General features: G+C 41.4%; 4 protein-coding genes and 1 long non-coding RNA gene across 5 annotated transcripts; 3 read left to right on the top strand and 2 right to left on the bottom strand.

Moving 5' to 3' along the window:
* Window positions 1–1,267: 1,267 nt before the first annotated feature.
* Window positions 1,268–7,751, bottom strand: LOC126645796 (NF-kappa-B inhibitor delta-like). Its single transcript, XM_050326592.1, has 9 exons — window positions 7,642–7,751; window positions 7,004–7,188; window positions 6,296–6,401; window positions 5,641–5,787; window positions 4,864–4,915; window positions 4,237–4,400; window positions 3,885–3,998; window positions 3,354–3,518; window positions 1,268–1,664 (listed from the first exon to the last, which is right to left on the bottom strand). Exons 2-9 carry the CDS (start codon window positions 7,147–7,149, stop codon window positions 1,605–1,607), a joined length of 954 nt encoding a protein of 317 aa, XP_050182549.1. The 5' UTR covers window positions 7,150–7,188; window positions 7,642–7,751; the 3' UTR covers window positions 1,268–1,604.
* A 118-nt stretch (window positions 7,752–7,869) lies between these two features.
* LOC126645797 (uncharacterized) lies at window positions 7,870–8,522 on the bottom strand. Its single transcript, XR_007630160.1, has 3 exons — window positions 8,475–8,522; window positions 8,125–8,213; window positions 7,870–8,044 (listed from the first exon to the last, which is right to left on the bottom strand). It is a non-coding gene; the product is annotated as an uncharacterized LOC126645797 (long non-coding RNA).
* Window positions 8,523–12,237: 3,715 nt separating this feature from the next.
* Window positions 12,238–13,800, top strand: GJA9 (gap junction protein alpha 9). Its single transcript, XM_050326437.1, has one exon. It carries the CDS (start codon window positions 12,238–12,240, stop codon window positions 13,798–13,800), a length of 1,563 nt encoding a protein of 520 aa, XP_050182394.1.
* Window positions 13,801–16,819: 3,019 nt separating this feature from the next.
* On the top strand, window positions 16,820–21,901 carry MYCBP (MYC binding protein). Its single transcript, XM_050326438.1, has 5 exons — window positions 16,820–16,922; window positions 17,110–17,182; window positions 18,776–18,824; window positions 19,423–19,552; window positions 21,808–21,901. The coding sequence occupies exons 1-5, from the start codon at window positions 16,908–16,910 to the stop codon at window positions 21,850–21,852; spliced, it is 312 nt and encodes a 103-aa protein (XP_050182395.1). The 5' UTR covers window positions 16,820–16,907; the 3' UTR covers window positions 21,853–21,901.
* Window positions 21,902–23,989: 2,088 nt separating this feature from the next.
* RRAGC (Ras related GTP binding C) lies at window positions 23,990–34,917 on the top strand. The gene is made up of 7 exons (XM_050326378.1): window positions 23,990–24,284; window positions 27,756–27,959; window positions 28,635–28,834; window positions 29,706–29,820; window positions 31,262–31,404; window positions 32,607–32,755; window positions 33,283–34,917. Exons 1-7 carry the CDS (start codon window positions 24,015–24,017, stop codon window positions 33,432–33,434), a joined length of 1,233 nt encoding a protein of 410 aa, XP_050182335.1. The 5' UTR covers window positions 23,990–24,014; the 3' UTR covers window positions 33,435–34,917.
* The last annotated feature ends 27,098 nt before the right edge of the window (window positions 34,918–62,015 follow it).

Here is a 62,015-nt window from a genome sequence, read left to right as displayed (position 1 = left end):
TTTCTCCTTTTTTCAATGGGTAGACCTGGTCTTTTTTTTTTTTGACGGTAGACCTGTTCTCCTTTTGCTATGGGTAGACCTGTTCTCCTTTTTTTGACGGGTAGACCTGGTCTCCTTTTTTTGACGGGTTGACTTGGTCTTTTTTTTTGATGGGTAGACCTGTTTTTCTTGACAGGTAGACCTGGTCTCTTTTTTTTTTTTTTTTTCGGGTAGACCTATTCTCTTTTTTTAGGTGGGTAGACCTGTTCTCCTCTTTTAGGCAGGCAGACCTATTCTCTTTTGGGCTGGTAGACCTGGTGTCTTTTTCGAAAAGGTACACCTCTTCTCTTTTAGGTGGGTAGACGTGGTCTCTTTTAGGTGGGTAGGCCTGCTGTCTTTTTCGAAAGGGTAGGCCTGGTCTTTTTTAGGCAGGTAGACCTGGTGTTTTTTAGGGGGTAGACCTGTGTTCTGTGCCAGAAAGGTTAACCTGTTTTCTTTTAGGGGGTAGACCTGGTGTGTGTGCCCAAAGGGTAGAGCTGGTGTCAGATACAAGCAGGTGGACCTGCTCTTTTCTCTCCTCTTCCCCCGCAGGTACACTTCGGGTCATTTTTCCAAAGGTAGACCTGACCTCTGTTTCCACCCGCTACACCTGCTGACTGTGGCCAAAGGGTACACCTGCTACCCGACTCACACGGCTAGACCTGCCCTCTATGTTTAGCCCCAACACCTGATCTCTGTCTTCAAAGTCTACTCCTGCTCAAAAGCCCTAACCGTAACCCTTAACCCCAACCCCTAACATGTCCATGCGGGGGCGGGGCTGGGGGTGGTTCGGGAAGTTATCTGGCAGTGGTGGGGATTGTTTGATTGTGATTTAGGTGCTTTTTTACATAGTTTCTTTTCCTTTGTAAAAAAATAATTTTTTGCTGCAAATCTTTGACTCTCCACAAGGAAGCAACATTTCAATTAATTTTTCCATCGCAACTGTTGTTTTCATCCGCTGGGTGGCCCATGAACGGGAGGGTCTCAGGGAGGCTCATGGTTACCACCCTTTTCTCCTCGCATTTTCCACCCCTTTACCCTCGCCTTTCCTGCCATTTTCCCCCTCAATTTAAGGCCTTGAAATGGTGTCAAAGAAGGGGGTTTCCTCGCTTTAATCCTTCAAATAATGGAAAAGGAGGTTTGTCAATTCAAAGCCCTTTTCCCCCTTTTTGATGCACTGGGGAGGGACTGGGATGCATTGGGAGGGTCTGGGGAAGGACCGAGGGGACTAGGAAAAACTGGACTCAGATTTTAACAATGTTTTTATTTAGTTCCAGAATTCCTCAGTGTTGGGGTCCCCACCTGGTTTGGGGTCCTCCATCTCAAATGCCCCAATCTGGGGGGACCTCCACCTCATTAGCAACCTCCATTAACAAGGCCGGGGAGGTAGGAGTGTACTGGGGGGGAAAGGGGGCCTGGATCTCCCTTTCTTCCAGTGCCCCTCTCCCCAAACCAATGTGGTTCAAACTCATTTCACAGAAATTTGTGGGCAATTTCACTGAAATTGGGAAAAATTGACATGGTGGGGAATCCCACAATATGGGGCTGTGCCACCCCCATACTCAGGAGACCCCACCCCTATGACATCACTCCGTGGTGGGGAGGGACCGGCGGGACCCGCGGCGGCTCCTCAGGAGGAGGCGGAGCTGTGGGGGAGGGAGGGGTCAGTGGGATCCCCAAATCCCAGTGTTTGACACCAGAAGAGAGGGGTGTCACCTGAAGGTCCTGGGACTCCGCAGTTTCAGGGATTGTGAAAATGGGAAGGGTGAATCAGCAGGATTTGGGGGTAAAGCAGTGGGATTTAGGGAGTAAAAGAGCAGGATTTGGGGTAAAAAGGAGGATTTTGAGGTGAGCGGCAGGATTTTGGGGCAAAGTAGCAGGATTTCACAAAATATGCTAAGTTGGAAGGGACCAACAAAGATCATCTGGTCCAGTTCCTGGCTCTGTTCAAGAGGAGAGATCCCAACAATCACACCATGTCCTTTAGAGCGTTGTCCAAACTCTGTTTGCACTCTGTCAGCCTTGGGGCTGTGACCACTGTCCTGGAGAGCCTGATCAGTGCCCGATCACCCTCTGGGGGAAGAATCTTTACCCGATATCCAGCTTAAACCTTCCCTAGAACAACTCCAGCCATTCCCTTGGGTCCTGTCACTGGTCACAGAAGAGACTGGTACCTGCCCTCCTCCATGAGGATGTTAAACAGCCCAGTGAGGTCTGATCTCAGTCTGAACAAACCAAGTGCCCTCAGCTGCTCCTCATAAAGCTTCACCTCCAGACCCTTTCTCATCCCTGTGGCCTTCTTTGGATGTTCTCCTTACTTAGTGTCTTTTCTATATTGTGGTGTCCAAGACTGCCCCCAGGACTTGAGGTAAGGCCACCCAAGTACAGAGCAGAGCAGGACAATCCTCCCTTGACTGGTTGGTGATGCTTTGCCTGATGCCCCCTAGGACACGGTTGGCCCTCCTGTCTGCCAGGGCAGTGCTGACTCATGGCCATCGACCAGGACCCCCAGGTCCCTTCCCTCAGCTGTCTCGAGCCTCTCATTCCCCAGTCTATACACAAAGCCAGGGTTGCCCCGTCTCAGGTGCAGAATCCGGCACTTGCCCTTGTTAAACTTCACACAGTTGGCGATTGCCCATCTCTTTAATTTGTCAAGATGTCTCTGCGGGGCCTCCCTGCCCTTGAGTGACTCAATAGCTCCTCCAATTCAATGTTATCTGCAAACTTAATTAGTCTCCCTTCCACTCCTGCATCCAAGTCATTGATGAAGATGTTGAAGACCACAGGACCCAAGATGGAGCCCTGTGGAACCCCACTAGTGACAGGTCACAGCCTGATGTCACCCCAGTCACCGTCACCCTCTGCCTGACCCATGAGCCAACTCCTCATCCGCCACATGATGTCTTTATCCAGCTGTGGGCTGGACAGTTCATTCAGAAGGATCCTGGGAGAGATCGTGTCATAAACTTTACTGAAATCCAAAAGGATTACATCTCCTGGCTTTCCTAGATCAACTAAGTGGGTTACCCTGTCATAGAAGGAAATGAAGTTCAACAAGCAGGACTTTCCCCTCATGAAGCTGTGCTGGCTGTGACCAATGAGAGGTAAAGCAATGGGATTTGGGGTACAAAAGCAGGATTTTGGGGCATAGCAATGGGATTTTGGGATACAATAGCAGGATTTGGGGTAAAACAGAGGGATTTGGGGTAAAAGAGTGGGATTTTGGGATTCCAGGAGTGATTTGCGGCATTTCCTCCCCACCAACGGGAGGTTTTTGGATGCAGCAGGGTGCTGGGGGGGTGCTGGGTGTGGGGGCAGGGATCCAGGGGTCCCACCTGGTCTCCGGGGGGCCCAGGGGGCAGCAGCCCTTGAGGCAGGTCATGTTCCAGGTTCCGGGCACTGGGGTCAGCCCCCCAGGCCAGGAGCAGCCGCACGAGGGGCTCCTGGCTGGGGGTTCCGGGCAGTGCTGCTGCCATGTGCAGGGGCGTGTTTCCATGGGCCTGGGGGACAGGAAGGGCTCAGGGCACCTCCAAATTACCCTCTAGCCCCCTGAGAGGTACCTCAGAGACTCTCAAGACCTGACACGTCCAGACCCCCCCACCAGCCCCTCCACAGACACCCCAAAGCCCCCCAGGGCCCTTTTGATCCCCTTGAACCTCCCAAAGTCCCCTCTACCCCCGCCAGAGCCCCCCACAGACACCAACCCCCCCCATCCCCCAGAGCCCATCTAAGCACTGGGGGAACACCAGAGCCCCCCATAGTGCCCCACATACACCTCTGATCGCCCCACTTAGGGCCCCCCATAGAGCACCTCAGAGCTCCCTCCAGCCCCACAATCCCCTCGAACCCCTCCAAGCCCCCCAGACCTTCATATTGACCAGGCGTGGGGCCATGCCGGGCTGGCGCAGCAGTAGGTGGGCCAGGGCCAGGTTGCCACCCTGCACGGCCAGGTGTAGGGCTGTCAGGCTGCTTTTGGTGTCCTGGGAGGGAGACAGGAGTCGAGGAGGTCCCACAGGGAGACCCACCCGCCCTGCAACTTTCCCCTGACCCCCTCAGACCTCAGTGCCTGGGAGCTCAGGTCTACCCAGCCCATGGGGACCTTGAGGCAGGACACAGTGGTCTTTGAAGGGTGGCACAGGGGCCTGGGCATGCACCCAGGGGGTCTGAGGGACACCTGGACATCTGGGGGACACCTGTGTATCCTGGGGGTGTCCATACCTGGCTGCTGCTGTCTGCTCCCATGTGCAGCAGCAGTTCGACACAGCGGAGTCGGTCCTGGAGGGTGGGAATGGGGGATCCCCCCACAGGGGCCCCTGCGGGGGTAGTGCCCCCCCGCAGTGAAGCATTGTGGGCTAGGACAGCGCAGTGCAGGGGTGTCTGGCCTGGGGAGGGGAACAAAGGGGGTCAGGATGGGCCATCCCCAAATAGAGTCCCCCTGGAATTGGAAATAATGCCAGGGACTCCCCAAAGTACACACATCCCCAGACGCTCCCCCATCAACTGGGACCCCCAAACTGGGGACCCTCAGCACCACAAAACAGCTATGTCTCCACCATGAACCTCCGCAATAGGTACAAAAAAAAATGGGGATTCCCAAGGATCCCCAACTCCCCTATGTTGAGGTCCCCTCAAGTGGGACTCCCTGAAGATACCCTGAAATTGTGGACTCCTCAGATGCCCTAAATCAGGAACACCTTAACCCCCGCCAAATGTAGACCCCTCAACTGAACCCCCCTGGTCTCTCCCAGAGAAGGACTCCAGGATTTCCCAAGAGCCCCCCTCACCCCAAACTCAGGGACCCACCCTGAGCCCCTCCCCCTCCCTGGGCCCCCCAAATTTACTGACCCTCAAAGTTTCTGGCCTCCACGTTGACAGGGACTCCCGAGGACATCATGGCCTGGAAAGGTGGGGGGAGAGATCTGGGGTCCCCCTGCACACTTGGGACCCCTCTGGGCGGATTGTGGAGTCTACCCTGGGGGTCTGGGTTCCCTCCTGGACACCTGGGACCCCTCTGGGCCAGTTCTGGGGGCTCACAGACACATGGGACCCTTTTGAGGGGTTTTGAGGTCCACAATAGCAGGGCATCAGATGCCTGGGTCCTACTGAAGTGATTCTGGGGTCCCCCATGGGGGTTTTGTGGTCCCAGATAGACACCTGGGATCTCCCTGGGCTGCTTTTGAGGTTCCACAGGACACCTGAGTCCTTTAGGGGCCTGTTTTCGGTTCCGCCCCAAGGGTTAGGGTCCCTCCTGGACACCTGAGATGCCCCAGGGCAAGTTTTGGGGTCCCCCTGGGTCCCCTTTGGGAGGATTCTGGGGTCCCTTCTGGTTGCCTAGGCCCTGCAGGGCTTGGGGTTGCACTTGGAGGATTCGAAGGAGCCCCGAAGGGGGTTTGGGGTGGTACATGGAGGATTTGCGGTCTCACCTGTAGGATTTGGGGGTGTGGGGCCTACACATACAGGATTTGGGGTTCTCACCTAGAGGATTTCACAGGATTTGGAGTCTCACCTGAAGGATTTGGAGTCTGGGGTCTCACCTGGAGGACTTTGGGGCCCAGGGAAGGGAGTGTTGGGGGTCTCGCCTGTAGGATTTTGGGGAGCCCAGGGAGGGGTTTGGGGTCTCACCTGGAGAATTTCAGGGTGTCCATAGGCTGCTGCCAGGTGCAGGGCCGTCCGGCCCCTGTGGTCAGCGGCATCGGGATCGGCCCCCAGAACCAGCAGGTCCCGCACAATTCCCGGAGCCGCTGCTGCCGCTGCCACCAGCAGCGGGGTCTGGGAGGGCAGAAGGAGGCATCATGGGGACCTGAGGGAATCTTGGGGGGAGGTCAGGGGGTCTTGGGGGTAAAAGAGGTGTCTGTGGGGGTCTGGTGGAGGAAAAGGAAGGGTCAGTGGGGTCTGGGGGAGTCAGGGGTGGTACGGAAAACCCAGCACCCCAACCCACAAATTATCACCCTGGTGCACTTTTACTGTTCTGCCCCCCTTATTACCCTCTGTTATTAATTGCTCCTTCATTAGCCCTTTAGTGGCCTCTAATTACCCCCATTATTAATTACCCCTTTTTCCCCCCATCACTCACCCATCCCCCCCATTATTAGGCTATGACAGAACCCTGTGATTAATAACCCCAGAATTAACTACCCCACCCCCATAATTAATTATCCCCATAACCCTCTGATCATGCCATAATTGCCCTTTTACCCCCGCCATCCCCTTATTGCCCCACGAGGACCCATTAAGTGCCCCCATAGCCCCTGTCTTACCCCTTGTGCTGCCCCCTCACCTTTCCCAGGTGCTCCCGCATCTCAAGCCCTCCCAGATCCCGCAGAGCCTCAGCTGCAGCCCGGGCAGGCGCTCGCAGCCCCCCTGCACAGAGCACGTGCAGCAGCCTGAGGGTAGAGCGGGATTAGACGGAACTCTCTTGACCCTCAGACACCCCCCCCCGGGGACCTGTCACCCTGGGGCTCTTCCCAGCACTCCACAACTGCCCCTGGGGGATTCCCAGCACTCCACAACTGCCCCTGGGGGCTTCCCAGCACCCTTCTTGCCCCACTGACTCCACCATTGACACCCCAATTACCTCACCATGATTCCCCCAGTAGCCCACTGTTGCCCCCCTTGGCCCCCCCAGTGAACTCCTCGTTGACCCTCCTATTTACCCCCCATTCACCCCACATTGATCCCCCCATATTGACCCCAGGTGACTGACCTCCTCATTTCCCCCCCTTTGGTCTCCCCTTGTCCTCTCCATGGGCCCCATTGACACCCCACTGACCCCTCCCCCGGCTTCCCATGTCTCCCCCACTGGCTCCCCCAGTGACTCCCCATTTGCTTCCCCATTGACTTTTCCGCTGTCCCTCCTACTGACCCAAATAACCTCCACGAACCTCGCCACTGCCCTCATTGTGCCCAGGCCATTGACCCCCCCCCATGGAGAACCCCCACATCCCCCATGACTCCTGTACCCCCGGCCCCCACGGTCCCCCCTTACGTGTCCCCCTCCTCGTCCTGCCACAGCAGCTCCCAGGGGTCTTGGCCCCACAGCGCAGCGCGGGCAACCGCTAGTTCCCGGGGGTCAAGATCAGGGTCTGGGGTCTCCCTCCCCATCGGGGGGCCCCCAAATTCCCTTCCTGGCATGGGGGGGTGGGTCCAGGCAGGGCCAGGGGTAGCAGCAGCCTTGGGGGGGGAAACAGAGATCAAGAGGGGAGGGTCTGGTCCCAGTTACCCCTCAGGGCTCCAGGGACCCCCCAAATCCTGCTCCAGTAACCCTCACATTTTCCCCCCACTTCCCTCCCTTTGCCCTATCCAGCTGCCCCCATTTTCCCCATCTCCCACACTGCTCCTCCATTGCCCCCTATGGCCCTCCTATTTGCCCCATTCCCCCTCATTTCCTCCCATTCCCTCCCACTGCCCTCCTTAACCCTCCCATTGCCCCCATTTAACTCCCCATTGCCCCCGATTCCCCCATCTGCCTTCCTTTGCCTCCAGTTTCCCCCCCCATTTCTGTCATTGCCCCCACATTGCCCCTCATTTCCCCCCATTGACCCCCATTTAGCCCATTGCCCCCCATTTAACTCCCAGTTGTGAACCCCATTTCCCTCCCATTGCCCCCTCTGACCTCCCTCTCACCTGAAAACCCCCCAGACCATGGGCCCCTTCCCCATGGGCCCCTGCCGGGCTGCTGGGGGGGGACACAGGGGGGACCCCACAAGGCTTGGGGGTCACTAGACGGGGTCTGGGCCAGGGGGCACCTAAGGGAAGACCAGGTGTGAGTGGAGAGACATAGGGGAGGGCTTGGAGTTGATTGGGAAGGATTGGGGAGGACCTGGCAGTGCAATGGGGGGCAAAGTGGGCAACATGGGGAGGATCTGGGAGGCACAAGGGGGGATTGGGGGGCAATGGGGGGCATGGGAGGGTGGCAATTGGGGCCACAGGAGGGGAGTGGGAGGGCAATGAGTGGTATTTCGGGGGGCACCGGGGGGGTCAGAAGTCACTCACCATCCGCGGGGTGTGGAGGGGGCACAGCCAAACCCTGGAGAGCAGAGGGGACAGTGAGGGGGTCAGCGAGGGGAGGGGGAGGAGGGTGTCACCTGGAGGAAGGGTGTGACTCACCGGGGATCTTGCCCCTTCCCCGCTCTGCTGCTGCCGCAGCTCCTTCAGCAGTTGCTTTACCGTCTGGGGGGGGGCTGCGCGTGGGGGACCTGAGAGGGGCAAGGAGAGGTTTGGGGGGTTACCCGAGTGACTGGGAGACCCTTAAAACTCCTGAGATCTCCCCTGAACCCCTGAGACCCCGCCAAATTCCCAGGACCGCTCCAGACGCCTGGTGATCCCCCCCGAACTCCTGAGACACCTCCCCCAAAACCCCCGTGTGCCATCCGAACTCCCGGCCAAACCCCACCCCGACTCCCGGGACTCCTCAAACCCACGGAATGCCCCTGTCGTGAAGTCACGGGGATACCCACTGCGTCACCGCCCGCCCCCGCTGGCCCCGCCGCTGCGGGATCCCCCTCAACCCCGCCGGGAGAATCCGGCAGAGGGGACACGGAAATTCCCGCCCCCCGCTTAAAGGGCCAGTGTGTGTGTGTGTGCGCGTGTGTCCCTCCCGGTCTCTTTAAGAGCAAGTATTCCCCTCCTCGGTTCTTAAAGGGCCAATGTTCCCTAAAAGTAGCTCTTAAAGGGCCAATGCCGCCTAAATGAGGGTCTTAAAGGGCCAGTGTCCCCTAAAGGAGGGTCTTAAAGGGCCAGGTGTCTTAAAGGGCCAGCACCCCCACCCAGAGTCTTAAAGGGCCAGCGTCCCCTAAAAACGAGTCTTAAAGGGCCCGCGCCCTCCCCTGCTCCAACCTTACCTCTGTGAGGCCGCATTCCGCGGGGTCCCGGGGGCAAATGGGGCCGGGGCGGGCGCAGGGGCCGTTTTGGGGGGGGCGAGGGGGAGGCCCCGCCCCGGAGGGAAATGCCACCAAAACGCCCGCGGTGTCACTGTTGAGATGAGTGACACGGGGCGGAGCTTCGGGGACCCCGTGGGACCCAATCGAAGGGGGCCGGGGGCAACTGGCCGGGGGCCGGGAGGGGAGTCCCAGGAAGGTACCTTAGCTGTTCCCATGTGACGTCATCGGCACCTACTAGGGACGACAACGCCGGGGGGTTCCCTAGGGTCCCCCTCAGCCCCTCAGTCATTTTGCGGAGGATCTCTGCCCTGTTTATGGGGCCTCTGACCAATTTGGAGGTGGGGGCTCTGTCCCCCCAGACCCAGCAGACTACGAGACTCACCGAGACCACGAAGACCTCCAAGACCAAATAAAGGCTGGTGCCTTTGTTTGGGGGGAGGATGACACACTCCGGGAGGGGGGGGGGGGTCCCCAGGACCTCGAGTTGGGGAAGGTGTTACTGCTCCCCCTGTGCCCCAGTTTTGTGGGGCATGTTTCCCCACACTCCGCAGTCTAAGGGTGACTTAGTGGAGTGCAGTGCAGACCCCATGAGACAAACAGCAAGAAAAAAATAGGGAGAGGGAGCCTGATCAAAGTAGACATGGAAGGAAACTTGAAAATGCAAAAAGGAATAAGATGGTCAAGAGAGAACTAAAAAGAGCAAGCTACAATAGCAGTGTGTATATATAAGCAAAATCTTAAAGCCAAGGGATTAATAGAGGAAAAGAGACAGCAAACAAGACAAAAGTAGATAGCAAACTCAAATTTTTAAAGCTAAGGAACTGAGAGAAATTAATTAAAAAATATCAACAGCAAACTAAAATAAAGGCAGACAGAAATTTAAAAAAAAAAAAAACCAAACAAAAAAAACCAACCCCACCTTAAACTTTCTGACACATGACAGGACATCTTCAGAAATTTTGCTTGTGAAAGCGAAAACATAAATGTGCAGCTACTGATTTGCATGTGTGTCTTAGCAATCAAAAGTTAGCCCAGAAAACTGACGAATGTGAAGAGTATGTACCTCAGTCTTCATATGGTAATCTCTGATCTGCCTTCAAACACAGTACTTCTGAATTTGGTGGTCTTAAAGACAACAGAGTAGTACAGTTGTCCAGATTTCTCATTACTGCAGTTTATTTTTTGTGATCTTACTTCACTACTGAAAGAAAACTGAGTCCATGTTACCCTGAAAGCCTATAGGACATGTCACCAATGTTTGTGCCTCTAATTATCTAGCTGGCCATTGTGGGTCAGACAAATACAGTAGAAAATAAAAATCAATTGTACACACAAAGTGGACATTATTGATGAATAGGAATAAAAAGGCCTTGATCTTCAGAGAATATTTCCACGATTGAATGATTAACGATTACTGCGACATTTGACCCTAAACAAGAAAACACAATATAGTCATTAGAACTTTTGGGGGATGTTTTGCAGCAAACCTGCTTGTTAAGTTGTTATTTGACTGCAATACCATTTTGAAGGAGGTAATGCATTCCAGAACATGGTGTGCAAACCATTAAATGTTTGCCTTAACATTTAGCTTTTACAGAGCAAGTAAAGTAGTTCAGTCTTACTGAACACTTGGGGTTTTCAAACGTATCTGCTTCAGCATCTTTGCAGGAGCTGGGGGGATGGGAGATGTCTGTGGACCACTTCAGCAGACTTAGATGACTTTTTAGCAATAAAAGAAAAATGTTTAGAAACATACTTTAAATACTCCATAGAAAAGACTTTTGTTTAGAATCCTAGAAATGGCTGGCTGTAGACTGCTAGTTTGCCAAAATGATTAAGTACTTCTAGGCAAGCTGCCATTTAACTATAAAATCGGACATGACCTATTGACTGATCCTCAGCACCAAAATTAAAATATAATGATTAGCTTTTTAGAGTGCTCAGCAGAGGAAGTTTATTCATCCTTCGCAGGACATTTGAAACAGGAATACGCTTTTGCAGAGCACTGATGAGAATCACCTAAAAGAACATTATAGTCCTGTATACTTCTTAACTCATAATGGTCCTAGCAGTGGAGTTACTCATTAATACCAGGCTGTGTCCTTGGCCATTGCACTGCTAATGCCGCCTCCAGAAAAATTTACTCACATGGATGGAAGATGGCAGTGGTTCTGACTTTTTATTGGACGTCGCAGATGTTTAGTTTTACACATTTTTGTAAAGAAAGGTATGTTTTAATTTTAATTTTCTTCTCTTTAAAAAATGTCTAACTTGTCTATTTGTATACTGATTTGCAAGAGTATTTTCATGTTTAGAAGGCTGCCTTTACATGATGTTCCCTCTATGGTCCTCAGTATTGTGACCAGAAGACTCCAACTTCCTTCTGATTTCTTAACAATTATTTTTGAGGGTGAAAATTAATCCCATTTGAACAGAAAAAGCTATGTTAAACCACGTTTTTCCTAAAAAATACTGAAAGAAAGTTACTATTCTCCTTTTCAGTATAACTGAAATCTGTTGAATTGCACTGTACGTACAATGAAAAGGAAAATCTGCAGATGTACTGCTTATACCCAGATATAATGCTGGTAAAGAATTTTTGTATAAATCCTGTATTTTTCAAAGAATTGTGGCCAAATATAGTAACTCTTGACACTTAGACCCTTATTCACTATTTCAAATGCAGGTGTCATCGAATAGAGGAAACGAGACCAATTATGCTGATTCTATTTATTTATCATGGACGTTTGCAAACAAAGAGCAAATGTCTGTCTGCACAAAATTGTATGCTTAAATATATTTTTTAAATTAACAAAGACATTTTAGTGAGATACTTTATTCCCTCTTGAGTTCCTTTGTATAATCAATTTCCACTTCAGCTGTGATGTGAGACTTGGAACATCCAAAACAGAGGACCAGGAAATATTCCCATACCTTCATAAGTGTCTTAAATATAACATACTGCTCTTACATTGCTATCATGTGATGGTTCAAATGGATCACTAATGCTCTTAAAATCCTGCTACAAGTCAAGGTCCATTAGTTTCCACTGATCTGATGCAGACTGAGGGTGCTTAATACCTCATAGTAATGTGCTTATCAGGATGTCTTTTAAAGTCGACATGGGCAGATGATGCAGTTTTCCATCTTGTAGATGAGAGAAAATAATACCCAGATTATCACTGAGCAGTTGTTCAAGTTGCCAAGGTTACCATGTAAGCCACGATAGTTTTGCCCAGTATCACTTTTTTCGTAATGCGTTAAGGAAGGAATGCAGCTTTTATGATGTTTTATACTTTTTTGCTCTCATACATTTTAGTGTTCAGATGGCAGAATAACCATGGGAGACTGGAATTTCCTTGGAGGCATTTTAGAAGAGGTCCACATCCATTCTACTATTATCGGAAAGATTTGGCTAACGATCCTCTTCATATTTCGAATGCTTGTCCTCGGAGTGGCAACCGAAGATGTCTGGAACGATGAGCAATCAGAATTTATATGCAATACTGAGCAACCTGGTTGCAGAAATGTGTGTTATGATGAGGCCTTTCCCATCTCTCTCATAAGATACTGGGTCTTGCAAGTTATATTTGTGTCTTCCCCTTCCTTGGTGTATATGGGTCATGCCTTATACAGACTAAGAGCCTTGGAAAAAGAGAGGCAAAAACAGAAAGCTCAGGTAAGGGTGGAACTTGAAAGCACCGAATTAGAAATGACTAAAGATCGTAAAAGGCTGGAGAGAGAACTCCGGCAATTGGATCAAAGAAAGCTAAATAAAGCCCCCCTGAGAGGCTCTTTGCTCTGCACTTACGTGATACATATTTTCACAAGATCTGCAGTGGAAGTCAGCTTTATGATTGGGCAGTATCTTCTTTATGGCTTTCATCTAGATCCCCTTTATAAATGTCAGAGACATCCATGTCCAAACACAGTTGACTGCTTTGTATCTAGACCAACAGAAAAGACAGTCTTTATATTATTCATGCAATCAATAGCGACTGTATCATTGCTTTTAAATATCCTGGAAATTATCCACTTAGGATTACGAAAAATTAAAATGGGACTCTGTGAGCAGAATAAAAACAAGGACGACTCTGACAAATTCCACATAAACACGTCTAAGAAATACTCTGTGATACCGCAGTCTTCTTTTGGAATATCCACCACCCCTCAGAAAACTCTTCCTTGTGCACTTAGCAGTTATACCTTTTTTATGGAAAAGCAAACTGACACTACTCTCTACCCAGTTCTAATTTCTCCCTCTATGTTTCAGTCTGTGCAAAACAATCACACAGAAAGCAGCAGTAATTACACCCATTGCAATCAGGAAAATAAATTGCCAAAGAAGAGGCCAACTACAAATGCTTTAGAAAATCAGACTCAAAATGTCAGCATGAATAATAACGAGGGTTTTCTTGGCGAGCTTGGGACTGAAGTGCATGATGCACAAAAAGAGGCTGAAAAGGAACATTTCCTTGTTGTTACTCAGAATGCAGATATGGCTTCAAACATGTGTTTGAGAAGCTTTACTGACATGCCATCTCAAACTTCACTGCAACCCAATACAATTTTTCCTTGTACCAGTTTTAGGCGGCAGCATGGAATTGGTTTGTCTTGGAACTGCTCAGCAACGGTTGAGAGTGCAGGAGCTTCAACAAATTCTCTTCCAAAGACCAGCAACACAGGACAAAGCAGTTTCAGTGCAAACAACGCCCAAACTCCTCCTTACAATACTGACATAAAAAATTTTAGCCGACCAGACACTCCTGACTCTACAGAGGTGAGCTCAGAATCTACACAAAGTAGAAACTTGAATAGTCCTAAGCTTTACTCTCTGTCTAGGCAACTGTCACTGTCAAGTAATGCCAGCAGCAGGCGTGCCCCCACTGATCTTCAAATATAGTGGGATTTAACCCATCAGTGTTGGAATAATTACTGAACAAGGAGACATAAGAAGACGTGTGTAAGGGTAGCTAAATCATTCAACTTTACCCAGCTTTTTCACACAGATAAAAAAGTCGTGTAACCCTTTGAATGGTAGCTAAGTAACTTTTAAACAGTCTCTTCTTTTGTAATGAAAATGTGGCATAGACCTCAGTGTATAAATTTCTACACTCCTTCCAGCTAAAAAGGAGAACATACATCCTCTAAGTCCACATATGAAAAGTCTGGCATGACTTTTTTTAAGTGAATAAAAGTAGAAGAAAAAATTTACAGTCTAACAATATATTTTGCAGAGACCAGTAAATGAAATTAGGCTAAAGGTGGCACTGGCGCTCTCAGGAGAACTTATTGGTAAACATGTTTCCACTTAGTCTGAGAATTCAGACTTTTCATAGCTGTCTGAAAGCAGAATGTCAGACATATCCCACTCTTCAAACTGGGTTAAATACAAAAAGAACAAAACATTCGATATACAGATCACCCGTTCTTTGACTCTGTGGTACACTTTTTTTTCAGTGTATCACCACTGACTTCCTCAGCAGAAAAATCAAAGTGAATTTCTTTTACTATTAGAGTTCAATACACTATTACATTTTTAAAGCATTGTGAATTGCAAACAAGCTATGAGCTTTAATTTTGACATTTTGCATAACACTAATAAGATAGCAATTTTTTTAAAATCAGAAAAAAAGTTACTGAAATTTATTAATCAGAAATTTTGAATTTCGCAAAACAGAAGGCTTACTATGGAAAATAGAAAAAAACCCCAAAAAACAATAACACAAAACAACCAAAAAAAAGAGAGAGAGAAAAAAAGTAAATACAGTAGTACATTCCTGCTTTCATTTACAATTACAAAAGGCATATCAAAGGTTTATCAAATTGTAAAACTATTCCCTTTCTGTTGTCTTTCCCTCAAATTCTGAAACTTTTAAATCAAACAAAGCTTATACTTGTTTAGAAGGAGCATTTTTGTTTATGCTTTTTTTGGGGGTAATAAAACATTAAGGACATTCATTCACTTGCTGCTCTGGTCCATACGGTGTAAGGAAAGTTCCAAGAATACCTTGAATTAGTAAAGGAGACAAAGATGAACAAAATACTGTTACATTTATAATAGAGCTTTCTGTGTATGAAATACATTTACTTGAGTCACACAGAACTGACAGGTTGTAAATACTTGGTGAGGTGGTCACAGCTGAGATGCATTAGTGTATACACGTGGGTTTTTTACTAGTGGATGTAACTTACTGTACATACACTGGAAAAATATTTTATGGCAAGTATCATCATGATGTTACAGCATAATGAAACTCTTAAGGTGTGCATGGTCACTGTGCTTACCAGACAGTCATGCTTCAGACTGGCTGAAAAGCTGTACAATACTAGAAAAAAGGAGCCAGAAAACCTAAAAAGCTCTTTTGGCCCTGTCCACGTACGAAACACACATCAGTGCTATTACAACTATTCACTGTTTCTTTCAGCAGGTATCCTTTTCACCTCTTATATCATTCTCTGTGTGTACATAAATACAGCCCTACATAATCCTGTCTGCAGTGTAAAATTTAACATTGTGTAATACACTGGAATGCACATAAATGTATAGCCTGATTTAGGTCAGTTAATACTGCTACTTTAACTCTTTATTGGCTTTAACTCCTGCATTTCTTGATGCATAAGATTCTGTGGGCGGTAACTGCTGATGCTTGTTTTGCATTTAATGTCTGTAATAAAAAAGCTTAGTATTTAATGCACTCTGCTCCCACTGCCAAATAATAGAAAGTTAGCATTTAGATGTTTACACAGGGGATATGACCTTTGCATTTCTGTTCTTCAAGATGAGTTACAAAAGATTTTGGTTTTCTGCTGCTGAGAGCAGAATTTTGTTAACTTTTTTCCTCTGGACAAGGGTCAAATATTTCATTTCATCACAGCACCTTGCCAATAGAAAAGTGTAACTTAATTCTAGTGCAAACTGAAGACACTGCAGAAGAGCACAGAGAAGAAGTGTGAAAAGACTCTTAACATCCCAGATCCAAGATCATTTGGCTGTTTCTTTTTTTTTTTTTTTTCACTTCTATAATAAACAGATTTTACCTGTCAGTAGATACCAGAGACTTTCACAAAAATAAACAGGTATAACTACTTCCGTGTTTTTTTAAGCAGGCTAAGGCAAATGACTTTCCTTATGATGCAAAGATTTCACCACGTATCACTCTTTGGAGCCCCTCCGGTGTGCACCTATGCAGCTGCTGCTTGCTGCAACTTTCCCCTCCTGTGATTGTCCTGCTCTGGTCTGCCCTGAGGCTTCACCTTCAATATTGTGGCAGTTTTGGTCACTGTAATACAAGAAAGATATTAAGCCATTTCAGAGTGTCCAAAGGAGGGCAACAAAGATTGTTAAGGGCCTTGGGGGGAAGCCATGTGAGGAGCGGCTGAGAGCACTTGGTCTGTTCAGCTTGGAGGAGACTGAGGGGAGACTTCATTGCAGTTACAGCTTCCGTGGGAGAGGAAGAGGAGGGGCAGACACTGATCTCTGCTCTGTGGGGAGCAGGGACAAGACCCCAGGGAATGGCCTGAAGTTGTGTCAGAGCAGGGTTAGGTTGGATCTCAGAAAAACGTTCTTTCCCCGGAGGGTGGTTGGGCACTGAATAAGCTTCCCCGGGCAGTGCTCATGGCACCAAGGCTGCCAGAACTCAAGGAGTGTTTAGATGATACTCTCAGGCACATAGTGTGACTCTTGGGGATAGTCCTGGGAAAGGCCGACGGTTGGAATCGATGATCCTTGTGGGTCCCTTCCAACTCAAAATACTCCGTGATCCTGTGATTTCAGCGCACTGCAGTTACCCCTCGAGTCCCCGGCAGTACAGCTCAGCATTCCAGCCGAAAGTCGCGGCACCCCCAGCCGCCCGGAGACACGATGCCCCCAGAACCTTCACGGCCCAGCGCGGGGCGAGGCTCGAGGGCGGTGCCGCGGCCCCGTCGCTCCGGTAACGGTGGGGAAGCGCTGGCGCTGTTAAAGCGCACGGCGCAGGCGTGTGGTGGGGTGGGTCCGGTGTGGGGTAGATGGCGCATTACAAGGTAGGAGGCAGTCCTGGCGCGGGTGCGGTGTTGCCCCGCTTCCCGCTCGGAGCGGCGGGACCGACACCGGCTCGGCCCTTCGTGCCGCCTTCGCGGCGGAAAGCGGGGCCGGCCCGGGCCAACGAGCCGCCTCGGCAGCTGAGGCGGGGCGCGCCGCCGATCTGACCGTGTGGGCGTCCTCTCTCAGGCCGCGGACTCCAAGCGGGAGCAGTTCCGCCAGTACTTGGAGAAGTCGGGGGTACTGGACGTGCTCACCAAAGGTAAGTCTCCTGCTCCTGAGGGGCCAGCGGGCGGCTTTTGCGGCTCTGCCCGCACGGCCCGGCCCGGCCCGGCCGTGTTGTGGTGGCCCGTCGGGCAGCCCCGCCGGCTCCCGCCTCGCCGGCCGCCTCTTCCTCTCAGTCGGCGAGGGGGTAGCAGCAGAACTCTCCTGGAAAATCTCGGTGCGGCGTGGCCTGGAAATGGAATCCGAACTGGGCGGCGAGGGAGGGCGGTGGGCCTCTGGTAACGCGCCCTGGAAGTTACAAAGCGTTAATTCCTGTGGGGGTCGATTGTTAGAGGCGCGTATGAGATACGAGGCGGTCCCTCTCCACGTGTGGTTGTGTTGGAGATCTCTCATACTCTCGGACAAAGTGGTTCTTTCGATGCGTGCTTTTGGTTAATTTTTTGGGGGCTGTTATTCTGTCAGAGCTCTACAGAGAAAGTAAATGCTTGAGGTGAAATAACAGCAAGTGTTATTTTAAAACCCACTTTAATAATTCTTTAAGACCCTTTCTTGAGTAGAACTTAATGCTTTTTCTAAAACGAATGAAACTTATGTTTTGGAGAGTGACTATCAATATCAAAATGGGGAAAATTATGCTAAACTTGACACATATGACTTGGCATCTTTGAAGTCTTTTTGAGAGCCTTCCAATAGTATGTGGCAAAAATCTGTTTTCATATCTGATTGAAAATACACTGTTACAAGAGGGAGCAGCAGATCTAGGGTGTCAAGCAAATAGGTGTTGCATTAAGACTCTTGGCCTGGTGTGTGAGAGCCATTTGATTTTTCTATTGCAATACCATCCAATGCAATGGCAAAACAAGCCTTCCAAGCACTGAGGCATCTTAATTTTGTTTTTAATTTAGGAGATGCGTATCTTAAAACCAATTTGACTGTGCAGTTTGAATATCTGGAACTGGCACATTGCCCCTGTAGAGAGTGGGGAATGGTTATGTTTGGGAACTTTCTGAGTATTCACATGACTGAGTTCTCCGTGTATATGACTACTTTTATTTAAGCTGTCAGGGTATTGCTGCTTGTGTTTTACTTCTGTGGCCATTAGGGGCCCCATCCATAAAGATTATCAGTGTCACCTACTCTGACAGGTTTTTTTATATTATACTCTGACAGTAGCCATTTAGTTTTGTAACTGTAGGTGTTTGATGGAGGTTTGCTTTTATGCTGAAAGTTACAGAACTGCTGATGTCCTGTGGTTCAGAGAAGTGGAAATAATGATACATGAAGGGAGTCTCAAAATAGTTAGGATTTCAGTCTTGCTGATGAAAGCTAATACTAGTGTTGCATGTGGAATGTGTAAAAATTGTCCAGGCCATTTTGTGTTCTGTGCTGGACTAGCCAAAGACTGAGGTTGTGAATCAAGAAAACTTATATTTAGCTGTTACTAGGTGGAATGCTCTGTCTAATCCTGTACAGCAGACCTGTTGTTTATGTCAAAGTATACAGGTGAAAATCATGTTAAATGGAAAAATGTGCTATAAATGTTGTTATGCTTTCTGACTGTTGTTATGTGTTCTAAAAACTTAAGAGTTGCATGAACTTCTTGCAATTGATGAATATTTTCTGTTTGCAGTGTTGGTAGCCTTATATGAAGAGCCAGAGAAACCAAATAGTGCACTGGAGTATCCTTTTTCTCTGCTGTGTCTTGTTTGTAGAGACCTTATGTGAAACAGCAGTACTGCTTCTGACTCATAGGTGAACTTGAAAGGCTCATTTAGAAGCCTTGCCTGGAAAACATGGCTTTTATCTTTGCATTTTGGCTAATAATTGACTTCTTACAAGCTAATGGAGAGTCTGACAGGATGCAAGAGAACTGGGCTATCAGTGTGCCAACAATTACAAACCTAAGGTATAGGCCATTACAGAGTTGTAGACCTGCAGCATTTGAGTGCAGTGTCTGTGACTTCTGAAGTTTGCTTCTTCACATTTCCTTTTTTTGTTTTGTTGGTTTTTTTTTTTTTTTAATAATAAGAATTTGTACTGATGTCTTGGTTTTGGTTGGGTTGTTGTTTTTTGTTTTTTTTTTTAAAGGAATATAGCTATGAATTTAAAAACCTCTCTTATTTTTTAACTTCATTCTATAGGATGAAAAGCACTGTAGTAATCTCAATGGTGTACTGTGATTTTGGTCATGTGTACTGCAGTGCTAACTTCAACGTGTTAAAACTAAAATGTGGTTACACTATATAACTGAAGAAATGCTTAACGTCTAAATATCAGCTTTCTGAAGCATCATCTGGGAGCTTCAGCTCCTGAGAATCCAGAATTAGAGGCACTTCGCTTGGAACTGGCAGAGATGAAACAAAAATATGAAGCTGTGCTGGAAGAAAACAAAACCCTGAAAAGCAAGGTAAAATCTACTTGGTGTTACTCTGTAGTTCCATATCATACAATGAAAAAAATACTTTAATACTTAGGATACAGCTTTCTTCCATTAGAGTAACTGATAAATGTTGCATTGTTTAGCGTTGTGGCTGAGAAATGCTGATAGAATTCATTGTAGTTAAGGTGGTTTTGTTTTTTTTTAAATGGGACGCTTCTTTTAGAATATAATATGTAATAATACTAAACTTGGGATTTTATTTATTCAGGGAAAGTCTGTACTATCAAGTCTAATACACTCTTATTCAATCCTGTCTGGATGTGTTTGTCTGATATTATGTAGCTCATTCTTCCATGAGAGTTTTGAAAAACTCAGGTAATTTATCCATTATAAAAGTTTTCAAAAGGCAAACCAAAAGAGTAATATTCTATATCACTTTGTCACTTGGCACAGAGGCACACCCTTGCACATGGCAGGATGGCACCAGTGGAGGACATTAGACCTACAGAGAACAATAATACGTGCTTTTTATCCAAAACAACCCTGGTATTTCTCTATGTGCAACAGCAGTGAGTCTGAAGTGCAGGCAAAGGCAGGGCCATTCTTTAATGGGTTTGCAGGCCGTCTGAAAGAGCTTGGAAGTGTGAACAGCTTCCTAAAAACACTGAAGAAAGAAACCTTTGAGGTGCTTAATACTCCAGTAGCTTATATGCCACTGCAGGTTTACCTGCATTTATTGGAAATGGATGGTGGCTGTTATATGTGAATATAACAGAGTTTTTTACTAGGAGACAGCCACTCCACTTTAGGTCTGGGAGAAGGGATTCTTGGGCATTACCCCTTTGTATTTCTTGTCTGGAGTACCCTCTTGCTGTTGTAATAATTCTCCTCCTCTTCTGTTACCCACTGTGAGTTCTCACAGCTACATTTGTTATTTCTTCCTAGGAAATATGGCAAACAGCAGAATTTTAGGGGAATAGCAATAGACCAGCAGTGCACTTGGTGTTGCAGACTTAAAAATGCAACTGATAGTAAGACAGACAGATGAGAGCAGAGTAATCTGAGTCTTTGTTTAAAGAATTCAAGACTTGTTCCAGGAAAGTAAGCCTTTCTGTAATCGTGGGTTCATTTGTGCTTTCATGTTATTCATCTTTCAAGTGATAACTCTTACTTTACATATTTTCCAGTGTAAGCGTGGGTTTCTTTTCCCCTTTCTTCCTTCTACTGTGTAATGCCCATCATTCTGACATCCTGTAGAACTTCACACAGAATGCGGGGAGAACACTACTGTTTAGCGTTCTTTTAGGAATCCTCTAGCATAAAATATGTGCCATTATCTGTGTGTTTATTGATAACTTCTGTTGCAATCATCTGAAGATCTGTCTCTTTCCTGACATTTATTGCTCAGAATGTCAGGTATTTGTGTGTGTGCTGAGGGCAGGGACAGGAAGTCGATAGTTAGGCTGTAGGTAGAAAACTGACTTTGGATTGTGTACTAGCCATCTGTTGTAGTAAAACTTACAAGAATGAAAAAATGCTATTTTTGCAGTTTTTATTAGCAGCAGAGTGATTGGTGCAATTTAGTGTTGCTATGAGGAAAGAACACGTGTATTTTAACTTATTTTTTATGTACTTTTTTTATTTTTAAGCCACTCTGCAATTTGCAAAGGGGAGGAATCTTAATTGAGTAAACTGAACTGGCATATCTCAGAGAGATGGTCCTTTTCAACTGTTTTTGAAGCTTGAGCTTTTCTTTAATGTCACTGGGGTCAAGTGAACACCATATCTTTCCTTGGAAGTAATTTTATAAGTAAAGGTCATATTTAGTATAAGTGCATAGTTGCCCAAGCTATGCTCTCCAGAAAGCATAATCGAAGCTAGAATGACTACAGGAAATGTTAGTTTGGATAGTGTTGCAATGAGAATAACTGTTTCATTTAATCATATTTTAGTGAAACCATAGCTTATAGGTCATCATTATGAACTGCTATCTAAGATGTGAAGTACTTAATGAGTCCTAGAACAAGAAGCAGTGAAAAATTAAGGGCAAGATCTATGTGCTTTTAGAAGGCCCCCTTGTTATGGCTGCATGGTTATACAGTGTGTCAAATGGATGTTTTGAGAGAAGGGTTATTTTGTTTCCTGACTTGAATGAAGATGAGTGAGGTCAAGTGCACAAAGTAAATGGAGCAAGTCCAGACCAAACATTTTCTTACATTTCTTAATGTAGCATGTTATATGAAATGTTGCAACTAACTAAATTCCTTTCTTTAAATCCACAGCTGGCTCAGTATGAACCACCTCAAGATGAGAAGCATGGTGAATAACAGTAGTTTCTCCTTCAATGCCTTGACTAAATAAAGGGCTTCCTGAGAACTCTGGTCTTTATTGTGTGTGTGTGAACTCTGCATTGTCTACTTTGTTACTTCATCGTCTTAAAGAAAGAAAGTGCAGTATCGTGAGCCTGCAGCTATAGCAGCAATTGACGAGTTAAGCATACTAGCCAACTTTCTTTCTGTGTTTAAGAAAAGATGACAGTTACGATGAACTTCTAGACAACTGTGTCGGCCAACTTTGAGTAATTTTCACATCATAGTCAATGGTCCTGTTTGAACTGCTGATCTCGGTTTTCTTTCAACTGAAGGGGGTGACATGGCACAGATGGACTAACTGTAAACCAAAGCAGGACCTTCAAGTTACATTCAGTGTTGCTAAATGCTGAAGATGCAGTACCTACTGAACTTATACTGCAATTTGTATGAGGTGTACCTATTTCCATGCAGTTTGTGTCTCCGCTCCTGTCTCAGAAACTGGGCCTTGGAAAGTTTATCTAGATAACGACCTGGGCAGTTCTGAACATAATACAAAAATCTTACTTTTAATGAAAGTCCTGTGTAATTACAGTGACATGTGTGAGAGTACAATGGGGAGAGTTCTGCTTTCCTATTCATCTAACTGTGAAAAGAAAATTTAGGCAGGGTAGAAAATCCAAGTAGGGTAGGGTGTGAGTGTGACTTGTGATTTTTAATTTTGCCTATGTTCTGTCTCCCGTTTCCCTGAATTTGCTTCATGACTCTTCTGAAATGCAAAGTTGACCTTTATTAAAAAAAAAAGAGATACATTTTAAAGAGCTGCATTTTTTTCCAATCCTAAAACTATGTACTTTAAAGGCTGCTGATGATAGGAAAAATAAAGCAAAGGGGAAATGAAGTTGTCCTATATATTACATTTACTGGCTATTAGTTTAACTTCCTTATTTTTAGGATAGGTTTTGCAGATTGTCTTACAGATGGGATAGGATGGATTGGAACTTTTGTTAATCTAACCAAGGGCTAATGAACATAATTATTGCTTACTTTACTGCTGTATCTAATGTTGATCTAAACAGGCCAGAAGAGAGGTAAATGAGGGGAAAATACTGTGTTAAGTCTCTAAAGCATTAATTAGAAAAAAAAATACCATGAACCAACAAAACCAAAAAAAGGCAGGAAAAAAGTCTTCCAACCTCTGGAACAAAGCAGAGAGAAAGCTCACTTGTAGGATAGAACATATCCCTAGCATTAAGTTGCACCATGTGGAAATAGGGAGAGGATAATGCTATAGGAAATGTACAGTTGAACATGTTCTCTGAGTAATGAGACTGGCATGTCTTGCTAAAGAAGCAGCAAGATGGATAAAGGTGTTAGTCGAGCCCATAAACAGGGCATGAAGGACTCCGGAGTCGAGATGTTGGGTGCCAGGGCAGGAATGCAAACTTACATTTTTCATAATTGTATTAGTTCCCTTCTGAAAAGCAGTTTGGTTCTTGCGAGTCTTAATTTAGGATTGTAATGAAGTAACAGTAACGAGTTAGATAAAACGTCAGTTGAGCTGCCTCCTTGTAGTGGGCTGTCAGTAGAAAATGGACTGACTGTTTATGTGAAGAACCTTGCTAAAATTAATGACTGTCTAAAGAAGAGTCTTGCTTTCAAGGTAACGTTTGCTTAGAGGGGGTGGCCTCCCCTACCCCTACTGAGGGCTGGTTTTACGCCTTAAGCGAAGCGGAACCTGCAGCCTGTCTCCACACCAGGGACAGGGCACGGAGGTGCTTCTTGTGGCTCCCTCGAGAGCGCGGCGAGTCCCTCTTGCCCTCCGGCTTTGCCCCGCCCGTGCTCTCCCGGTAGCCCGCCATCGCCCCCCGCCCCCCCATCCCTCCTGCTCTTCTCGGGCCGTGCTCGCACGGTGCGTCGCTTCCTCTCTCCGGCTCTGACCGGGCCATGCTCGCCCGGTGCCCTCACCCCGCCCCTCCTGCTCACGTGCGGCAGTGCCGTCAGGTGACTCGGGTCGTCTGACCGGGGCCGTCCCACCTCGCCGCCTCTCTCGGGCCAATCGGCGGCGCGGGGCTTTGACAGCGGCCAATCCGTGCTGGGCTGGGCCGTGTCGGGCTGGGCCGGGCGAGCGGGAGGAAGCTTCGGGCCGGGCGCTGGCGGGCAGCGGGCTCAGGGCGGACATGGCGCTGCAGTTCGGCGGGGCGGGCGCGCCGGGCGCGGCTGAGGAACCGGCGTTGGTGGGGGGCAGCTTCGGGGCCGCGGACTCGTTCCCCAAGGACTTCGGCTACGGGGAGGAGGAGGAGGAGGAGGCGGAGCTGGAGGGAGGCCCAGGGCCCGGCGGGCCCGGCGGCGGCGCGGGCGGACCCGGCAGCGGCGCGGGCGGGGCGGACTCCAAGCCTCGGATCCTGCTTATGGGGCTGCGGCGCAGCGGGAAGTCTTCCATCCAGAAGGTGAGGGGCCGCCGGCGGCTCCCCGCTTCCCCACACGAGTTGTGTCTCTCATTTGCTGTGCTGCTGTTCGGGGCATTCCTGCTTTTTATTGTGGGCCCATGTGGCGAAGTTGAAACGACGGGAACCTCCTGCCTAAAGACACTGGCTTTCCAGAACGGAGTCTGATCGCTTGCGCTAGAGAAGAAGGTCGTGTAGCATAGGTTGTAGCCTTTGCATTTCTTCACTTTTAACGCTTTAAAAGTAAACAAGTGAAGATGCTAGTGTGAAGTTTGTCGTGAGGTGTTTCTTACAGCTGTGAAAGCACTGTGAGCGGTACAGCTGTGCGGTGTTTAGCGTGCTTCCACTTGGAAGACTTGAGCTTCGTTATGCCTTCTGATGCTTTGAAAGAGACTTCTGCTTTTGTATAAACAGGATAGACTCTGGTTCTCCCTAGTTACACTAGGCCGAGTAAACGAGACTCCAGGAGGAAATGCCTTAGGAGTTTCAATGCCTTAGGTTTGTTGGTTGCTTTGTGAAGTCACCAGTGTTTCTTAATAAAAGTAAGATAATTTTTTCATTTGCCACGTAGCTCAACAGAATTGTAGTGTTAAGAATGATCCTTGTTCCTCAGTGCATATTTTATGTTCGTGGTCCCAGCTGTGAAGTTTTCAGTGGTATTTTTATGGAAAGATGTTTCTAGTGAAATGCGTGGTTCTCAAGCTCTAGGCTTAGGGGCCTCAAACTTGCTTCAAATGCAAGTGTGAAGACCTATCGAGATTTCTGTAAAGGCTTTGTGGAGGGAAGCCTTTTTTGGACATTGTGGTATAGCAGGTATGAATCTGCTTCTTTTTGCCATCTTATGCACACTGCTTGGTAATCCATACGCTGCAGTAAACCAATGAGTTCTAAACTGACTTCAGACTGTATGTGTTAGTGAGAAATTCTGAAATACAGTGGCAGACCAGGCTGTCATTGCTTTTTAGTCTTGTCAGTTATTCCCCATTATTTAGGTCAAATGATCTCACTGTATGTGCAAATGCAGTGATTTCACTGAAAGTCTTTTCTAAGTCTTTTTAGTCATGTGAACGGCACTGATTGTAGACTCGAATTAGAGATCTTATCGTGTTATCCGCTGTTGAAAAACCTCCCAAAAGCTAGAGGGAAGCAGCAAGTCCAAATTGCAGATGGATTTTAAGACTTTTCAGGTCTCTTTGTAGATGTACCTTTTGGACTTTTTTTATGGCCAATGTTGATAGTCTTCAGTTCTCTGAGGACCTATTCAAGTAGCTGTATAGGAAAGGAATAGTGTGATGCTGAGTATGTAATAAGAGGACATAGGATTTATCTTTTGCCCATTGGTTACCGACCTGGCTTGGGAATTAGATAGAAGCTGTGATTCTGATACCTAGGAGTTCATTGTGATGCTGCCTGAGTAAACTAACTGTGGTAATAATTTGAGACATTCTTGTAATATCAAGAAATTTCTCATCAACAGTGTTCCTGCTCTTAGATCTGTCTGGTTCCAAAATGTCCATAACCAGGCCAGCCCTTCTGTCTGGGCACTACTTGTTGATCACCTTGCCAGGGAACAGGGATATGCAAGATAAACACTGTATCAGGGAAAGTATTGGCTTTGTGATTGTCTAGAAATTTCTGTGAAAAACATGAATTATTAAACCATTCTAACCTTCCACTGAGAGCAATATTAACAGGACACCTCTTACAAAAAAAAAAAAAAAATGGTCCTGTGGAGGAACTCTTTTTCATTTGGACAGTTGGATTTTCCATACTGATATAACCTCTGAATACTCAGCAGCAAATTGAGGGTAATAGATTTTGGGAATGTGATGATTGCTTTGGTTCATAACAAAAATTTTTGTGCAGACTTGCATAGCTGGACTTACTGTACTGTCCCTGTGTAATAGGAACCTGGAAAGAGTTTGGATGGGGGACACCAGTCTGATGAAATGTGCTGCTTTGGGAAGAAGGGAAAATGGAAATGATGGTATTGCTTCCCAGAGACTTACCTGCTTTAAACCGAATTTACTAATTCTGTCCCGCTTCTGTGGGAGATGCTGAGTTCCAAAAGAAATGTTGATTTCAGAATGCTTTAAAACTATGCTGCAAATGATGCTGAGGAATGCAGTACAGCCTCTGTGTATCTAGAACTGTTCTTACTTTTCCATACAAATGTTCTGCTGTTTAAAACCTCATTAAGACCATGGCCTCCTAAACCTTCCCTTAGGCTTAAAAATCTAGGCTGACATATTGCTTTGTACCTCAGTAAACAATCCATTAACTATACTGGGTGTAGGCTTGTATGTCTTTCAGGTTTTTTTGACAGTTTGTTGCATCAGGTTTCTAATGGATGACTTCTGTAGTTGTATGAAACATCTGATAAAAACAGAATTACCAAGTGCTGTATAGGAAATATCTTCCTTTTGCAGTCCTAGTGTTTGACCACATTATGTTTGAAATAACTTCCATATTATGTAGTTGAGTTGCTTTAGAACAGTATTCAGTGTTGACACTGACTGCTTTTGCTACAGGCTGCTTTGCTGTGGAGTTACGTGCTAGTTCTGTTTGTACAGGGAAGGGCTAAAATCCCAGTGGGGCTTTTTGAGTTCTAGCAATGACTATGTTTTTCACCCTGCAGCTAAACTGTTTACTGAGTAGTGTGAAATCTTTTATAGTTTCTTTAGGGAAGTTTCACAGAAGTTCCGCCTGACCATGAGGAAGAACTTCTTTACTGTGCAGGTTACTGGAGCCCTGGAACAGGCTGCCCAGTGAGATTGTGGAGTCTCCCACACTGGAGTTACTCAAGAACCATCTGGACACAATCCTGTGTAATGTGCTCTGGGATGACCCTGCTTGAAAAGGGAGGTTGGCCCAGATGACCCCACTGTGTTCCCTTCCAACCATACCCAATCTGTGATTCTCTAATTAAAAGGAGAGGGTCAGCAAACTTAACTCAGTTGCTAATAGATGGCACACTATCTAGCTATTCAGGTCTCTAAAACAGAGATGTTATTTTTGTACTCTTCTATTGTAGTTTGGGAACCATCTGATTATGTTGTGTTATAGCACTTGACACCAGACTAAAAGCGAAGCTTCCTTTAGGAATTTCTAAGATTGTAAAGGAAAGGTTCTTAAAAACTTGCAGTTTCTTAATTAACACATTTGCTTCATACCAGATAAGAATATAATAGAATTTGAAAATGCTGTGTTAGACTTGCAAGGAAGAAAGAGTAACTGGGATATCTGTGTCTTTAGCCATTGGACTTGTGAAAATGTTTAACTGTATTCAGTTGCTTGGTTTGGGTTGGGGGGGTAGGTCATTTCCTTAGCTGATGCAGGAAGCTGTCTATATACCAAAACAAAGCTGTATGCCTTAGAAGGGATAAACCTATTTGTAAGATTTAAGTCACAAAACTTTCACCCATTTCTTCTAATAAGGTAAAGTCTAGACTATTATTTGTGTTCTTTTAACAGGTGGTGTTTCACAAAATGTCTCCCAATGAGACACTGTTCTTGGAAAGTACCAACAAAATCTACAAAGATGATATTTCCAACAGTTCGTTTGTGAATTTCCAAATATGGGATTTTCCTGGACAGATGGACTTTTTTGATCCAACATTTGACTATGAGATGATCTTCAGAGGAACGGGTGCTCTAATATATGTTATTGATGCCCAGGTAAATACAAATCACTAAGAATCACAAGGAAGTTTTATTTTTACTTTTTGTGTGAGAGGAGTTGAATGAGAAGCTAGTAATTCATATTTTTAGATATGTTCGTAAAACATCTGCTACGTATGAAGGAATGCATTGGCAATCTGATTTTTGGTGTGTGGTTTTATTTTGGTGAAGTGACTGGAACATATGCTACTGGTGGAGAGAGGGGAAAGGGGCTGGTACTCTGAAATTACCTGCAATAATAGTGAGAACCTGCTCTGCTAGGTGGATGGAATTATCCCTTCCTTCTGCTGTGGAGGTTGTTTAATAATAGCACGCTTCTGACCTTAGTTTGTAGTACTGATACTACAGGATATCTGGCAGTTTTTAATAAACCTAGAAATTGCACCATGGGAGATCACTGCTTGCCTATTGCTGGAGCTGAAATGTAACCCATGTTTTACTCTGAAGTCTAGTTTTGTGTAGCTGAGCCTTGGATAACTAATGAAACTTAATTGACATAACAGAATCTAAGCTGCTTGGATTTCTCACACTTCAGGGTATTCTCTCTCTCCTCCCAGACTTATTAGTTACAGAATTGAAGTTCTTGCACTGAAATATTTTGTTCTTGTGCAGAATGTAATAGTTATCAGAGAGAAAGCTTTATCGTTGATTCCTACCAAAACTGATTCACAGGATGACTACATGGAAGCTTTAACAAGACTGCACATTACAGTTTCAAAAGCCTACAAGGTCAACCCGGAAATGAACTTTGAAGTTTTTATTCATAAAGTTGATGGTTTATCAGATGACCATAAAATAGAAACTCAGAGGGATATTCATCAGAGGGCTAATGATGATCTTACGGATGCTGGGCTTGAAAAACTTCACCTTAGGTGAGTTAAAGACTCTGGCATATGTGATTCTGCTGTTGCTGATATGCATACAGATTAATGGCTTTTAGATGTGACTGGAGTGAGGTCTGATTACTTTCTTATTATTTAGCAAACTCTTGTTAAAAAAATACACCGCTGAATTATTTAGCAAACTCTTGTTAAAAAAATACACCGCTGAATTTATGGACATACTTTAACTGTTAGACTGACTAAAATAAGGCAGGCTACTGCATCAGATTTCAGTGAACAGATTATTCATAAACTCGATGATAATTCAAGGCCCTTCTCAGTTAGCCTAACAGGCCAAATTTGTACATGTGGCCTGTAGGGGCAGGGTTTCTTCCTTGTAGTCCTGGGTAGCACTGACTTTTCAGTGATTGGTTTAAAAGCTTAGTCTGTTACTTGAGATTTGACTCACTTATAAGGTATCTTCTACAGACACCTTTAAAACGAGGCATCTTTTCTGTGGGTCTACTGCTATTTTGGTTCTTGTGGAGCCAGTATCTTGATGTTAGTGTGAACAAAGTGGAAGGCCAGGAACCAAATTGAAGAAACCAAATTGAGCATTATTTATACCATTGTAATAAGCATTCTGTAGGCAAAGTGTGTTATGAAAGAATGTTCAAATTTTTTTCCTTGGTCTCCCATCTCTAAGGAATGGGGGAAATCTGTTTCATGGTTACTCGAGCCACTCAGAAATTAGGTTCTTTGTGCATTGGTCAGACATATTTGCGATAAAGGCATACCAGCCAAGACATCAGTCCTGAATGTTAGAAAACATAGCTTTAACATTTCTATTGCAATTCTGAAATATTCTTGAATCTTCTTTTTCTTTTTTTTTTCCTTCCGTTACCCTCCCTCCTCATCTCAGCTTTTATTTGACCAGTATCTATGACCATTCAATATTTGAAGCCTTCAGTAAAGTGGTACAGAAGCTCATTCCACAACTGCCAACCCTGGAAAACCTACTTAATATCTTTATATCAGTAAGTGTTAATCTAATGGAACTTTGAGTGAAATATGCGGAATGGTAAAGCAAGTCCTGCCAAGGAGCGCTGGCTAGATCTGCCCTTGGGAGATTTGGGTGGCACTCATGTGGGTATACTCTGCTGACCTGGATGTCTACATTAGAAGCTCTCTACCACAGCTAAATTTTACTGGTGCATGCTCTGTGGGGGTTTCTCTAAATGTTGACAAAGCATAGTTTGACTGGTTATAACACTTGTTAGGGAAGTTTCCGGCAGGATATGCTGATTAGTTTGCTAAGGCACTTAGTAGTCTAATGTTGCAACAGATACATTTGGTAATATGAACTTGGCCTTGAACTAAACTGTCTATTTCATATTGCCTGTGAGAGTTTTCCCTTTATTCTTTTAGTGTTTGCATTTCTTATAAAATTTGTGATATAGAAATTTGCTGCTGTATACTTTAAATCAAATAAAGTATCACTCTCAAGACAAGACTGTTTCATTTAAATCATGTCTGTTGCAGGCATGTGACCAACATGGAAAAAACCAGTTGTGACTGAGAGGAGCTGTGTGCTCAGACATGTTGCCCCATGCTACCCTATAATGCTTGTTTGCTAAGTTTGGTAGAGGACTGGCCCAGTGGATAAAGGGCATGCTGACCTTGATCAGTGCCATGAGGGTATGGAGTGTGATCTTGATGCCAAAAGGATTGTCTGGATGTCCTCAGGACACTGTCTTTGGTACTGACACTAGCTAGAAAGAAGAGAGAAGGAATGATTCTGGGTGCATAAATAGAAAAGAACCTTTGCCAGTAGTGTACATGTGGTAACTTGGTGAACTACAAAACACTTCTGATCTTAGTATGAGCACATGCACTTTGCTAAAGTGCTCAGTTACAAATGTCTTGGTGCTTTTCATACCCATAACTGCCGTAATGTGGTACTCTTCATGGATTTTTAAGTTCAGAAGCTGACTTAGTTGCTCTGTGTGTTAAACTATGTGGCAACTGCCTCACACAAAAACTGAACTGCCAAGATACTACAAGCATAAAACTTAAGTGTCAGCATACTACTATGAAATATCTCATCTCAGATTCCAGTCCGTTAGGTGGATGTGAATATATGGCTCTTCTGGAATTAACAGAACCGCCGAAGAGGTAAACTGCTGAATGTGGGTTCTGGAAGCATAATAAAATGTAACCTGAATTATGATCTGTTAAATAATAAGCTAAAAAGAATTACACAAGAGTCCTCAGTTTTATTTTTGTCAACTATGTAATGTTCATATGTACTATGGGAACAAGGGTATTGTATTTATAAACTATATGCTCTAAATCTTCAATCTGTCTTAAGTCTCTAAATTGCTTATGTGTAAACCATTTTCTGCTATTAAGAATGTGAAAGTTATGAATTCTACTTGAGATTTTAAAAATTCATCCAAATTCTTTCTCTTTCTGAAGAATTCAGGCATTGAAAAAGCTTTTCTCTTCGATGTAGTCAGCAAAATCTACATTGCAACAGACAGTTCCCCTGTGGACATGCAGTCATATGAGTTGTGCTGTGACATGATTGATGTAGTGATAGATGTTTCCTGTATATATGGGTAAGTGATGAATACTCTTAGGCAAAGAAAAAAGTCCTCAAATTTGTAGAATAGGTTGCAAACTGTGCAAGTAGTGCTGGCTTTGTCATGCAACAAGATGCTATTGATTGGTCTTTAGAGCACATTGGCTCTTTAAGTAATTAGAATAAAGCCAAATGATTTGGCAGCTGAATCGAGCATTTCTACTTGATTTGTTTCCCACCACTCATGGCCCCAGACAGCTGTCTGACATTTGTTAAAGTTGTGTTTCATGTAAAATGTAAATAGTGCTGTATCTTGTTTGTCATGGTGGGTGCAAGTATGTTAATACCTGCAAATAACTGGAGTGGATAACATGCTGTGGCTTGTAAGTGTAACTTGCAGTGATACCGCTTTGAGACTTTCTGCTATCTGAACAGAATGGCATATGTGACTTTCAACGAGGGATGCCCATAGTGCTTATGTCTCACAATTTACAGCAAAATTATACTTCACAATGTGTTTTAGAACTGTGGTTCTGGAGAAGCAGTAACTTTTTTTAGAACTGTGGTTATAGCCTGGAAAGTACAGTGTTGCCAAGAAATACCTCAACATTTAATGGTCTGTCTCCTGACAGGTCGATCTAGGGTTGTGTAGCTCTTTTGGGCTTTTTTGTTTTTTTCAGGAGTGCATAGAAGTAGTTTGCGATACATCATTTACTTCTATAGTGATTTAACTAACACTAGTAACTTGCAGATAGAAAACAGCATGCTAATCTTGTCTTGTAAGTGCAGGCTGGTTCAGCTTAAGACCATGCTAATCTTGTCTTGTAAATGCAGGCTGGTTCAGCTTAAGACCAAAAAGTGTCCTGCTGCCTGTTGCACCCTCCAACCCAGCCTCACTAAGGAAGCCTTTGTATTAATTTACCAAAATTAATTTCACTGAGATGCCACTACACTGACGTCAAAAGAATGCATGCTGATAGCTTACTCTTAACTGCACATCTAAGACAGACAGTATTTAATGAAGGCCTCTACTCTGTTTAGGTATAGCTTTCCTGAGAAACTTAAGGTGTGATAATGGTCTTACTCAACGATAGTATTAAGACCTGCATTGCAGGTTCTCCACTTGCTCAACATTCAGTATGAGTAGTATTCTTCTAACTATATTTAACAGGTATTTGTCTTGAAGTTACATATGCATGCCTATTAGATTATGCCTTGGGTTAACTGTTCTTTTTTCAGGTTAAAAGAAGATGGCACTGGAAGCGCTTATGATAAAGAGTCAATGGCAATTATCAAACTCAATAACACAACAGTCCTGTACTTAAAGGAAGTAACAAAATTTTTGGCATTAGTTTGCATTCTTAGAGAAGAGAGTTTTGAGCGCAAAGGTAAGGACTTCCCCACCACTGACAAGCTTTTATCTAAGGTTTTTTGTCAACTACAAAATATTAGTATGAATTTACAAGTCACCTTGATTTTTGTGTAAGTAAATTCGTATAATTTCTTTGGGGAGGAATGTTCTTATTTCTTAGAGATAGGAATATTTTTAATTCTGTGAATCATCTCTTTAATTGCTGTCTTCCTGATGAAATTACTTGTGTAGCTAATGTGAGCTCTGTCACTACCATCTGCTCTACTGGAATCAGTAGAATGGAGTAATGATCTCCTTACCTGCTGTTTAATTATGAGTATACACGTTGCATTTGAAATTGATGCCTTTTTTTAGAAAACTGTCTAAATAAATACTAGCATCAGTAAAACTTTATTAAGTCTTCTGAGCCCAAGTTAATACTAAAATAAGTAGGAAAATACCTATTGGTTAAATGTAACATTTTATATTGATTTTGGAGCCCTGTTTATGTAAATATGCCAACCTGAACAGTTTTTCCTTTCCCTTCCCCCTCCTTATTGATAGGTTTGATAGACTACAATTTTCATTGCTTCCGCAAAGCCATTCATGAAGTCTTCGAAGTAGGTGTTGCCTCCCACAGAATCTGCAACCATCAATCAAGTACCTCAAATATGAAAGCACTGACTCACAATGGCACACCTAGGAACGCAGTCTAGAGGAAAGCTAATGACCTTGGATAGACTTGTCAGCTCTTCACTCCAAAGTTTTGTGGAACAAGAGAAGAGTAGTCTGAAAGCCTGAAGTATGTTTCAGAGGAGAAGAGTGGTCCTCACTGTGGAACAGCAACTTGTAACTGATGTTGGACAGCTGAAACTACTGTAAAAATACTTTGAGGCCAGTGGAGTTAGAAATGCTGGTTAAAACCAGCTCTGTTGCAAATGCAGTAGTTTTTCAGTTTGGAATCCTATTTTAACAGTCTGTCTCTGACTGATTGCCTGGTCAAAACTTAAAAACAATTGAGTTGAGTTTTGTGTGAAACACTGAATAGTCACTTGCTCAACTGCTTTTATTATTATTATTTTAAATTAATCTGTAGAATATCCACTTTTGCTTCAGTTTACCCTTTTGTCATGCAAAAAAAAAATTAATGTAATTAAGGCTTGTGAAACTCAGGCTTTTTGCTTGCTGAGGCTGGTCTCACAAATCATTCCATTAAGTAGCTCTTGCTGGTGTGCTCATAATATTCTTGTGAATTCTGTGTTTCTTAAGTGGATGCAAGGTATAGCTCTGTTCTAATGATTATGTGTTTGTTTAGAGAACTGACCTGAGGCTTCATTTTAAGAGATCGTGATACTTCTCTTTCAGACCACACTTCTTGGTATGTCCCCTTTAAGGGAAGGGAAGTATTAAAATCAGAAATAAACTACCTGCTCTCTTTTGCAAAAACATGGATGTCATAAATCTGTGTGATTAATCCTATTCATGAAACAACTGCATGGCTAACTGAACTGAAATGTCTGCCATCTGTTGAAATAAAGCAACCACTTTCAGCTATTCCCAAGCAAAGAAAAATGACAAAGTTATTGAGTTCTGATGGTGGATCTCTTTCCTCTCTGACTGATAATCAAGACAGTTCCTAGGAAAATGTCTGAGGGTGTTATCCATGCATGGCAATTAAGTATCGGTCTGCCATAACCTACTAATAACACTGGACTTTGAAAGCATGTTGATTCTGTACTGTGACAAACACCTTCTTGTTTGTCACCAGGCAATCTGACTAGAACTGTTTTTTTCTGATTTTGTGAATGCTTACTTTCATACTATGGGCAGTGTATCTGAATTCTTTAATTTATTGATATTGGTATTATTACAGTAGGTGTCATACTATACATCAACCTTGCTATGCACTAGGCTCAACCACTGACCCGTAAAGATCTTGCCTCTCTTTACCTGTCCCTATATGTGTATAGGTGTCGCAAAGCCATTGGACCGTCTATACAAGTGCCACTATAAAATTTTGTGCAAGAAGAACTAACTGTAAGCAATCTCTGCAACTACTGTATTTATGTGGTCAGAAGTAACCATGGGAATGCTTCTGTGCTTATCGAAAGAGCTTCAACTGAACTATGTAAAAATGAATATACATGCATTAACATTAGGGTATATACACGTACTGAATAAATGTTTTTTTTTACAGCAGGAGACTTTGGAATTCAAGTGCTCTAGGTCAGTTCTCTTAAATCTAGGCTGAGCCCCTTTTTGTTAATGGAACTGTAGAACTGGTTTTTTGAGGAGGTGCTGCAGGCTTATAAGATCGGGTTTTGTAGTTTGCAAGCACAGTGTTCTAATGCTAAAGGTAAAAGGAGAAGTTTTTGGCAAGATCACAGGAAGAATGAAATAATTCCCATTTGTGCAGTGAGTTTTCCATGTTCTAAGTACATGTGTACGTTCTCTTTGGTTTTGCCCACTACAGGATTTTGTGCTAATAAAATGAAAAAAAAAAGGCACTATTGTTTCTGCTTGTCTTTATAGACAAAAGCCTATAAATGCCTGTATACTAAAGCAAATTTTTAAAAGCCATGTTATCTTTATGGTATATTTTAAAATAGTTAAATACCACATTCCCATGTGAGACTTTAAAAATTTTGGTCAAGCTTAACTTTCATCTCAATTAAAACTGAATCCAAAATGAATACTCTATTTTCAGAAGATGACTCTGGATTGTAAAGGCATGTAAATGATTACATGACTTATCCTGTTCTTTTCATTAATGGTGAGCCTTAGACTGCGTTCTGAAGTTCTGCCTTCTGCTGTGCATGTTGTGGTGGCTTTTGGTGTTTCAATTTGTTGCAGGGGTTTTTTTGTTTTGGGTTGGGAGTTTTTTGTCGGCATTACCTTTCTCTGAAATGGTTGCATCTACTAAAGGTTAATGGTAGCAGGTCAAAACCGAATACTGTAATTTTCACTATTACCTGCACAATGTTAGCTTTAAAAGTTAAATTTGTCTTTAGTAAGGAGCACAGTGTTTCTTTAGTTTACTGGAACTAGTCTTCCTAATTAAGTCAGATGCTGCTATTTAGCTAGAGGGTTACTAATCTGTTGCTGCTTTAGTGAGGCAGTTTTTGGTTTCTGCTGAAATCTTTATGGTGCCACGGAGGAGGAAGGATAGGAATTAGGCTTTATTTTCTTCCTTGTGCAGGGATTTGTTTCCCCTTCCTGTGCTGACCTGCTGCAGGGAGAGATAATGGTAGAGATAAGGGGAGGCAATATCACAGTCTCTCCAATACAAGAACTGAAACTATGAAGGAAACCATCAACTACTGCTTCACCTTTCTGCCTTGTTATTTTTCCCGTTTTCCTCCTCTACACCTGTAGTGGTACAGATGCTCTGCAGTTTTTTTGCAAACAACTGAGGTTGCGTGGTTCTGAGGAGAAAAATGGTGCGGACAGGGGAGGACATGGGGAAAATGGTGGTCTGCCTGCTGGGAGAAGGAATGAAAATTTTGTTCTGTTGAAGAATAAAGCAACCCCTTGCAAGGTACCTTTCAAAGCTGTGTTGTCTGCCACCGAGAGTTGCCGAGTTTCCTGTTGGGAATCCCACCAGCTGTAGCACAGGAGAGGGATGGAGGGGAAGGCCAAACCTGGGGAGATGGGCAGAATAGTTAAAGATGATGTCTCTCTGAGGTCCTGAAGGGTTCAATCCACCCATTGTTTGGCTGGAAGATGGTGTTGTCTTTCCTCTCTCCCTCAGATCTCCCCCTCGTTACTAAGTCCCTCGCTTCCTGTCTCCCCTGGCAGCGTGGGGCTGCGATGGGGCATGGTTGGGCTCTGGGCAAGCTGCGGGTGAGTGACTCTTGGGCTGTCACTCATCTGAGGGGAAATGCTTGTCCTGGTGCTTGTCCCAGTGCGGCCCAACGTGCTGGAGGCCAGGAGCGCGCCACCTGGCCCATACAGTGTGCGATGTGATGGGTTTTGGGAGCTGCCGGTCGCTCAGAGTGGGCATGGCCCTGCGCCTGTCTGTGCGTGGGCTTTTCTTGTGTACCAAAGACTTTGTGTTCTCTTTGGTGCAGAATAGTGGGTTTTAGCTTTAAGCACCCACTCGCAGTAGACGGCACTCTTGTAACGTGTCTGCCAGAGGACTTCTAAAAATGCTTCTTTTTGCAAAGCCATCTTCTTCACTTTAGGTCTCAAGCAGATCTCACTCTGAACAAACTCCCCTCCCCCCACCCCCTGGGACCCCCCGAGCCCCCTTATTGCTGCACAGTTGGACAGTCAGAGGTGTTTGCGGTTTTTCCTTGGAGTCTGAATTAACTTTCAGAATGGCAGAGGAAATGAGCCTTCTTTAAACTTTTCTGTTTTCTCAAGTGCTGTTGCTGTATCCCAGTGGGTTTGGTACGTTGAGAATGTTTAGGTCTCTGAGAGGGTAGAAAATGAAACTTAACAGAAAGGAAATTCATCCAGATAGAGAGAAAAGCATTACTGATTAATTATTTGTTGCACCCCACAATCTTCCCGCTTTGTTCTGATAATTCTGAAGTGATAATTTGGTTCTTCTGCACATTTTTCTTCATCCGTAACGTCTCTTCTGAAACTTGCAAACTATTAGAACTGTATTTAGCTTTCTCGCTGCCAGATATTGATCTGAGTAAACAGTAAGAATTATCTGGAATCCTTTCCCACTGGGCTATAATCCCCATACTTATCCAATTTTCTGATGTACCAAGAAATAGCTACTAGCAAAGATGCTCCACTTTGAAATCCCACCTCTGTGTCTTTCTGTAAAGGTTTACAATTTCCCAGTTATGAACTACTATGGACATTATGGCCATAAATGCTGTTTAACAATGCTGTCCTAAGGAAGCTCACTGCTACTTCAGCTGCCTTTTTGTGCTGTGTTTTGTTCTGCACCAGAATCAGTCAGTACAGGAGAAGGAAATGATGAGTACAGTACTGCAGGTAAGAAACTAGACAGAAGTGACATCTCTATCCCTAGTTATAGATCAGTACTTTTAATTATTTAGACTTCTATGCCATATAGTGAAAATCATTTTACTGTAAAATATGTACTTTCTGTGTAAGTTAAAAATACATACTTTCTATATAAGTTATCGTACTGAAAGAAAAAATTGTCACTTTTGGGGTTCAGGGTTATTGATTAACTGACTTACGGTGAAGTACCAAGTAAAATGAAACTCCATGGTGGGTAACGGTAATGTGCATCCATTACACCTTTTCTGGCTTACAGTGAGTGAATTGGTTATTCGGTGTTACCTTGTGATCTAAATACAGTTTATTTTTCTTGCCCTCTAGATGGCGGTCTTGTTCTCTTTGAAAGAACCTATTACAGAGTCTGGTAGTGCTGTAAGGGAGAAAGTTTATTTAATTAGTCACAATTTTTATGTTTGCATATTTGCAGTGTAATGTTTATGAGCGAAAATGTTGATATGTGTCTGCAACATGAAAACCTGCTGTGAACAACTATGAGCTGATGTCTTCTGCTGCTGGGCAGGGGGAGGGTAAGTACTAACTTGTTTCAGAGAATTGCAAGTATTCATTGCATCAAAAACCTGCTAATTTATCATTCAAGAAAAGTTACATAAATGATACTTTAATTTCCAAACAGCAGCTTAATTAAACCACATCTTCATGAATAACCCATCAGTGGTGTGGAGTGAAAACTTCCCGAGGTTTTCAGTTCTTCATTGTTAACAAAGCTAAATTTTTTGTTTCTTGAAGTTCTTCATTTATTTGGCTAGATAAAGCTGCTTAACAGAGGAATAAGTGAGTCCAATGTTTCCTATTCAGCTGACATTATTACTTATAAGTGAATCAACTTAGAACAGGACCTTGCTAATTGCTGTGTGTAAGTACAGAGAGGCAGAAGGATCTATTGCCCAGTTTTCTGAATTGTGGTGAACACATTTTTACAGTGTCTCTTTTGTTTCTACACGTCTTTACATATGTATTTTTCCCTGCTTCTGAACTACTGAAAGTGGAGTTTTCTCACTAAGTATCATACTGAACAGGAAGTGCTCTCCTTTTTACTGCAGCACTGATCTTAGAGTCTTTAGAAACAACTGTCTAGTTAATTGCTGTTAAAGACAATTGTGAAGGGATGATAGCTTACGTGATATATCATTGATTAAATAATTGCTTTCTGGAAAAGACTCTAATAAGTTAACGCTTCTGAAGGGGAGATCTTAAGATTATTAAGCATCCTTCTGCTGTCTTGAAGAGAGATAGCAGTTTCTGTAAGTGACAATTAGCACAGTCTGATAGTAACTTTGGTTAGAGGTGACTGGTTAATCTGCTTCTCCTGCATAAAACAGACAAATGCAGGGTCCTGCACCTGGGGAGAAATAATCTGTTGCCCCAATATGGGCTGGGGGTGACCTGCTGGAGAGCAGCTCTGTGGAGAAGAACTCCTGGGGGTCCTGGTGGACAGCAAGCTGTCTCTGAGTCAGAAGTGGGCCCTGGGGGCCAAGAAGACCAATTGTGTCCTGAGGGACATTGGGAAGAGCATTGCCAGCAGGTCAGGAAGGTGATCCTGCCCTTCTGCTCAGCCCTGGTGAGACAAATCTGTTCTGGGCTCCTCAGGACAAGAGAGATGTGGAGCTCCTGGAGCAGGTCCAACAGAGGCTGCAGAGATGCTGAAGGGACTGGAGCATCTCTCTTCTGAGGAAAGGTTGATGGAGCTTGGGCTGTTCAGCCTTGAGAGGAGACACTGAGAGGGGACCTCCCTAGTGTCTGTCAGTGTCTGCATGGAGGGGGGAGAGGGTGGACCAGGCTCTGCTCAGGGGGGCCTGGTGATGGGACAAGAGGAAAGGTCAGGAACTGATGTCCAGGAAGTTCCACCTGAACATGAGGAAGAACTGCTTTTCTGTGCAGTGACCAAGGACTGAACAGGCTGCCCAGAGAGGGTGTGGAGTCTCCCACCCTGGAGGTATCCCAGAACCATCTGAACACAATCCTATGCCATGTGCTCTGGGATGACCCTGCTTGAGCATGGAGGTGGGACCAGATAACCCAGTGTGGTCCCTTCAAACCTGATACATTCTGTGATTCTGTGACAGATAAGCTTTTATTCTTACTCCATGATTAAGGATGAATCATGGTTGAAAAACGTGATGTAAAGCATTCTGTGATCTTACCTGTCATTCATAACAACTCCTATGTCATGCAGATTTTTTATGAAAAAAAGCAAAATAATTTGTATCCATCACATGTGCTTGTGTTACGATCACAATTTCCATGACATTACTATGCTTTTAATAAAGTCTGTCAACTTAGCCTAACTTGTAATGGCTCACAGCACATCAGTCTTAAAGAATACATGAATCTATTAGTGAATAAGTTAACTGTAATTTTACACAGAATTGCATCACAGAACTCTCTTAGGGACAAAAAGTAACCTCTGTAGATTGGAAGAAGAATGTGACATCCTATTTATTAGGATATGATAACATCTATTTATGAGGATGTGATAAAAGTCTGTATCTTAACTTATTCTTCCACTTACTACTCCACCTTGTTTTAAGTTTTATGACTACCTCACACCAGAAGGTTATTAAACATGAGCATATGGCTTATGTGCTGGTGGTAGCACTAAGTTCTCTCGCTGCAATGCACCAAGCATTCAGAAGAAGGAAAATGAATACATTAGAACAAATTAAAAAAAAAAAAAAAGAGAGAAAGAAAAAAAGAGAAAAAAAGCTGTAAAATTATAATGAGGGAGTGTGCAACCCCTCTCAGCAAGCAGCTCACTAGAGCAGAAGTGTGACCTCAGTCACGGCACTGTGACTCATTATTAGAATCCTTTGCCTAGAGGCTTGGAGCAGTGATGCAGGAGAACTTCATGCTGGGAAGCTGATAGCTCGTTGGAGTGACTGTGGAACTAATCAGGCTGCTGAAGGCTCGCGTTTGTTTCCTGACAGACACATTCAGAATCAAACATTCCAACTATGGGGTTCCATGCATTTCTGTGAGGGCACAAAGCATCCCAGCTTATTTGGTATGAAATGTTATTGTCGTTGTTGCTGCAATAATAAAAATTATTATCATTATTACTAGCCTTAGTTCTCTGGGGAATAAGAAAATGTCCTTTTGGAACTGTTGCAGATCTGACATTTTGTTTTGTAAATTATTTCTCTGACTTGGACAGGGCAGGATGTTAATTTTCAACATTAGAATGATATTTTCTAATCAGTCTAGGAAAGGCATTACTAGAATGAATATTCTTCTGGTGCTACTCTCCAGTGACAGCACAAGGATTATAATATTAGCCTAATTCTAAAAATTTTCTACCTTGTACTCATCTTCTATTCCTAATTGTTTCAGTATCTTTGCATAATGTGACTGCCACAAAGCTCCTGTTTGTAGTGATAAAGGTATTCATCCTTGGTCACTTCATACCACTGCAGATTCTTTATTGTAATATCTAAAAGGCTCTTGAAGTTTGAAGAGTGTTCCAATGCCTGTATGTTTTTTACCGTATGTTTTCTTAGCTATTTGTCTGGATCTATAACTGTTCATAAAGAGAGCAAAATTTGATGTTAAGTGGAAGCACAGGAGGCCTTCAGGGAAGAGAAGACCAAAGCCTGAGAAAGCCAAAAAAGATGTGTTCACAGTAGGCTGTTATTTCAGCATCATAGTTCTCATATCTTACATATTCTAGCACAACACAATATTCTGTCCCTTTTTTTTCAGTGATGGTGCTGGAAAAACTTACCTTGCATTTCTTTATTTTGACATGGGGAGTCCAACCTTAAACATCTCATTTTCATTGTACCATATAAAGAAAATGCCACTTGACCAAAACTGGGCTCTGCAACAGCCTGTTTACTAAGTTGCTTTAACTAGCAAATAGAAAATACCAAAGAAAATGATAGGCCTAAGATTCCACTTTGTTAAAGATTTGGATGTCTGACTTCATTAAACAACCAAGGCAGGTTAGTCCTTTTTTCATACCGAATACAGGAAGGAGAAGGTTCACTTATACCCAGTATTGATAGGCAGGAGTTCAAGTGCAGTAGGAATTTGACCAGTGGAAACTTAGATACACAGGGAATTCAGGTACCCTTCAAAGCTGACTGGCAACTGAGTAGAGCATTTGGGAATTAGGGTGACAGGTCCCACTTGTAAATTTTTTGCCAAATGGTTCTTAAGACTTTTGTATTTCCTTTTTCTGAAGATATAAGAGAAGAACATGTGGTTCTCTATGCCTCTGTACATGACCAAACAAATAAAACTTATTTATGCTCACAATGAGGTTAGGAACAGCAGTTATGGGTTCCTGGGGTTTTTAATTGTTCAGCTTGTGAACGTAAACTGTTGAGATTGAGTACATTGTTTTCTAAACCAAGTGGTCAAGACACATGCTTTTACCATCTCTTTTACTTTATTGATTATATTTGAAATTTACTGAATCCAGAAATGCTTTGAAAGCAAGAACTAAAAGTTGAGATGTGATTAAACTAGAGATAGGAGGGAGTGTCTGCGGCTTTGGTTTGCTTCATCTGGCTGAAATGAATTTGAAATGTTGGATAAACTTTCACCCACATACATTCCTGTGACAACCTATTTGCTATAAACAGCAGTTATACAGAACTATGACTTTAACCTCCCTGTGGCTAGGTTTGAAATATGAGCAAGATGAAGACCTAGATTTTGATGTGTTTTTATGAATTTGCATCATTGCATTATAACTCTTTAGAAGCAAAACGGACTGCATATGTCGATTCAGATGCATAAGAGTCTGAACCTAAAGTATTTAAATAGTATTGGGTAATAATTTTAATGGTTTTGAGTTTGGAAAATGTTACTTCCTTATGTATGTACTTCACTTTGTTTGAACATTTTATTATGCTTTGGAATGGCTACTTACCAGGGCATTGTACTTGGCTGGAAATTATTTGTGCATTTGGACTTACGGAGTGTGAAATAGTAATTTGCGAGCTCTATGACTAGGATACTTGCCAGTCATTTGCAGATTTCAATACACATACTGTAGAAATTTATGGAAAACTTTAAATTCAAGGATTTTGACTTTAAAGACTTTTAGTAATTGTCTCTGCTTTCAGTGTAGTGAAACTGCTGGTTCAAGTGGCATGTTGATAGTACCAAGTAAAAGCAGTTATTGGAATATTTTGTTCATCACAAATAGTGCCCTAAGTAAAGTTAAATAAGGAAAATAAATACATTTTTAAAACTAGGCTTAATGCAAATACAAAGAAACTGTAATTCTGTATAACTTGGGAATACAATATCTGTCATGTATGGCTTTTTCTAGGTGAATGATGTGAAGCTGCTGTCAAACCTCACATTTCAGTGACAATTGTCTGATCTAATTTCCGTATCTTGATAATGTTTTGGTTACTTGATAGAATCTAACCACTACTGACCATAGCACATAATGTAAATTACAAATTTTGCTCTTTCTTATCTGCACATTCTTCCTGGACACATATTGGTTGATTTCTGTTTCTTTGCATTGGTTTAAATTCTCTATCATTAAGAGAACAGTATAGGCAATGTCTGTGCTGCTGTTTTCCTTTCATTGTTGTTTTTTTTTGTGAAGGATTAAACTATCGGCTTTTGTTTGTTTGTTTTGTTGTTTGTTTTGCTACTGGCTTCTCACAGCAGGAGAAATGGTAAATGTACTATTTTCTACCATCTCGTCACTGTATTCCCTACCTGAATTTTCTACTCAGTTTTTCTGAAGAGTTCCTTGTTTCATCTCTTAAAAAGGCATTCATAAATGATGGTTTAAATGTGTTTACAGTGCACGTTTTAAGTATCTAAATGGCCAAAGCATTAATTAGGGCTTTTAGATTTTCCTTCTTCTCTATTTATTCCTTTGGGCAAATATGTTGAATGAAAATATGAATGCTTTAGTGAAGGGCAATATGGTCAAAGAACATTATCTGTTAGTTTTAAATATGTACTGAATACAGCTGGAATGTGAGGCTTGTTTAACATAATATTCCAGTTTAGTTATTGCATAACAGAGTAAGAAATCCCAGAGGAATTTTGTTAGGAAGGTAAAATAGAATCAGATACACTCCTTATTATTGCAAAAGTTTCCTTAATCACATTGTTTAAAGTTTGCAATACATTGTAATGCATATTAGTAGTTTTTCATTTTCAGCTGTCAGATAATTCCTTTCACTAACTCTGGATAAATAGTACTCTCAATACTTTTGGTTTTAGTCACAGATGATTTATATACGACCAGACAGCTGATATAATAAAAAAATATTGTGTTTTCCACTGTGTTGCACTTAGAAGTTCAAATGTGTTAATGCAATTTATTTGATTTGTAATATTTTATAAAAGTTTCTTCAACTAAAATTCTGTTAGTGATTTTTGTTGTCAAAGGTTATGAAAGGAAATGAAATGTTCTTTGAGCTGTAATGACAGCAGATGGTTATGGTCTAACCCAGAGAAATAGAAATAGTCTCATGGTCTCTTTTTGTTCCTGTTTTCCAGTGAAAACTCTACATTATCAAAAGATACTAGCTGTTGTAAATAATTGCCATTAAAAGAAGTTGCCTCTTTTCAGGGTAAGTCTTTTGAGATAAGATAATTAACATTTTAGTAAATTAGAAGGGACAACTTATCTTGTGAAAATCTGAGTTACTTGGCTTATATTTAGATGCTTTTTCTTCTCTTGGTTTAAAACTTAGGAGACTGGTATTTCTGTGCTTCTCTAGCTTCAAAATGTTTACAGAAAATGAGTGACCGCTGCATTTTGAAGGCAGAGCGTGTCCTTCATTCTAGCTTCTCCCTGTAATGTTCAGTGGCTAAAATAGAATCCTGCTGGAGCCCTGAGTCAGGAGGGCTGACCCAGCAGAGCAGTGTGTGTGACACATAATGAAAGGTTGAACTGTCTGTCTCTAAGGTGGCGTAGCAGATCAAATCACAGAGGATCAGGCAGAGATGTGTTGCCTTGCTCTGAGTGACAGAAGTTAATAATTAGTGACAATGATTGACAGATACACTCCATCTACCGCTCTGACGCCCGGGAGCAGTTATTCCACAACTGTCTGCAGGCACAATGAACTCCTCTGGGAGAGAGGGATGGGCTGTGATTGACAGCTGCCTCCAAGAGAGACAGGCCACTGACAGGAAAGTCACTGTCAGCAGAAGTGTTGAAGTCTCCCCCTGTTCCCTGGAAGTTTCACTGACTGTATACATTTATTCTCTTTCATTTATCATGTCAGGTGGGGGTTTAAATATATTATTAGCCAGTCGTTTTCTTAACTGCAGGGGTTTTTTTTCCAGTGATAATGTAGAGATTCATACACAGTGAGACAACTTCACCTATCTGTGGCTGAATGATACACTGTAGACCAGTCGACTGACATAGCTATATCTAATTAATTTGTCTTTTCATTTGTTGGGAAAGAAGAAATACTGTATTGTTTTCTCTGGATATTGATATTTTGAATGTTCATGTAACAATGTTGCACTTTTTATATTTCCAAGTGCAGAATATTATTTGGAAATGTCTTATAAGTCTCTGGTATTATCCCTTTAGATTTGCAATATTGTAGTAGAAATATAGGTTGGTTTTGACGGAGATAGTAATCTGTGGTTCCTAGATTCCTATGCAGTAAACTCATAACTATGAATTCTAATGTAAAATTGTACTTAAAACAACAAAGACAAGCCAAATTTATCCTACATTCTGTAAGGAATCTATTCTGCATGTAAGAAAATGTATTGTCGCATGCTTAACATATTCATTTCATCACTGCACCTAACTACAGATTATTTGTTCTATGAAAATAATGCAAATAGCATTAAATTTTTTTGGGTCTCATTTCTTAGCAGTAATAATACTGGCAGTCTTCAAGGTCTGGGAAGATTTAAGAGTATAATTCTTTTTAGTTTTTGTTTTGTTTTCTTCTAAGTCACATTAGAATAATGAGAATATGTTTATCCAAACCCTATATAAAATTGCAGTTTTGGAACATTAAATACCAAGCCATTTCCATTTAACAGGAAGTAGTTCTTACTGTACCACGTGTATAAAAAGAAATTCTGTGTTCCATCCATAATTGCTAACTATCTTCTGTCTAGCATATGGGATCACATAAAAGAATAGACTTGTTGCTCCAACAAACTCCCACAGATGCTCTAGTAGTTCTTTATAGTGTATGTTTCTTTTGTTTTAAGGATGTTATTTTTGCACTGGTTTGTGGTACTGGTTTGTAAGGTGAAGTTTTGTTAATCAAATAATGTATCCTACATAGAGGAGATCTACGTCAAATTTTGTTCCTGTTTCCTTTCTTATTTTGAACCCTCTCCACGTTTTCTGGAGCTATACGTTTTGGATTGCCTGGCTGGATAGAAAGCTATCAAACGTAGAATGAACAAAACACTGGAAGAGATCTTGTCTTTGCTTGTTTTCACAATAACCCTTATTATGTTTTTTAATGAGTGATAGATACAATGCTTAAAATTTGAGTTTGCTTTTTTTAAAATTTAAATAATTTACGTGGGTTTTTTTAGTGATCAGCTGATCTTCATGTACAGGTTATGTATCGTGATAGCTAAAGAAATCAGATGGGATTCATTCAGGATAGAAAGTTTGTCTGCAGGGAGGCTGGATAGCTTCCATCTTTCTGTTACTGTTCTCCTGCTGTATGGTGGTGCTGAAATCTCTGCAGCTGCTCCTGTCAGGCCAACAAGGAAATATATAGTACTATAAAGAACCTACCAGGTTCAGTGGAACTCTTCCATACAGAAAAGCCACCCCATTACAAAGCTCAAGGTAGAGTGTTCCAAGATCACTGTGCTCCCTGTCGGTGGGCATTCATTTACTCTGGATTTAAGCATCTCCGAAGTGTATTTTAGAATAGCTTCTATACAAAGTATGTGTGGAGATATTAAATTAATGTTCAAATACTGTTGCATTATTGTCAAATTCCAATTATAACAACAAAAGGCTTTTTGTTCACACCTCATTTTATGGTTTGCAATTTCCCTCTGAAAAGTCTTTTCTATCACTGGTTCCTCTAGTCCTGATTCCTTTTCATAAAATGAAGAGTGAACCACCTTTTCATATGTGGTTCTTTAGAGTTAAAGCTTAAGGAAATTAAGCACACTGTTACTTGAAAAGTAAGATTAGGCTTTTGAGGGTTCAAATGTTAGTCAAATTACAGCATAGCTTGACATGGTTTTGAAGTATATTTTTCAAATAAGCCAGTTTAAAATTACTTTTGAGTTGTTTCATGTGTATAAATTAAACAGTTTGATAGAATCACACTTTCTGACATTTCTGCATAGTTATACAAGTGATCTGTTATACACTGACACTTATTTGGTCTATGTTTATAGCAAAATAAAGCTAACAATGCTACTTTTTTAGCAAAAATGCAAGTGAATCAGAAGCAAAAGATTTGCACATGCTTTCATATCAGCTGATTTTTATTATTCATATGTGAGAAGGCAGAGGCTGCTATGCTGTTTGACAGAATTGTTAATTTTGAGAAGCCTGTCTTGGCAGTGTTCATTAATATTCTTTTTTGTTTGTTTTTTGAATCCTGTAGGAAAGGACTTATACCCAAGAGTAGCTAAGTTCCTAGCAAGTCAATATGAGAGCAGATAGTCCTCTCTTCTTACTGGTGATACCTATTTCTGAGTGTCCTAAGCGCTTCCTTGCATCATTCAAGTAATAATAGGCTGTGGAACAGTATTATGATCAAATGCAAGGAACACGTATATAGATTTGCTGCCAAAAGATGAGCAATTATTGAGTTTGCAGTGTAGAGTTTACGTCAATGGGGGCAACAAATTGAATGTTTTCCCTCTATTTAGCTGTTAGTTTTGGGGGAGCTGACTTTTCCTGGGTTTTTTTTTGTTTTGTTTTGTTTTGGTTTTTGTTTGTTTGTTTGTGTTTTTCTTTTTGTGTTTTTGTGGTTTTTTTGTTTGGTTTTGGTTTTTTTGTTTGGTTTTTGTAGGGTTTTTTTTGTTTGTTTGGTTAGTTTGGTATGGTTGTGGTTTTTTTCCTCTGTTTTATTTTGTTGGGTTTTTTTAAATTAAATTGGGTAGAGCTTCAGATCTTAATTTTTCTGCTGAATTTGTTTGCACTTAATTAACCAGATGAAAGCAATCACTGGGCAGGGAGGCATGACTGCTGTTATTTATGAAACTAAAAACTCTATTGAAAGGAAAGGTATCATCATCACACTCCCTCTGCCATTCTGATATGGCTCTATTCACTTCCAAACTTAAAACAGCTTACACTTGAATATCTGCACTGGATTCCTCTGGGTTGCTCTTGCTTTATACTGTGGTAAATAGCAGAATCTAATACTGTTTCTCTGTATTTTGTGCTCTGAAGGTATCTATAAGACATGAACACTTATTAATGTATTTTTTTCCCTTCTGGTGGTAGCAATTTCAATAATTGCTTATTTCCTTAGAGGTACTAAGCATAATAGAGATCTTCCTTGAGGGATCAGGAATGCTGTGCTGCTTTCTCCTGGTTGCTTTTTCAGAATAAGTCTTGCATCATATGCCGCTAGAACGGTGGTGAGAAAGTTCTTTCTTATATAACATGAGTGTTCTACAATACCAATGGGTAATGATTTTTTGGATTACCATAAACATCAAGAAAATACATATCTAAAGATGTAGAAGTGACTGCTGGCATTTGGAAAGAACTTCCATGGTTCAACTTCTTGGTTATTCTTTTGTTTTGTTTCAGGAATGTCTTGTCTGTCATCAGGCTCTGGTTATTTGAAGTAACAATAGATGTAAGTGCACAATTGCTGTCATCCACTTCTGGGAAACAGCACTTGAGAGAGTCTCCCTGTTTGCCTTCCAAATCATTATTTAGGTAAATTAACAAGAAAATTCAGTGTTACTGTAGAGAAATAAAATTCAGCATACAAAGTTATTTCAATTACTGCAAAATCTACAAGCAAAAGTTCTTATGCTATATAACTGTATAATATGTGAAAACTCAGGCAAATTTGTTGTGTCTATTTTAAGGGGGAAAATCACATTACCCTTTCATTAAACTGTGTTGATTTTCCCAAATGTTTTATTTTGGACTGTCAATGGTCAGTTCAAGTGTCTTTTCCCATTTCAAATTTTTCTTTGATTCACAATTTGAATTAAAGATCCAGAAAGAACAGGGCTAACTGAGAGAGTTGCTTTGATCAAGCTGAGGGGCAGAGACTACAACTTGGAGACTGAAGCTTTGGGCTCTTTGAACACATACTTTCAGTCTGAGGCTTCATTTGTAAAGTTCACTTTCCATGCCTGTTAGCAGTGAAAGTCAAATCTTGTTGAGTGTCTGTTTGCTAGCGCAGCAGGAGGTACATCAGTTGTCTGAATAGGGCTGCTGTCGGTTCAGCTGACATGTACAAGAAGCAGCATGCCTTGCAGAAATGAGTGTGTGATAACTATACAGTGGACAAAATATTCTTAAGGCATTAGGAAACTGAACATATCTCACTGTGTTATACTTCATCTTCACAATTCAAAATGACACATTTTTATAAGTTCAACAGTCGTAATGGAATACATGTGTCTGGCCCTGTGAACATAACCCTTTAAAAACCCTTAAATTTTATGGAGTGCTTTGCAACACAGACCTCTATAGAGACAGTTTTGAAGGAGAGGGTGAAAAAACCCTGCTCTGCTAAAGTGTGGTTAGAAAGAAACTCCCCCCCTGCCATGTTTGACTCACAGAACTTGAAGTACTTAGTGGAATGAATAAGTGTCAACTGAGAGGGTTTTTTCCATCTTCATAATTTTGTTTCCTTCTCTTTTTTTGTTTACACATCCATTCTAGTGTGTGCTACCTCAGCATTATTATTACTTCTGAATTGATGTCCTTACCAGCAAGCTGTAATCTTTGTCTCATCATTAGCAGCCTGCTATGAATCTGTTCTTCAGTTGATGGCCATTGATTCAGGTACATTCTCTCAGTAATACCTTGGGGTATTACACACCTTTGGGGTGTTACTTTTTTCTCCTTCACATTGTACAATAATTAACCCTTTTGGCCAGTATGCTGAGATCACCTCAAATGCTACACATAATCCCCACAGGGATGTGAGGAAACAGATGATATCAGCGCTTCATCATTTAATTATGATTACAGATGTCTTTGCACTCAGGAGAATTGCCTGTCTTGGCACTAAATGTCCCACCCAGTCAGTCAACAGAATGTGAAATACGTTTCTGGGTGCTTTTGCAATACAATATTGAATTACCTCCTGATGATAGGACAAAGCAGATCAGGTATTTTTTCCTACAATCAGACCAGTGTTGAATTACCAAACTCTATGTAGAAATGATTTACTAAATTATTATTATTATTATTGTTATTGTTGTTGTTATTATTTTAAAAAGTCCCAAGTTATGTGAGGGTGAACCTATACAAATATGGCTATAGCATTTATATATTTTGGGGACCTGAGTGATAGCTTGATTCATCCCTTGCATGGTTTTTCGCCTCTGATTTTGTCTCTTTAAAACACATTTGAATGTTGTTCTTTATACTGGTCTATGCCTACAGATATTTAGAATACAAATATTTAGAATTTAAAAAAAATATTTTGTGAAGATTTTCTGGTAACTCTTCACATCACAATAAAAATGTTCCTGATCCAAGGTGCATTTTCTTCAAATGCTTACATTTGCAAAAAGTCCATGGGTGCAAAATAGAATCAGTTTTGAAATCTGTAGTCTCTCAGCTCTGTCTCAGGAATGAATCACCTTCAGACTAATTTTTTTTATTGATCAGGATGAGAGTAAAAGAAGAATAATTTATTTACCTAGTCAGCTGAATTGGGAATACTTATTGAAATCCCCAGTGTTTTCAGGTAAGGTGTTAGATTTTTCTGTGAGATGAAAGGAACAGGGCCTGCAGTAAAGCTGTTCTAATTGAAAATAAAGATGCACATGAATCAAGTCAAAGACACCTCCCCTATTGTTAGCTTTCCTATGCAGGGAAGGATTGTCTCACTGAAAACAGGAAAAGCACACTGTTTACTAAGAGGAGCCTGATTTATGGCATACAATGGCTGCCATGTTTATACCTCCTTGGGTTCTTCTGCCACACAAGAACACTTCAGCCGTCGTGTGATGGCACCTCTGAAAGTGTGTTCCCTTGAAAAAGAGTACCTGTGATTGCCCTTATTCAGTTTCCATTCAGTTTTCTTGTCTAATTGAGTGGTTACAGATAGATCATAAAACAATGTAGCTTTGTCCGCAAAATTGGCTTCACAGTTATGTTAAGCTGTGCATTAATTAGAAACATTGTCATACTGACAATATATATTGTCATTCAATCCTTGGTCTTGTGGGACTTTCATATTTCCAATCATTAGGCCAATGTTTGTCTGACTGCCAGGGATATTTTTACATAAACTATATGAAAGTAATTATGGTATTAATTATTACAGATTTTTGGAAAAGACAGTGTGTTTATATATGAAAAATATTCTTTGACTGGGAAACAGAAATCTAAATTACGTCTGAGGTTGATTTTTTTCATTGTTGTTGTGTTTCTGGTTGGTTGATTAGTTTTGTCCCTTAAACTCTCTTAGTACAGCTGTCAAAGACACGTGTATGGCTCTATTGTTCTTCATTAGTATATCAATGCAGGCTAGAAATTTGGAGCTATACAGAAAAACAGTGATGTTCCCAATGTTAGGTGAACTAACCAGTTGTTAATGAGCTCACAAGGCTTCTTGAAGACAAAACCATCACCATTTTGATGTTTAAAATAGGCAAGCCTTGTGTTATTTAGCAGATAAAATTTCTGGTACGCTGTATTTCTGTTTGTTGAACTCCTGTAATATTGGGATGTCAAGCTGTTTTAAGAACTAGTAGATTTTATGATGTTCCTTCTATCTTTCTACCTTTACTGTACTAATATTTTAGTTCTGGTTGAGTGACTTAAAAGCTTTAAAAATAGACTTTACTAGTTTAAAAAAATAATTCTTTTCACCAGCCCTTTTAATCAAGAAGAGACATCTGAAGTGCCTGGTTATGGTTCCAATTTCATTTACAAGTCATTGGCCCTGCTTCATTCAATATAAACTGTAATGTAGAGGTCATGGAGATGAAATAACATATTTTAAAATTATAATGATGGAGATAGAGTGGTAGGATTATATTACATTTCTGCAATCTAAAATTTTTGACTAATGTAATGAATCAGGATTTTTTTTTGTTAGAAGATAGAGGTCTTTGACCTTTCTTTGACTTGATTAACTGAGATGGTAATTTTGAAATTGAGGGGACTGGTATTTAATTTCTTCCAGTGTTCTGTTTATAGTTAAATACTAACACTTCTAATTACAGTTTTAATCAGCCCAATCTAAAAATCTCTTATTGTACTTCTTCAACCAGCATTTGAAATATTGGTACTTGTGGTGCCAGAAATTATGTATTTTATTTTGCTATTTGTGGACTTAATTGTTTTGTTGCTGAATGAGTGAAGACTTTGCCAAAGGCCAAAATTAAGAGGGAAGATGAAGAATGAAGATTCTAAGCTTTGATTAGAAGGGCTTACTTAGTATTGGCAGGCAGAATGTTCAAAAGTTGCATCCATGAAAGCGTTGCCCATAATATTGGCTGCTTTCTAGTTGTACCAAACCTTTTGGAACACTACAGATGTGGTTTGTTAGAAATAAGTATGCACCAATAGCACACAGGATGTGTATGTATAGTTCCTATTTTCAAAACACATGGGTATGAATGGTGAGATTCAATTACCCCAATGCCAGACCCTAATAGAGTTTTAGGTGCTGCCAGTGGCAGGTCCTTCTCCAGAGGGATATGGCTCTCTTCCATCCTGTATTGTGTGAGATTACTGAGGGGATCTGAAAAGTTCCAAGCTTAGACTCTAGTATCAGAAGTTAGTTACTTTTCATGGTGACCATCTTATTTTTATGCTGTTACCTGCTCAAGCTGATATACTCTAATGACATTTCCTGGGTAATGCTTTAATTCCCCTGAAACTCCCTGAATGCAAATGTCTGCTGCAGCTTCATAGTCAGGTGCACTTTCCTGTGACATCCTTGGATTGATTGTTAAGGAGCAGTGTGCCAGTTCTGGGTTGGGTGCAACGTGCTTCTGATTCCAGGGTGGTCTTGTCGACTTGCCTGGTGTTCGTCTTTGTTGAGAGCCTGAACCTGCAGGAGGTTGAGAGGTGCTGTTGGACCAGTTGCATGCTGTGGTTCAATGCAGGCTGGTTTCACCTCCTCACCTCCCTCATAATAATGCATTGACTGAAGTTAAGTGTGCCCTCACAGCTCTCCTGGAGGAGCCACCCGCTCACCTCTTCTACAGCTTCAGTCACCCCCTCCTTGGCTGGGAGGGAAGTTGTTAAAAAGAACATTTCTTCTTCTGCCGTTACAATCCACTTAGTGACATAAGAAATGTCACTCATGATGATTAACATTTTAAAGCAGTAACACTTGAAGGTCAGTCTGAAACAGAGGACAGGGAATGCTCATGGCTTTCCTTCCCTGCCTACCTCCCAAGAGGAAATGTACTGCATGAAAGTAGTGCTGGCAGGGTAATAATGACACCTTGCTTTTCCATTATTTTCCATCACTAAAAAAGGGTAAAAATTATTTGAGACACATTTCATGTAAATATAAAATAAATAAACAATTATATTTATGCACTATATATATGCACTACTTTGACTTATTACCATATTCTCAGAAAAGAGCTGATGCTATAATCAGTGCACCTTCTTCTAAGAGTGTCAGATTGCTCTGTAGAACTCATTAATTAGACTATTGAAATGATACAGTAAACATGAAGAAAACTCAGTACATAGGAACAGGGGATTTTTTTTTTTTATAGCAAAAAATACCCCCTCTATAGAACTCCCATATTGCAGAAGTCCTCCCTCACAACACACATCTTGCTGCCTCCCCTACCCCCCAAGTTTCTTGCTAAGTGCATTCTGGTGCCACATTGAAACATAAAATAGGTAGAATCAAGCAGCCACCAACTATTTATATGCTAATATATATCCCCCAAGCTGAAGTAGGCACCTAAAGCCTATTGCTGCTACTAATGATGGCTATGCTTTAACGTCTATGGAAAAAAGAAAAGTATTTTTCCTTCAGAAAACAACTCAGTTTCTGTAGGATGAAATGTAATTATCTGTTATCAGATGTCCTTTAAAAATGGAAGGCCTATTTAAGCTGCTAAAAATATTGAAGGCCTAATTCCACCATAATAGCATTTTAATTTCAGTAAATCACAGCTCTATTGTTACAGGACATTTTGCTGTAGGAATGAATGTGGTAAGAAGTCCATCTTAGCTTTTTAAAGAAACATTTCCCTTTCTTTTAGACATCCAGTTAAATCTTTACAATCATCTAACCTTTTCGTGACACAAAATTTTACTTCCTAAGTGAGAAAACAATGGCCATTAGCATCTAAAAGACTTTGTTTTAAGAAGTAGTTAAAGCTTAATTGATTTGTGTATTCTCTGGAGAATATGTTTTGGCTGTTGGATTACTCATTTCCTTTAGAAAGCTAGAGTTTAATTCATTACTGTTTTCCACTTAAAATACTTATTTAAAATGCTAAACAAATTTGGTGGAAAGTCCTGCTGTAACTAGGTCTGTGAATTGATGCTGGCGTACATGTGAAGAATAAAGATAAAGGCAGGGGAATGCAAGGGGTCACTGTTTTCTGTTATCAACAAGTACATTTACTTTTCTGTATAAAGCTGCTTGTTTATCAACACTTTTACTGTTGTAGTTCACATAAATGAATGATATAATTTTAGCATACTCATTTACATTGATGATTTTGTACTATCAGGGTGGCTTATACAAAGCTATTTTGCCAATAGGTATCTCAGAAGTCTTTTTAAAATGTTGAGCTTTGCTTCCTAATTTCTATTGCACCCTCCTCTTATTTATCATAATTTTTGTTCTACAGGATCAGATGAAAAACTTTGTGTCCAGGCTTCATTATGATGCCCAGTGTGATTACAAATTATTTTTACCCAGCAGTCACTAGCATAGGGACTTATTATACTGTGGCACAGTTTCATTAGCCCTGAAGCTGAACCTTATTGATACTTCTATTCGAATGCCAAAATCTGAAAGAAAAAATTCAGCTTTCTCTCACATCAGAGAAAACAATATAAGGCTATTTCCCCTCCTTTTTGTCTGCTCTGAACTTTATTATTTATTAAAGTAAGATCTTTAACTTCAGATAGTCTCTCTTTTTTAGCATAGAATTCTAAATTTATCATGTTACTTGCTCTGTGTTTTCACTTTCTGACTTTTAACTGTAGTCAAAATAAACTGGAAAACATTGTTTGGTTGCTAGTAATGCATAATATAATGTAACCTCTTGTAACCCGCTTAAAACATATCATTGTGGTTATACAATCAATCAAAATTCAGCTGTATGAGATTTGTTCTCAATATTGTGAGAGGTGCACTAATGAAAGCTCTTTCAGAACTATATAGGTCATATATAGTGTAAACGCCTCTGTATATTTGCAGAATAACGATGATAATACTGGGGAAGGAACAACAACAACAAATTGTTGAGACAAGTTCTGCTACCTCAGGTGGAAAAGCAACCTGGAGAACTTAAACCTGTGACTATTGATGAAATGTTTCTGCTTTCAGATTTTTTTTTAAAGAACTTTAGGAACATGATGAAGAAAGCAACACAGCACTTTGTTCAGTAGGATAATTTACTTTCTTTGCACATTTCTTTATTCTTACTTTCCATTCACCTTTCACTGAAAATATGAAGTCGTACTTTCATTTGCTCCATAGATTATCTTCTCCAAGTCAAACTTGTGGTTTTAAACACTGACCTACACTGATTGTATTCAGACTATTGATAGGCTTAAATTAATTCTAATCTATGTTTTCTCTGCAGTTACTGTTTAGTGCTAGTGTAGGTGATACTTATGGAACAGGAAAGTGAACAGAAAGAAAACTGTTATTCTGTAAGGAGTGTGGGCTTTGGCCCAAACCTTAGCAAATGTGTAAGAATGCAAAATTGCAACAAAAAAAAGTTGTTAGAGCTCTAAAAAAGATTTTACGGTTTCTGTTCTCCTTAATGCTGATGGCCAATTTTCACTGCTCTCTAGCAGCAATCACTATTGTCCCTGCACCTCTTGTGTCAGACACCTAAAGCTGCACCTCAGAGTTTTTTGATAGAGGTGTCCCTGGAGTCAATCTCACTGTAGTTACTTACCTGTGACACCAGACAATGGCAGGGTTTAAAAGATACGGAGGGGCTGGCACGTTCTCATTCTCTTGGTTGTTCAGAATCTCTTTCATCCTTTGCAGACATAAGATTCCAAGAAATGAAGTCCTTATCTCCAGGGCTGGTCTGCCCTTCTCTTTATAATGAGCTGGGGTCCTTTAGTTTGATACTCGAGTGTTGCTATTCATATACAATGTGAACTAGATATATATCTTAGAAAAGTTAATATAATTTCTTATTATGAAGACTAATAGGTATGGTAGTTAAGGAGTGAGATTTTCCCAACAGTTGGAAGCACACACCTGCCCTGTCAGCTGTTGTGTTCTAACTGAAACAGAGTACTCGCAAGTAGGTTTTTAATGGGTTCTTGGTTTTATTTAAGAATTCACTCTCTCTAACTTCCTACAGTAAGTCAGCTGAGCTTTTTGCGCAGCTGCAACTTCTGCTTTACCATGAGTGTGATGATGTCTTGGTCCCAGCTGGGTAGAGTAAATTTTTGCAGTAGCCAGGTGCAGGCGCAGCCAGAACCTGGAGGTTATTCTGTACCACTTCACATCATTTTCTAGGAACAGTGGTAGCATGGCTGTGGTCAGGTCAAATTGCTCTCTCTCTTTTGTATGCTTTTTTAATTAATATTGTAGCTGTTACTGTTCAGATTTTTGGCTTGTTGCTGTTTCCAGTAAAATGTTCTGATCTCAACCCGTGATCTTCGCCTTTTGTGCTTCCAGTTCTCCTCTTCAGCCATCAGAGGTTTCAGTGGGAGCACTAAATTGGAGAATACCATTCCTAAACCATGACAGATGGCCATTCCGTCATCTAAGGTGTGTTAATAACATTCACATAATCATTATTCCATTAATAAGACTGTTAAAACCATTGAATATCAGAAATTTACTTTAAGGAGCAAATATCACTTGCAAGTGCACTGTTGCAGCTGAATAAGCGTATTTCTTCACTTAAGTTAATAAAACACATCTTCTAAGTATTACTTTAATTTTGATGACGAATGAAAGGAGTAAGCCATTAACAAGCCCTTTAAAAGCTACTGACTACACTAATACCATCTGTAAATGGAAATAGCACTTTTTAATCAAGTATTTAAGGTTATATACTCACTAGTAAGTGCTGCTTTGAGCATTAATACTGAATCTTTCTGTGCTGTAATGAAAGATAAAAGTAAGAATATAATTTCAAATGGCTAATTATGCTGTTTTATAGGTCAAATTATTGAATCAATGTGAAGCTACCCTTTTTTTTTCCTCATATTTTTTCATTCTGATCATAAATGGGGGCCACTGTGATTACATTGCATTCAGGGGAATTCAAAGAGTAAAATGGTAAGGAATTTTCTCTAGGATGACCCTGCTTGAACAGGAAAGGTGGACCAGATGACTCACTGTGGTCCTTTCCAATCTGACTGATTCTGTGAATTATATTCATGTCTTAGAGGAGCCCACTGGCTCCTGTGCTAGAACTATTTTTTCCCTGTGAGAAAGGTGCATCCCATCAGATGTCAGTAGACCAGGCGTTGAGTAGATTTTTTAGCAGAATTAGTGGGTAAGCACTCAGGTTGCCCAGGGAACCTGTGGCATCTTCATCAAAACCATCCTGGAAAAGGTTTGATCAATGTGATTACACTTGAAAGTTGTTTCTGCACAAAGCAGGAGATTTGAATACATGACCTCCTGGAATTCCTACATTCTAAATGGGTTTCTTTTGTATTTTTATGAGCATTAGTCTGCATTTATTGAATTGGAGTGTCTGTGTGTAAACTTTGGGAATCTTTACAATATTCCTGATGCTCGAATTCAATAATTTCCTTCATTCTCTTTCTGAGAAGGTGGGAATGTTGTTTCAGTTTGTCTAACTGCAGGGCCCCCCAAAAAAAAAAGAAGAGGGGAGAGTTTCAAAAACCTAGAATAAAAATAATAATAACTAAAAACCAAACAGACAAAACCCATGAAATTCTACTGAACTTGGTGGTAAATAAGTGCAGGGAAAGAAATGAAGGCAGACAGAATAAATATTTAGATGCAAATGAGTGAAATATGTTTTACAGCAAGGGATTGGATCAAACACAACTTGGATTACAAGTGCCAAAATGATAGGTCATTATCACAGCATGGCATATTATTTTTGTGATGAGGGCCAGTTGTTCCCAGAAGTTATGAAAAGAAATGGCCCTTTTTAATGCTGCTACTACTACTAAATAAATAAGTAAATAAACCTCAAATCTTCATTCACGAAGCCTAGCCATGATGACTGACTGATGACTAATAATAAATAATTGGTTATACTGAAACTCCTTTGCCTTTGAGGCATTGATTTAAAGCTGCAGTTCACAGTAATTCTCACCTTTAGTGGAAATATGAGGTTTTAGTACTGAGAAGCTTTAAAAAAAAAAAAAAAAAGAAAGAAAGAAAGAAAGAAAGAAAGAAGAAAGAAATCAGTAATATGATGCTTTTTAACATTTCCTTAAAACTAGAATTGCCTGAAAAATCCTTACTCCTTAAATCCAAATCATAACTTGTACTTCATGACACAAGGGTTGATGTGTAACTGTAGCAGAGGTGAATCTGCCAGATTTGTTTGGAAAAGAAAGTTTGGAAAATGTGAATCCAGGCACAGTTTACCTTATTTAAAATAGCTGGATAAGGGCTGAGTAAATGGGGACCGTGTGAACACTTAACTAGAGATGCTGCTATGAAAAAACCTTCCAGACAAATGGTCTACTTTTCTAAACCTAGCCTTAGATACTGCACTTATGATAGTGATGTAAAAGGTTGGTTTGGTTTTCATGATGTGAAAATTTAAATGTGTAATAAAAAAATTGCCTGTAAAGTAGTTATTATATGTTACATTTTATTTTAAAAGAAGAACTAACAGGAACTGCCCATAATAACAGAAAATGTGAATTTAAGATGATGAATAATATACAGAGAGTTTTATGTGTAAATATGCTCAAAACTGCTGAGAATTTGATGATTTTTAAAATATTTTTTTGTTTTTTCTTTAGTATTTGGATATTTGGGGTTGGATTTTATTTATTTTTTTAAATTCTCATAGCTGAAAAGTTCTGAAGCTGATTCAATTTGACATCTTAGTCATGAAACAAATGTTTGAATAAAACAGGCTCGGGGGAGATAAGACAGTACCAACAGTTAAATTTACCAAATTTGCAAAAAACATGTGTTGCTCTGTGAAATTATCTGAATTTCTGCTCATAGTAAGCTGTTTTCAAATAGCATAAATATATTTAAGCAAAAGTAGTAATAATATATGATCCAAGAGATAAAAGGATGTCAGCTTTTTTTTCTTATTTCCCTCTTAAAATAGGTTAGGTGCTGCTACTTTTTCTGAGAAGTGTTTTCCATCTCACAGATGATAAGACAGGCTAGATTTTTCTCAAAGGTTTCTTCTTTAGGTAGAGAGTAGTGTGAAATGTGGCCAAAAAAAGTCCAGGTACAAGAGACTGCAGCAGAAATTTTGTCATCCTTAAGTTGTCAAGCTAGTTGGTCATTATTTGTTGAGCAGAAATAAGAAAATGCAAGATGGAAATTGTTTTACACTGTTCAGTGTAGACTAGCATCCTTCTTTGTGTTAGTGTACCTTTAAGATTTGTTATCAGAATTAGAAGTCTAACAGACAGCAGTCCCATAGCATCACTTCTGAACAATAAAATACCATTTTCATAAATTATCGTCTACACTGAAGTTCCCCTTCAAACTTAAACCTTTTCCTTTCCCTCTCCCTACCAGATACACAAGCTCTTGGGTCCATATATTATTCATTACAATCAAATAAGACACAGTGGTGGCTCAGTAAACTTGCTTTTCATATAAGAATTGATTTTATTGAGTAACGTGCAGTGCAGACCCTGCTTCCAGCAGCCAGGGCTGAAATGAGCAATTCTCTCATCGTAATAATGTGCCTCTGTCATCTCCTTATTATCAGCATGATAAAAGATGAAATATTCACAGATGCTGCCCTCCTAACCTGATCACAGTTTGATATTTGAGCTTTGGAAATGAGTTTTATAGGCTTTAATATACTCCTTGGAGGAGTGACCCCTGAAATTTAACATTATTACAGAGCGGATATTTAAAAAGCTGAGGACGCAAATTGCATCAAAATGAAAATATTAAGGAGTATTACGACTATACCTAGTGGGAACCCGCTACTGCTGAAACTGAGGATGCCATAAAGCTCAGCATACTGGTGTCAAAAACATCAGAAAAAAATAATAACAGCACAGGCACCTTGACTTCAGTTATTTTATACATAGGGCCAAACTAAATTACTGGAATGGGTTTTTTCCTGTAGGCTGGCTTTCCAGGAAGAAAAGGCACGTTATTCTCAACTTCAACTGCAGCATCCTTCACAGTTCTTTTAAAATGCACATTGTTTCTTTTCAGTGCAAACACCAATAAAAAATACTTAAGTGTAGTGAAACCAAGGATTACACTTAAAAAAAAGAATAAGCCAACATCACTCATGGAACATTTTGATTCCATTTCCATTGCTATCACTGTTTTGATGGAAAAGTTTCTGCCAAAGTTTGGGACGTGAAGAGCTAAGGAAGTTTCCTAAACCTGAAAATAGAGAAATGTACAACATGTATTAAAGATCTTTCAGTCCAAATACTAATTTGTTAAAGTTAGGAAATAGCAAATCTTAAATGCCTGAAGAGATGATTTTACCAGAAAGAAGAACATGTCATTTATTAATTTACATAAATCATCAGTTAAAGGATAACAAAAAATGATAAATTATAAGGAAGGGGATGAAATATTTAGCTCTATTTTATTATGTTTGCTTAGATGTGCATAAACTAAAGAGAAAAAAATCTTACAGAAGATTCTGCATTTATAGCCACTGACTTTCTCCTGATTGCAGTGATCATTAGACAATCCTTGTATGAGAAAAGGAGACTGAAATGTGAATAAAGCAAGTCATTCAGTGGTGTGGTGCTCAGTGTGAAAAATGGGGTGGTGATGGTGGAAATATTTCTTCTTTCTGTGGCAGAAAGGAGAAGGGGATTTCTATTGCAGTTTTGTGGAATTTTCGTTTGTTTTAAATGGAAGTTTTTCATTACCTTCTGGAATTCTTGTTGACTTCAGTATGCCGGCCTAAGTGCATGAGCGGCATACTTTTTTTTTTTGGTTCATAATTATTGATGCCTTTAAGGCCATTATTTAATTTATATTTACATCTTCACTTTTTAATCTGTCTGTGTAATGAAATATGCTTAGTTTTAAGCCTATTTACAGTTTTGTGTTACACATATGTGGTAGTTTGGACATCACCAAGTCAATGTGATTGTAATATTCTCTACACTGCTCTAGCCAAAGCTCTTGCGAAATTGAGCTCAGCAGGAGCAAGTCCAGTGACCTCATAAATAGTGGAAATGATTGCAAATCAGAATTCATATATGTCCCTGTCTCCGTGGGTAACTGTATTCCCCACAAAGGAAGCAATCATCTCTTTCAAATTTCTGTTTGCCCTTTCACTCCGATATGTTTGAAGATAATCTGGAGAGGGAGATCTTGCAGTCTTACAGAACTGTTGCTGGAAATCTAAAATAAATGTCCTGTGTCCAACAGTACTACTTAGAGATGTATGTTTCAAACATTACCCCTACTGTAATGAACTTGTGGCATCATGTATTATAGTTCCTTAGCTGGGTTTGGCACTTTTGGGTATTTTTTTTTCTAAATTAATTTTTTTATTTTACTAGAAATAGGATTTCCTTTGGTTTTCCATACTATTCTGTGATCTTTCTTGTTAGTATTCATAGTTTGATATTGAAACAATGGAGATTCATCAACAGTTTTCTTTCAGAAACATGCTATACAGTCATTTTAGTTCACGTGGGCGCTTTCTTTGCCAGTCCACTGAAAGCTGAAAGTAATTCCTCTTTTAGAATTACTAATAAACATATTAAGAATTCTTGCCTCAATTTCTGTACAGTAGCATGAATCTTGTAAAACAGGAATCCAGTTCTTGGTATTTTTTTCTGTTTTGTCTTACTGAGAACATAAATAGCTAAAATTTGTTAT

Source organism: Myiozetetes cayanensis, unplaced genomic scaffold, assembly GCF_022539395.1.
Source record: "Myiozetetes cayanensis isolate MyiCay16 unplaced genomic scaffold, myiCay2020 scf31, whole genome shotgun sequence".
NCBI classification, from domain to species: Eukaryota; Metazoa; Chordata; class Aves; order Passeriformes; family Tyrannidae; genus Myiozetetes; species Myiozetetes cayanensis.
This window is presented reverse-complemented; position numbering and strand designations above follow the sequence as displayed.

Coding starts and splice junctions, on each gene's coding strand:
- LOC126645796 (XM_050326592.1), bottom strand. CDS start 7,149: ATGCCAGGAAGGGAATTTGGGGGCCCCCCGATGGGGAGGGAGACCCCA. Junction 4,401..4,863: donor GGAGGCCAGAAACTTTGAGG/GTCAGTAAATTT, acceptor TCCCCTCCCCAG/GCCAGACACCCCTGCACTGC. Junction 1,665..3,353: donor CTGGGCCCCCCGGAGACCAG/GTGGGACCCCTG, acceptor CCTCCCCCACAG/CTCCGCCTCCTCCTGAGGAG.
- GJA9 (XM_050326437.1), top strand. CDS start 12,238: ATGGGAGACTGGAATTTCCTTGGAGGCATTTTAGAAGAGGTCCACATC.
- MYCBP (XM_050326438.1), top strand. Junction 17,183..18,775: donor ACTGGACGTGCTCACCAAAG/GTAAGTCTCCTG, acceptor TTCTGTTTGCAG/TGTTGGTAGCCTTATATGAA. Junction 19,553..21,807: donor ACAAAACCCTGAAAAGCAAG/GTAAAATCTACT, acceptor TTAAATCCACAG/CTGGCTCAGTATGAACCACC.
- RRAGC (XM_050326378.1), top strand. CDS start 24,015: ATGGCGCTGCAGTTCGGCGGGGCGGGCGCGCCGGGCGCGGCTGAGGAA. Junction 27,960..28,634: donor TATATGTTATTGATGCCCAG/GTAAATACAAAT, acceptor ACTGATTCACAG/GATGACTACATGGAAGCTTT. Junction 29,821..31,261: donor TACTTAATATCTTTATATCA/GTAAGTGTTAAT, acceptor CTCTTTCTGAAG/AATTCAGGCATTGAAAAAGC.